The sequence below is a fragment of the Prunus mume genome, linkage group LG5 (assembly GCF_029339155.1).
Source record: "Prunus mume cultivar Tortuosa linkage group LG5, ASM2933915v1, whole genome shotgun sequence".
Taxonomy (NCBI): domain Eukaryota; kingdom Viridiplantae; phylum Streptophyta; class Magnoliopsida; order Rosales; family Rosaceae; genus Prunus; species Prunus mume.
In genome coordinates this window covers 6,697,965-6,770,053 of record NC_142702.1, presented here as the reverse complement: position 1 = coordinate 6,770,053, position 72,089 = coordinate 6,697,965, and the positions used below count along the sequence as shown (strand labels likewise).

Genomic DNA, 72,089 nt, shown 5'->3' with positions numbered 1-72,089 from the left:
AAGATAGGATTTTAGCATTCAGGATGAGTACAGTACGTGCTGTTGACAGATACTTGTACTCCTTAATTATCTAGTACTCAATGAAATTCAACTGTATATATCTTTTTTTTTCTTTTTTTTTTTGGTTTATAAAAATGTAACAATGATTAATAAAGATATAAAGATCTCTGAACTCAGATCTGTATTAGGCCTCACTCAATGGAGAGGAAAAATGCAAAGCCAACAACCTCAAGAACTCAGCTTCGGGATTAAGTGAAGATATAGAGATTACACTGCCCCATGCATAGTGCAAATTTCCATACAATAAACTATCATTGGACGTTGGGTATTCAAAATCAGTGCAAAGACACAGGAATTTAATATAACCAAATCTAAGTTCATCATGCCAAAGTTAAAATTGAAAGTAGAAATTTATGTTTCATAGAAAGTTTCAAAAACAATGATTGTTTATGATGAAAGTTAAAGAGAGAGACAGAGACAGAAAGCCAGAGAGATTTCAAACAATGTAATCGTGTAGCCAAGAAAAGAAAACAAAAACAAAAAAACTAAGTAGCTCACAAACCTCATAGTGTTCAAGCAATGATGCAAATAATGTGGCCACTCCATTGAGTACAAATTTCTCGCCAATACAAGCACGTAAGCCATAGCCAAAGGGAAGAAAGGCCGTATTTGCATTTGGATCATTCAAACTGAAGGAGCTCTGTCCAGGATTCACAATGTTTTCAGCAGCCCCTGAGAACCGTTATAAACCAAACTTTGTTACAGACGGAGCATGTGAACCTTGATGGTGTGATGCTATTTTAAACTAATTTCCTGCCAGGGTTATTAAATTACTATACAAATTCAAACTCCTTATCATGCATTTTGGACAAGGAAGTGTCAATTTAAAACCAAGCGAGAACTAAACTCAAACGGAAAAACCAGCTTCTTTACAAGAATATTTAGCAAACATTTTATTATTCTCTTACAAAATGTACATCCCGTGCAATTCAAGATGGCATAAAGGATTGGAAATGGCATCTGATACAATGCACTAAAAGTCGTATCTACTGCAGGATTTGCAAAGAAATGGAAAGAGGCACAGTGATTAACAACAGTTTATGATTAGTTAAAACTGCTATAACTGCACTGCACATTTTCAGAGAAAATGCGCTATAGGGAACTTGAAAGCTATATAAACAAAGTTGAAATTGGAAATAGGTAGGAATGAAACCTGAAACTGATTTATTGAGCATAATATCAGATCCCTTTCCAGGCTTGGATAAAAAGCGATATGGATTAAATTCATTATCATCACTTCCCCAACTGCAATCATCCATCTGTACCAGCTGTATAGGCACAACCAGTCCTGCTCCAGCTGGTATGGTTACACCACTTTTAAGATTCAAGTCTTCAAAGGGAAAGGAAGAAAAAAAAAAATTAATGCCAAGTATTAAATAAATGACAACCATCATAGAACAGGTGGAATTAAATAAGCAACACCATTCAATTTAGCATCACAATTAGGTAAGCTGGAGCTGAAGATCAGTAAGGAATCTAAAGGAGCAGTTAGCTGAACAGCATTCACAAGATGCTATCATATCCACAAGTCTAACTACCTTGAGAACCTTAATTTCAACCAATCTGATTGATAAACCCAAATCAGTTTACCTCCCCCACCCCAACAACAAAAAACAAAAACAAAAACTCTCTGCAGTTAGAAAAGGTTGACAAAATAAATGCATCTTCAACCAATGGTTCATCAAATGTACTTTTCTTCCTTGATATTGTGAAATATAAAACTCGCCCAACATGTACTCACAGCATCATATTTTGACATAAACCTTAGAAATCTCTTATCATTTTTCATTTTGCTTTGCCTGATATCAAAAGTGCACCATATTCATATTCCCATATAAGTAAAAACACCAAAACTCTAAGACCTGGTTATAGATAGCTCAACCACCTCAGAGTAGTCACTTCAATATCCTAAAAGCTCTTACTTATAACCTCTGTTGTTAAAATTGAAAATCAATCCAGACAAAAAGCAGAAATTCCCCGGTGCAATTGTACATATGCATGTCATGGCTTATACGTGTTGCAACCACATGAATCAATCTATTTCATATGATAAAGCATCTATTTACTTATCACAACTTTCGGATGTATACTTCTTGAACTCAAATTTCAACTTGTTTTTATAGGGTTTTACTACTTTTTGGAAAAATGGATACTAATAAAGAAAGACATCAGTAAGTGTCAAACCACCATCATCAAGATTTCCTACATGAACTGTACAAAATACAACTACTAAACCTCCAAAACTAAAATAGCTTATATTTAGCTGAGTCCCACCCCTCCACTCATCCTTTCTTTCTTTTCCAAAAGTACACCCATATTTATGACTTTACTTCTGACAAATCCTGACATTTGGACCTTCATGCTTCTGCGTTCTATATTATATATATCACATGTTTTTCTGATGCAGGAGTATCTAATGCCTTCCAGGTCTAAGTGGGCCCGCTGGCCAATTAGGCTAGGGTTCTAATTACTTTAAATTATTAGTTATTTTGATATTATAGTTTTCCTATTCCAATTAGGATTTGGTTTAATTCCCTTTATTATGTTAGGGTTTGATGGCTATGTAAGCCTCATTAAGAGTTGTAATAAGGGTCTTTTATAAACTTTATTAAGAAATTACAGAATATAGCATTTATCTTGGGTCTCTGTCTACATCTCTATTATCATCTTTCCAACTTTTATTCTAGTGCTTTATCCCTCTATTCTCTGTGTTTTTGATCGCATGGATTCCATTTTTACCGTGGTTTGGCATAGTTTAGTTGCTGGACAGCAGCTTATTTCTACTGCCCTGCATCATTTTCATTAGCTTCACCCTCAAAGTTCCTTGTATGAATTCTTTCTTTTTGAACTATTTGAAAATATATTTCAACCTCGTGTCCAGTCTAGTGTTTGAACCTCATGATGAACAGATTTGAGAAGATGAGTTCATTGCCTCAATCAACAGCCATGTTTGGTTAATTGAGCACAGGTTAGTTGTTGAATGATATTAATTAGAAAACCTAAAGTTGTTCTGAAAATGTCTTCATATGGATCTGTCTTCCTGGTTTTGGTTTTCCTGGGTCATTAATTCTTGTTATTGAACACTTATTCGACTTCATGTTTTATTTTATCAAAAAAGGGTTTGAATTTCATCCAGTAAATTAATCTCACGGCTCTAGATCTGAACATATTTAGATTTTTTGGCATCACTAAGAAACTGCCATTAGACCCCCTTACACAAAACACTAAAACACAGAGGTAGAGAGACAGATATTTTCATACAGAAATTTAAGAACAAAATGGTGAGAAGTGTTACCGTGTTTGAGAGAACATCTCTGTAGCAAAGATCCAGCTGACACAAGACGAGCAGATTCGTAAACAGTTGCCAATAATAAGAGCATCTTATCAACATTCAGTTGGTCTTTTTTAATTGAACCATTTCGTGCCATGGTTATCTCTGAGTAGATCTTTAGATACAAACAAAAAAAGATTTAGGATCATAACAGCTTAATGTAGAAAGATATAATCATCAATTTTATAACAAGCAACCAAAAGCAGCAGTATTAGACTCAATCAGGTTACTGCAAATCCATATCCCTTTTAATTGAAACACTGATTAAAAATATATTTAGAAACTCATACACAAATATGGGATCAAAAAACATTTTGTCAAAGAAACAAGAAAAGACATTTATAAATTTGATGTCGCATGGGTGATCGGAACCTTACATGATATAGGTTAGTATTGTTGGATATGGTTAAGTCAAAGAAAGCAATTTGTTCCCAGTTCTGCAACCCAAATACTATATAACTTTGATGGTGGGCCCAGTGCACCCATATATTAGACTCAGTTTGGATAAGCCAGTCACTTAACCTAATGATAGCCATATAAATTTTCAAAATGCTGGTTTATGTATCTTCCTAATTTTCATTTCCACTAGGATAACAGTGTTTCTTTGTATAGTTGCTCAAACTAATACTGCATCAAGGAAATATATAGGTTAAGAATGTTATGGTATGCAATAACACAGAAACAAAGCTAATTGCTATATGAAATAATTATAATAATAATTAATTATCATTACTAGTAGTCAAATTTATATCATTATTTATCATTATTATTACTATTAATATTATTATTATCACTTTTTTCATTATTTTCTGCAACGTCCCTAATAGGGCAAACGGAGGGTTTCTTCAAACAAGGAGCTGGGTGTTTCCTATAATTTCTTTTGGGGAAGTGAACAGGGAGTTCAAAAAGGAGAAAGAAAAATAATAAAAACAAAGATGTTAAGCAAAATGTGTGAAAAAAAAAAAAAGTACATAAAGACATGCCTTGTTTACACTCAACTAGATCAAATGTCAGCTTTCACAGAATAAATTTCACGAAGAAACATTAAACATTAGAAAGGACTGGAGAGAGATAGAGAGGGAGAAAGAAGACAAGGGAGCCAGCTACCTTATCCTGTATCTGTGGATGCATACCAAGGCTCACCAAAATATTATTAATCAAACGAGCTGTGGTAAGGCATCCATGGAACATAATCCTCATAAGATTCCCGCATGGTTCCTCTTCCGTTGCATTAAGATGGCCATTAAGCTCCTGAAAGAATAAGGCATCTACTATCACAACTTCAGAGCAAGATGGTCCATCAGATGCAATCTCCTTTCCCAAAATTTCTGTTTCACCATGGAGATTATGATCCATATGACCAAACAGCATGTAGTTCTTTTTGCACTGTCGAATAATATCTTGCGTTAAGCATTTCAACTTTGTGCATAGAGACTGGTACTTCCAAAATCCATGCTTCCAAAACGGCGTAACATTATAAGAACTCCAGAGACAAGCATCTTTAGCAATCATCATAAAGAGCTCCTCATATACAGTTGCCTTGGACCAAGCCAAAAATTCATCTCCAAAGAGCGTGGCTCCTAACATGGTAAAAGCCATATGTTGAGAAACCATTTTACTGTCAGCGCTGCCTTTAGCCATAAAATTCCGTATCCTCTCCAAGATACAGTCCACAACTTTTGTACAAACCACATTTTCTCTCTCAGGAAACTTTCCAATTAATTCTGTGAATAATGCTTCCCTTCCCTTTTGCGCCTGTGAATGAGAAATACCCTTTAGGGAAAGACTATGAATGCTACCAGGTGAACTTGAGAACAATTACACAAGACTCAGAGCCATCATCATATGACAAAACAAATAAATGATGCACTAAATTACGTTTGGGGAATGACAGACTTTTACTTTGATACAAACAGGCTGAAGATATTATCAGTTAGTGACAATGTGACATGGGGCTTACCACCATGCCTTATTCAAATTTCAAGTCCAAACCTTCATAACTTTTTTTCTAAAGGACTTCAATAAGTATTATATTGGCAGCTATCTAACTAAAACTTCCTCATTCCAGAGCATTACAAAATTTATTTCGCAACTTTATTCTATTTTCTCATTGTTAATAGATGACAGAAGAAAATTTGTTTTTAATTAAGGTATATGTACTCTAGAAATTAGGCTTATTTTATCTTTCTATTTATTGTAATTAGAATTTACGAATTTAGTTATCATTTGTTTTTATTATTAGAACATACAAATTAATTATTGCTTTTTTTTTTCAGGTAGTTAGTTATTTTGGAATTACTTATGTACAAGCCTTTTTTTAATAAGGCTGCAGAGTTTTGCCAATTTATTGCACTAGTTTTCTAGTTATTCCCGTTCTACTGCCTATATCTTCTTTCCCTCCCCTTTCTTCTACTTGCTCTCTCTGTGTTCAATACACTTGTTACTCCTGTTTGCCCAATCAACTCACTCCTTTCATTAAACAGTCTTGTGTTTGTTGGACACAATGACATTACTATGAACTGTCAGTGCTGGGTGGTGACCACAAAGGTGATTGATTATATATGTTAGATATATAGACCAACTAATGTTTGGGACCAAATGGGGAAGAACTCTTTCGCCATTGCAACATGGTAGTAACATATTAAATTTAAAAGCCTTTTAAGTATGTAAGATAAAGAGAACTAATATTCTGTCTTGGGATACAGATTATCACTAAGGAGAACCAGCAGTTAGACCAACAGATCAATGGTTCAGTTAGATCAACAAATTCAGTTTATTGATTCCTTTCTTTTCCTCCCCTTTTCCCTTTGCAAGTTTTTCAAGGAAGACCAGCCGATAAGCTGATGATAAGGAAGGTTTTTAAGTTTACTGCCTTCGTGTCCTTATTGTTTTCAAGTCTTGATGCTACATTTAACATTCTGATTGATAGCGCCTACGTAGAGAAATAGAAACACAAGCACCTTTTTTTTTTTTTTCATTTTGCAATCTCAATGCAGACACAAAATATTGGTATAACACAATAATTTTCTAATCATTACAAGTACACAGTAAAAGAGGGGCAATAAAACAGAGTTCATACCTTCTCAAAAGGGGAAGCAAAGAGACTTGACCTTCCAAAGGGCAAATGGAAAGCCCTCCCAGTCAAAGGCAATTTATCAGCAGCCTTTAGTAGCATCTCTTTGATGAGAGTTGGATCCTTTATTGACACTAAAAGCTTTGTAGGACCCAACCACAACTTGACAACAGACCCATATTTCTTGTGCAAATCCGACAACACTTCTGATCAATGCCAAAAGAAAAGAGAAATGGGTTAGATTGTTCTCACCCTATCCATAACACAAATTGACAATTAACCAAAACAAAAAATTAATTTTCTACTCCTCAACTTCTTTATTTTTTTGGGAATTCATAAACCTAACAAAACCAATCAAATTTTAAGTTCACATATACTACAGGTGTTTACTTCAATTTGAAATTTTGATGAAAACCCAGAATCTGAAACCCCAAGAACAGGGACAAGCCAAGTTTCACTTTCATTCATGATTCATACGCCAGCAACCAAACGCAAAAGTTGAACTGAACCCCACGGAGCTAAGTACTCTAGTCAACTACAAAAACCCAAAAAACAAAAATAAAACCCGAAACAGAAAAGGCATCAGAGAGTGAAAACTGCACGGACCAGTAAAATTTTCGCGGGAAATGAGCTTGCAGTGGCCGTAGAAAGAGGGACATGGAGGCCCAGGAATTGACCTGGCCTTGGCCCATAAGCAGAGCAGCTTAACAACCCTGCTGAGCAGGAAAGCGGTGACCCCGATGAGGGAAAACCAAAGGAAAGCATTGAGTTCTCTGTTGGCCAAGTCCCTGAGAAGAACTCGATTGCAAGCTTCGGATCTTGAGTGCGAGAGAATCGCTAAGAGCGCGTCTGATCCACAGGAGGAAGAAAGTGCCATTTTTTCATATCAGAAATCAAAAGAAACTCGACTCAATCAACAAAGATTGTGTAATGGATGGGCAATAGAAAATCAGGAAAGTGACAGATAAATGAGTACAGAGACTGCAAGTTGCAATTGCAATTAATTAATTCAGAACTCGCCAAGTATTTCCTTCTGTCGTGACTCAGCAGCCATGAGAGTTGGACTTTTCTGTGTCAATATGTCTGACTTTTCGCTTGTGTGCCCGTTTCTCTTTGTTGATTGGAAATCAGAATGGTCCAGCATGTGACACGTTTCGGTTCTTGTAGCTTCCTTTTTGTTTTTTTCTTTTGTCATCTTCTTCTTTCTTGTGTTTTCCTTTGTTGCCGCGTTTGTATTTTTTACAATCTGGATTGTATACAATTCAAACTTTTAGGTTGTGTTTGGACGAGGCACTTTGAAGTGGAAGGGAGTTAAAAAGTGATGGGATTTTGAAATGAAGCGACTTCAAAGTGATGTGGTTTTGAAATGAAGGGAGTCTAGTGATGGGATTATTAAAGCTACTCATTTGGCTAATTATTGCGTTCGTGAGATTTGATTGATAATTTGAAGGCTTAATTATTGTAATGCCTGAAATTATTGTCAAATTTTATTTTATCATTTGAAAGTTGAAGTGACTCAGAATGCCCCTCTTATCAAGGTTTAGTAATTCACTTTGCCCCACTGTTAACTATGTTAAAAATTATGTTAAAAAAGCTTATATAGCACGAATGGGACTCACTCTTTTGCCGAAATGTATGCCACTTAAGTGCCATATTTGAAAGGAAAAAAAAATTAACAAATAGGAAAAAATATTTGGAAATTTTTTTTTTTTCATTTCTCTTTCACCATCTTTCTCTCTCTACTCGACCCTCCTTGCCCAAAGAGCCACCCAACCACCCACGACACACACCCACTCCCTACCCACAAACCCACACAAACAGGAAAAATATTCCTAGAAACCCACACAAACAGAACAAATATTCTCCTGAGATGAAGATTAGGTTTGTGGGTCGGTGGAAAATCGATCTCTTAAAAGCCAACCCTTTGCCTCCATATTCACTTTCTCCCAAAGACCCAAGTGGGAACTTCAAATTCTCGAGCTTTAATGCCTACTCTTGCAAAACCCTAGATGGGTCTTCACAATTTTCAGAAAAGGAAGTCGTAGATTGTTTATGCAAATTTCTCACATGAGAATATTCGCGTGTAGATTCTTCACCCTTCGAGCTTTCTTCTCTCTATTCCTCAATTCATGCAAAACAAATAGGAGTAAAAGACCACACCCAGGGGGTTTTAGCCAAAGGACTTTCGATGCCTAAGTTAGTTCAATTAGATATTTGAGAGAAGATGCAGCAGTAGCTAAACTAGACGAGGTTTTCTCTACAGGGAGAATTGGGTGGCCGGAGCCATGTGTGGTTGTACTTAGCCATGAGAGAGAGAGAGAGAGAGAGAGAGAGAGAGAGAGAGAGTGTGTGTGTGTGTGTGTGTGTGTGTGTGTGTGTGTGTGTGTGTGTGTGTGTGTGTGTGTGTGTGTGTGTGTGTGTGTGTGTGTGTGACTTTTGTAGGGTTTTAAAATTAGGTTTAGGATTACCTTGAATGTCTTGTATGTCTATGTATTTATAGTCTCCTTGTGTGATTGAGTTTTGGGAGAATAATCTTATTTGGTTAGGATTATTCTTCCCCAAAAAGATGATAGGAATTACTCCAAGAGATTTGGTAGAGATGGGTTCCTTGATTTAAGGAGATATTCCTATCTTCTAGCATGTTTACTAATCGGTAATTGGATTAGGAGGAATTGAATTGACGATGTGAGTTGGATTGAGGAGAATTAGATTACGGATTTCTATTGAAGTTGTTTACTAAACCATATGGATTGAGGGGAGTTAGATTTCGGATTCCTATTGAAATTGTTTACTAAACCATATGGAATTGGGGTATGAGTGGTACTAATTTCTCAAATGTCCTCGTTGTTGGGTTAAGGTAGATGGCAAATTTGAAATTTTGAATATTGTGTGAGATAATGGGTAAAAAAGATGAATTCCTAATGGGTTAGTTCTCCCGGAATTAGAATACCACATTTCACCCAAGAATTGAATTCCTCCAAAATCAAGAATTCAATTCCTAATTTCGTGTGGGCCCTACTTACTTTTCAATTCCTTGATGTGAAGTAAACACATGAATCCTCCATATGCAAAATTCAATTCTTGATTAATAAACACACCCTTAAATCAAAGATAATTTCCCTAATTAAATAAAAATTAATTAGGGTAATTAGTTTAACCTAAGGAATATTCCTTTTTCATGTGTCATCTTCTTATTGGCAGGTGAAATATATGCTCCCACATAAATTACCATGCCTTGGTGTCTATGCCAAAAATTGCAAATGGGCCGTCACCATCTTCACCTCTCAAAACCCTATATATGTCTTCATATTCTTCTTTGCCAAACCCAACTGGGTACTCACCATCTGTTGAAGAAGACCAAGAAGGTGAACCATCATCACCTTTGCCTCTCAATTTTGGTGCCAATGATTTTTCAAATTTTCAATCTAATCCACATTCAGAGTCTTGAGGACCGTCGCAGTGGTCGTCTTCTACCCCTTTTGTTCTAATTTGGACATTGGAAACAAAAGAAATTTTTTTTCTTCTATTTATTTGGGTTTGTGGTAGATAGGAGTGGTTGTGGGTTTGTGGTGGGTAGGGGTGGGTGTGTGTCGTGGGTGGGTGGTTGGTTGGGCGGCGGGAGGGGTCTAGTATAGAGAGAGAAAGAGGGAGAAAGAAAAAAAATTAATTTTTAAAATTTTTTTTTTTCATACATGGCACTTACTTGGCATACATTTCAGCAAAAGGGTGGGTCTTGTTTGTGCCATGTCAGCGTTGTTAACGTAATTTTTAATAGAGTTAAAGATATGGGGCAAAGTGACCCACCAAACCTTAGTCAAGGGGGAAATCTGGATCACTTTAACTTTCAAGGGGTAAAGTGAGATTTGATCATTGCTTTAGGGACCAACATTCTATTATGATGAGGTTCATGATTGTATCATTATACTTTGCAAGTATGGTGGGCTAATACTTAACTAGTACAATGGTGCCTTATGATAATATTCAGGGGTATACATTTGCTAGAGGCCAAATTATATGGGAACTCACATCATAATGTGAATGAGTAGAAGGACTCTCTCTTTATTATTTGTTTTGTGTTATCCCTAGATCCTATTGCGGTGCGGTGATCCAAATAATAAAGCCTCCCATCCTGCTAAGAGACATCTTACAGAAGTCTCTCATATTCCATTTTTGAGGGATTATGGAAATCGTTTAAAATAGTGGGAGGAGCTATAGAATTCAAAAACCCTAAATCTATGGCCTTAACCAAAACAATCTAATTTTATTTCTATAGAACCTCATTCATGACACATTACACAAAGCAAGCCTCAAATGAACCATATAATGTCAAAAGGGATTAGCTTGCATAAGGATGCTAAAAGGAAGAAGAGAAGTAATGTACATCTTTCATGCACAAGGAACAAAACTTATGAAGAGAGCAATTTTGTCCTTGAGTCAGTAATGACAATTGAAACTTCCACCTAGATAATGGATTCAGGAGCTAGCAGACACGTTTGCAATACATTACAAGGTTTCGCAGATCATAGGAAGTTGTCAAAATGGGAAATAGTGCTACGTGTCGATAATGGTACCCAAATATCTGCAAAAGCAGTAGGCACTTTCCACCTTAAGCTATCACATGGGGAGACACTTGAACTTAAAGAATGTCTTTATCTTCCAAGTTGCGTAAAGAACCTAGTATATGTTTCATCATTGCTGAATGAAGATTACACTGCCACATTCAATAGTATAGGATGCTCTTTACAACAAGGCAATCGAATCATATGTAAATGTACGGGGTTTGATGTGTGTTATCGGGCAGGAGGGGGAAGAACAAATCTAGGCATGGAGGAGGAGAGATCCGATATCCATATTTGAACATTAATATTGTCCCTAGTCCCATTGATTTTGTTGGGTCAACTAAATCTTGTGAGGAAAATAGGTCCAATTAATCCTCCAACTCCAGGCATGAAAATGACGACAAGTTTTAAACAAAGGGAATGACACTTTGATTACTCAAATCTTTTAAAAAATAATATATGAATTGGATGTTGGGGAGGGAGGGGGGAAGAAGAAATGGAAGGGGGAAGAAATCAGGGTGTTTGTTGGAGGAGGCATTAGGGGCAAGAAGAAATTGGAGAGAGAGAGGAGATTTATTTTTTAAATTTTTGTGTGAAAAGACATTTTTGCCCATCCCAAGTAGGACTTGTTGATGACAGGTTATCATTTTTAATAGAAAAGTTGACTGAGATGACAGAAAGGACGATTTCAAAAAGTGGAGGCATAATTGAAGTACCACTGTAACAATTTAGCAATATGAGGGACGGAAAGTAAAGTTTGGTCCTAATTCAGGGACCGTTGCTACAATTTTGCCAAAAATAAATACAAGCACAGCAACTTTCACCACTTGATGTTGCATGCATGTTTCCTTTTTCTAGGCTAATAATGGTTTTTCAATGAAGAATCATTGTGAATCATCCCTCATCAAAGAGAGACACATAATTGCCTTTTTTCAAGTTGAGGCCTTAAGCTTATTCAAACCCAATAAGCATTTTCTCAATAGCATGATGTACCATGCATATTTAAATAAAGATTCAAGTGAATTTTTCAAACCCAAAGCAATCTATCTCCTTACTGTAGGATAATCGGACCTTTTTTGTGTGTACGAATTACTTTTTGTTGCAATTTTAATATGAACAATTAAAAGAATTATACTAGCCTCTTTGCACGCTCTTCCGCGTTATCAAGAGGCTATTTTTAACTACGAGCAACTTACAAAGTTTCTTTTTATTTTATTTTTGCAATTATATTTTGCTAGATCTTAACAATTTCTTCCTTTTAGTTTAACGAATTCTCACATCACTAAGGCAATCCATTAGTGTTATTGTTTTAACATTGAACAACTGATGAAAACAAAAGTTTTTTTTTATTCCAATGAGAGTTTATTTTTAATCATGCTTATCTAATAGTTCTTTTTTATTTTATTTGAATTTATCCTTTTTTTAGTGTTATTGTTTCACTTGCTCTATTGCAAGAGCCTTATTCTTAAAGTATATCCATTTAGCCTAATTGTTTCACTTACTCTCTTGCATAGCAGCAATGTACCCCATAGGCCTAAGTTCAATTGCAAATAAAAAATTACTTAAAATAAAATAAAATATGCAAAGAATGAATGTGAATAATCTTGACAAGAAAGCTATGAGAACACTAATGCATTAAGTTATTACTGATTGTACAAAAAGTATAGACATCAATCAAAGGAGTTCCTATTTCATTACTCTGATCACACAATATTAAAGGAAGATTTTTAACACTATAATGATCTTGTCTCATGGTAACATGTATCTTCTCAATCCAACTACATTACTTGCTTAGCTCATTTTCCAAATACAAACAACATTGCATCTACGACATTGCTGCAGATGAACAATCAATATACCTCCTTAGCTATTTTTCCAAATACAAACAGCATTGCATCTATGACATTTTGCCTCACTCCCACTGGGTGCAACAACTGCAGAAAAGTTTAATTCCCCCATTAAAAAAAATAGAAAATTAAATTAAACGGTAAATTTAGAAACAAAGAAATGACTTCAATGGATGAATTGAAGGACAATAAAATTGCACAATTATATGTGTGTGTGTGTGTGTGCGCGTGTGTGTGCATGTCAATCATTGTTCCTAAAATCTCCACACTCACTAATTGACCATGAAACAATTAATTAAGCCGGTTTGTTTTGCTTAAATACAAATAGGCAACATAAACCAATTAAGCCCAATATTCATATTACAAAGATACATTCGAGCCAAGATTATAGTCAAAAGTCTCAAAGAAATCAAAATTCAAATACTTCTAATAATATGCAGGTAAACTAAGATCTAAGTAAAAGAAAATTCCAAAACCCTACACTTAATTGAACCAACGAAATTACTTCATTATTAGCATACTCTCATACATTTTCTCTACCTCTGAAAGCCATATTGTGTTCAAAACCAGGCTTCTCCAAAGTAAAAATAAATCTACACATACATCACATAATAAAGAAAGGAAAACCACATAAATTAAAATCCAACAAACTAAAAATAGAATGTGAGTATAGAAAATGAAACAAATGAAAATGAAGGATTTGCAAAAAATGATGAAAGCAGGAAACCAAACTTATTTTCCACTGGCATATTCTTCTTGCACCTTTTGGTTAAGATTGTAGAGAGAAGAAAGTTGCTGAGGTAAAAGTGGCAAAAGGAAGGAGGAAACTGATGATAGATGAAAGATACTGAAGTAATCACGTGAAGGCGAGCTTCCTTCTTGAAAGTAAAAGGCTACTAGCGGCTAAAGATTGAGAGAAACCACTTCTTCTCCTAGACAGATGAGGACAAGAAATAGATTTTTTCTTCTTGGTTTGATGAAAGAGAGAGGTTGAAGGACGTGTTAAGAGAAGTTCTAATAACTACACATGACGTGTTTTGTGTTATAAACCACTCTTCAACTCCTAGCACTTCTTTTTTTTTTATTTTTATTTTTTTTATAATTTAGTGGCTGTTTTAAAATTTTGCCCTCGTTTAATTAAAATTGTATGTCTTTATTTTTTTAATTTGACAAAGGACATTTCTAGAGTTTTTGAATGTTTTACCATTCTTTTTTTTGCTTTATATATAGGGTTTTGCTTACCACATAATACCAAATTTTAATCTATATTACATGGTAGGTGATGTGGACAGCCACCTCGTTAAAATTATATTAGTTCTTTTTTTAGGAGATGATATTTTCTATATTTTTCATTAGTTAAATTTTTTTTTTTATAAAAAAACTAAACTTTATTGAATTAGAGACTACTTTTCACATACGTCTCTTTGTCTCTCCTAATTCCCTCTCTCCCTCTTTCCTCTCCTCCCCATAACCAGCGCTTCACCGAACTTCGCCATGCGCCAGACTTCTGAGACCTATCGTCACTCTATTCCTTCCTCTACGATTTTAGGTTAGTAAACCTTCATTATAACATTCTTTTTCTGTTTAGCTTACCTTTTTTTTTTTTTTTGGATGAATGCTTTCTCCTCATACGTGATTGCTGAATCGTTTATTTATTTATTTCCAATCAATATTCAAATTAAGTTTTTTTTTAAACTAGTTAAACATGTTTTTTTCACCATGTAAGAATAAGAACCTGCAATAACTTGAATCATGGTAGCATAACTAACATTCCTGGTTGTATTCAATTTTTTATTTATTTTATATTACTTATGTCTTTGAGTTATAATATGATTTGGGTATTCAATGATTTGAATCACGGGCTCAACTCTCTCTTCTTCGGTTTTTTTGTTAGCATGTTATTGAGTTATAACTTTCTTTTTCGTTTTTTGCTTATGTTGTTTAATTGAATGTTTTTGGTGCGTTAATTTGTTTAGAATTCTCTCTTCTTCTTTTTTTAGTCATTAGATGAATTAATCGACTGCAGTTTCAAAATTTTGGTATTATATGCTTATGTATAATAAGCTCATATCCTATATGATGTAGGAATGGAAGAATATTCAAATATTTCTACAAGTTTAGAAATTATTGATGAAGATGAAGTTGTTGAATTGGAATATGATGGGATTAAAATTGAAAATAATAGAGATGATGAGATTTTCATGGGCAATAGAACATATGTGAAAGAAAAAATACAAGAGTCGAAGGTTGGAATGATGTTTGACAATATTTATGAGTTAATTCAATATTATGGAGAATATAGGAAACAATCTGGCTTCCGAGTGATAAAGAGGTCATCAAAAAAATGAGATGATGGGGAGTTGAGATATGTTACTCTTGCATGTGCTCGTTCAAGGACATGCAAACGTAAATCAAGTAATACCCTAAAGCCACATCCAAGTATAAAAATAGTTGTAATGCTCAAATTAGTGTAGGTGTACGCTTGAGTGGAAGCTGGCGAGTTAACTCTACTAAGCTTGACCATAATCAAGACTTGAGTCCAACCAAATCTTGTCTTTGGAAGTGCTATTGAGAGATAACCACATATATTAAGAGCAAGCTTGAAATAAATGATAAAGCTGGAATAAGGCTACACAAGAGTTATAATTCAGTTATGTTTTGGCGATTACTGAAACTACATGAGAATATGCCATATTTAGAAAAGGATTGTAGAAAATACATTGAAAAGGTTAGGTGCTTACAACTTGGGAAGGAGATGCCACTGCAATTCAAAATTATTTTTGAATATGCAATCTAAGAACACAAATTTCTTCTATGCTATTGATTTAGATCAAGATAGTCATTTAAGAAATGTGTTTTGGTCAGATTCAAGGAGTAGGGCGGTGTATGAAGAATTCGGCGATATTGTTACATTTGACACCACATATTTGACTAATAAATATGACATGCCATTTGCTCCATTTGTGGGGTCAATCACCATGCTCAATCGATTTTGCTAGAATGTGGGTTGATCTCAAGTAAAGATGCCTACATATTTATTTGGTTGTTTAAGTCTTGGCTTGCTTGTATGTATGGTTGTGCTCCAAAGGGAATAATTATAGATCAAGACAAAGCCATGAAAAAGCAATTGAGGTTGTCTTTCCTAATACTAGACATCATTTATGCTTATGGCATAACATGAATAAAATTCCTTAAAAGTTAAGTGGGTATAAGGAATATCAATCCATTAGCTTTGTATTTGTTGATTATGTACTTATAAATACCTTACCCAAGTACGAAATAAAAGTTAGCAAGTAAAATGACAACTTTGTTGATTATGTATTTATAAATTTATTACAATATGTTACATGTTATATTTGTATTTGTGGCAGAATTTTCAATTAGTAATAAGTGATGCAGTTTGCCCTATTAGCAATTCACTAACTTATGGATGTAGTAATGTAGTTGCAACCTAAGAGAGTAATAGTATTATGAAGGTATGACGTTAATACATTGATATTTTTGTTAGTAATATATTTAGTTAACAAATATGATCATTGAAATTCATACTCTTTATAATTCATAATTCCCAAATTGAACAAGGAACTCAAGTTTATATGGGTGACAACCAATATCCTACATTTAGTGATTGTAAGTTTTTTTTTTTGGTTTTTTTTGCTGCTAGTAATGTAAGTTAGTTGTTTTGTTCTATTAGTATCGTTTGCTTGAAATTATTATTTATTTGTTTAATATAATTTATTTATTATAAGAAAATATGGCCTTGTTATTGGGGTTCACTCAAAAAGGTAATCTAGACTACGTGTCCAAGGGGTATGAGATAGGAAATAGAGTTTATCCTATTGGTTGTGAAGATCATTTTCAGGTAATACATATATTTCGTGAAACATTTGTTTGCTTTTATTCACCTATATTTTACAATTTTCATGTTCTTATATTTAAGGTGCTTGATATCAATATTTGCATAGAGGTTATGGGAAGCACAATATGCTAAGATTAAGTTTGAGGGAAAAGGATGACCAAGAGCTCTACTGCAAAATGAAAGCAAAATTGAGAATAATATCTTTTGTTTTATCTTGTTATTGAAAATTTACAAATTTAGTTATAATACTTATGGTGTAATAGACATATATAAATCAACTTTGAAGAGAGTCACATGTATTGATTTTGAACTTTTTGATATCATCTTTTAAGTATTAAGCTAATGAGTTTGGACGGCTGCTGTGTACATATTCTCGCTCATGAATTTCATGGAGGCAAATGGTTTATCATGAATTTAATTAGTGTACAAATGGTATTAAGCTATGCATTTGTCTGTAACACGCTGCTTATGAATTTCATAAAGGAAAATGGTTCATCATGAACAATACAAACTACAAATGAGAGAATTTATATAGCAACCATGGAAAACTAACAAAATACATTAACTTAATTATGCTTTAATAATTAGATCTCTAACTATAAATGAGATACAAATGAAATCCAGTACATGAACTAGATACAATCTATTATCAGCACACATCAACCCTAAGGTGAATCTTCAAAATAACATCCTTAACATGGAGAGTCATAACAGCAAGGAACTCATGTGGCTTATTTTTTTTATTTTTTATTTTATTTTTATTTTTTTTAAAGTAAGGACCTGTAAGGTGCATGAAAAAGCTATTCTCATCTGACCATCGAATCCTTAATTAAAAAAACACCTATAAAAAAACTCAATTATATGTAGATACAAACACATTAAAGAAAACCATCATAAAATTAAACAAAATCATACCCATCTAGAAAATTAAAAAAGTAAAACTCATTCGTCCACACCTTCTAAATTCCAGTCTTGATTTTCTTTATATAGATTGCTTTGTGCGATTTGGCTTGTAAGAATAAGGAGTTTGATCAAGAAGGGAGAGGAGTGAAGAATATGATGTACAATTATAGGTGTACTAAACCAAACACCAAGAGGAAGGAGTAGAGCGGCTGTGGAACGGCGGGGGAAGGGTTGCAAAGGTCTGACAAAGCACCGACGATTAGAAACAAATCCTAATTTGAAGAAGAGCTTGTTTAACCAGTAAAAAAGAATTTAATTTGAATATTGATTGGAAACAAATTATAAACGATTCAACAATCGCGTATGAGAAGAAAGCATTCATCCGGAAAAAAAAGAAAGAAAAAAAAAAGGTAAAGCTAAACAGAAAAATAATGTTAACCACGGAGGAAAGAGTAAAGAGGCGGAACAACGTCAGAAGTCTAGCGGAGCGGTGGCAAAAGTCCGGGGAAGTACTGGCGATGGGGGAAGAGAGGAAGGAGAGAGAGAGAGAGAGGGAATTGGGGAAGGCAGAGAGGCATACGTGAAAAGTGGTCTCTAATTCAGTAGGGTTTAGTTTTTTTTTTTAAAAAAAAAAAATTAACTAATGAAAAATATAGAAAATATTATCTCCTTAAAAAAGAACTAATATAATTTTAATGAGGTGGTTGACCACATCAATTGTCATGTAAGATGGTATTAAAATGTGGTAGATTTATGTGGTAAGCATAGCATTACCCTTATATTATATATATATATATATATATATTATATAAGATTTGTCATTTCTTAATTAGACCATCTCTCACCCAAATGGTGCTAAACCCAAATTTCCACCAGTTTCTAAATGTGCATGTATTGTCCAGGCTCAAACATATTTTTCCTCCAATCTTTCAGACTTAAAATTTGAGTCCGCTACTTTATTAAATTGTTTAGAAATGATATAAATTTTTATTTTTTGTGTGGTTAATTATACTTGAATTTTTTAGTTTTAGTAATTAATTTAATATTTTTTTAATCAACGTGTCACGATATGAGTGACTCATTAAGTACATCACTATGTGAGCAAAACAATATTCTACATGGCAAACACATAACAAAGAACAAATAAGTGGGCATTTATATATTTCAAAATGATTTTTTGATTTAAATTAGTTAATAATAACATTTTTGCAATGAGATTTCATTTTTGCTTATTGTAACATTTTTTTAAAGATTACATTCAACTATAAAAAAAGCTTAGCCGTTGGATGGGCGTGCAACTGTATAAGCTCATATTAAAAAGAAAAACATACTCAAATTGTGGTCATTGGACCTAAACAAGCAAAATATCATGGCCTTACAGTCGGCCCACTATTTTTATCTCAAGTGAATTCAAAATTAAAATATTATAAAACCATTCAAATCATTCAGTTATGGCCTTGCACATGGTATGCATAGGAGCCAAGACTGGGTTCCATCGTTATCAGTCTGACTCAAATGCAGATTGTTATTTCGCCTAAAATTCCACCCAACCCAAATTATCACTTGCCTATATACATGTGTTGCATAAATTTTTTGGGTTCAAAATCCAAATTTTGACTTTCCACTTGGCCCGTTGGAGATGGCCTTAAGGTAGGTAATGTAAATGAGCCAAATGAGATTGTGGTAATTATTATGGATTGTAGTATATATAGTAATGGAAGTGCAAATTAAACCTCAAATCAAAAAATTAGCAAAGAAAACCTTGAAAAAAAGAACACAAAGAAGATTTTTCTCAAAAAATTTTTGAAATTGATCAGATTGAAACCCAAAAAATGAAATAAATATAGTTAGTCGTTACATGGACATGAAACATCATGCAAACAAGGGTAAGGGTGCATGACGTGACCCATACTTCAAAGTTGAGTATAAGGACATCACATGCAAATGAAGCATCATGTAAAGCAAACCAGGGTAGGCGTGCATGACGTATGTGACCCATCATATATGCCTTCAACCTCATCAAAACTTAAATTCAAAGTTGAGTAAAAGGACATCAACTTTTTTTCTTTCGATTTTTTAAAGCTTAATTTCAAAGTTGAATAGGGAAGTCATGTTGTTTAGCAAATAAGAGGTTTTAAAAAAAAATTCACCGGATAAGAAAATGAGTTGAAAAATGTTAAGTTTCTAGAACTTCTTTTTGGTCAATATATTAACGTTTTTAGATTGATTGATTGCTAGTGGCATCTTTTATCAGTCCAAGTTCTAACCATAATATGTAGATCTACATGAAGTTTAAACTTTGTTGGCTTCTTCCATGGATACCATAAAGATTGAAGTGGATGTTTCAAACTAATAGTACTCTTGTTTTTTAATTTTGGACTTTGTGCCTATGACATATATGACAGTATGACATCTTTTCCGGCGACCTTTGATGCCATGTTTTTGTCCAATCACTCGATTTTTCAATCTGAGTCCAATTGTATCAATTTTGGAACAATATGAGACTTGTACCTTGGAGAGTATGGCACACTTTCTTTGTTATTAAAGTGTCATTTAATTTAAATAGAGGTACTAACTAATATTATTATGTTATCTTTAAAAGTTAGGCACGTGAGTAGATATATGAACTTCTGAAGTGTAAATTGGTTCTTTAGTTAGCCGAACACGTGGTAAGGTCCCTAATTTCCCAATGATTACGAGTTATGCAAAAGGAGAAAGAAATGTGTCATTGGAGGGAATGGAATGTTTTTAATATTTATTTATAAAGAAGAATGTGCAAGAAAGATTATCAGTCCTAACATCAAGGAGGCTATGATGGATGGAGTGGGTTAGGTTGGGGTTTATATAGATGTGGAGAGGTTGTTTTGATCATATAAACTATAGAACTTAAGACCAATATAGTCAATACAACAAACATGCCTTTCAATGACGTGTCTAAAATACTCATCACTAAATTATGTCATCCATGATGCGTTCTATATGAGCCTCATTGAATATAGTTTATAATGCACTTACCACGACATTGAAATGAACATGTAAATTAAAAATGTCTTCCATGACGCGGTGGAGATGTCACATATTCTACTACCTTTAGACGAATATTCGTAAAACCTTGGTAACGCCAGCATGCCAACTGAATCAAGCATAGCAACCTAGGAGAACAGGCAAAGCTTGGATGACGAAAGACAAGGTTATCATAGCAACCTTGGAGACCAAGTAGAGCACATAAGAAATCTACTGGTAGGTGATAATTGGGCACCCTAACAACCTTCGTCGCGACAAAACAAAGGGACGTTCTGGAATGCAACGGGGTTCATATATGTTTGTCCCATATCTGATCGGACTCTCTCAACCAGGAATGACCACACAAGAAAAGGCCTATATGTCTCAAGCCAGCTACTAGGGCTCACACTAATCATTTGCAGGGATCAGCTTTCAGTTATCAAACCTGCCTATGCGGCCTAGCGAAGGCACATGTCGTGCCACTTTCATTTAGGTTCATATGGTAGCCCCTAGAGTGACGCCTATAGTCCCACATTGAAATACCAACCAAGTGTGCTCCCCACTTTACTTATATAAAAAGGGCTCTCACCCCAATGGACCAAGTAACAGTAATTCGACACTAAAACTCTTACTCTGACCAATTACTTACACACTCCATCCTTAAACTAACTTAAACATCGGAGAGCCTTTGGCTGGTATCACACTAGTGCCAAGGTCTTCACCTTTGCATTCTTCCCTTGCAGATCCATTTATAAGTGGAATCCATTTTTGGACATCAACAATATAATATGTAGAAAGGTAGCCTAACAGTTATATAGAATGTTCATAGTAGGATCATCCATTCAAATAAGAACTGTTCTTGGTTTGAGGTGCTTAAGATCATGAAGTTAATAAATCCTTGAAAATTTCATGAGTGCAATGGGGATGAAGGTTGATATAGGGTAGTTGAACTTGAGACTGAGAGTGTTTAGAGAATGTAAGGGTAGAGGTGAGGGGTTATTCCTAACGAGGAAGAAAAGGTCATTATATAGAATGACCATTTTTTTAGAAAGGAGAAAGTGTAAAATGATTCTCATTTGTGACATTGAGGAGGATGTGACAAATGCATGGGGTAGGGTTCATATAGATGTAGAGAAGGGGTTCGTGTTTGTGAACTGCTGAGGTCATTGAGTGTGTGTGTTGTGACTTGTGTGTGAATTTTCAGTTAAAGGGGTGTACTTAGGGGTCTCCATCCCTTGGCCATCACAGCATTCAATGTTTGTGAGTTGGGGCAGTATGTGGGTTCGATGCTAGGGTAATGTCCACATGGTGTAACATTTGTAGTTATTTTGCTCCGTCAGTCTCGTATGTCAACAACACACATGTTACCATGAACCCTAAACTCACCATACTCGTTATGTTACCGTGGAATGGCCTCATTATTTACTACTCCCAAAGGTGTCCAAAGCAATACTAAGGTTGTACTTATGCTAGACTTTCTGGAAGTATTATAGGGAGCTTCACAAGAGTCCTTGTGGAACATGGAAGCTTGTATGGTAGGTAGGTGCAACTAACGTTCACTACTATAGATTCCCGATCGTAGATTAGGAGGACAAATAGGGAAGACGAAGTCCCCCAATTATCATTATTGGTGGTCATCTTGGGATGATTGGTCACCTTATGTTTATGATCTCTATTAAAATCTAGATGACTAAATCCTTCTTGATGTTTGATGTTTAGTTTAATCAATTATTCTTGTATACAGACGTCATTGAAAACATAGAGGAAAGCAAGGATGGGTAGATACAAAATACATGGTATCATGTGGACGTCCACATAAGAGAAAATCTGTTAGTTTAATATTGTTTTTATTTGAAGTCTTGTTGTACTTAGTTTTAATTTCAAATTATACCATATTGCTAACCACATGTTTAAATAAACATGGTACAAATAATACTATTATTTTACTTATGTACTCATTTGTAACACCCCGACCCCAATTTTAATTATTCGTTAAATTGTTAAATTTATTTAAATTATGAAATTACAAATTTTGTCCTTGGGATAGGGTCATTTTGGTCACTCTTTAATCCGATAGGATTTTTAGGAGTTTAATAGCACCGTTGCATAGAGCGCCTTGATACCAGTTCGTAGACACATAGTGGGCCCAAATCAGAGTTGTAACGAAGAATTTACGATCAACTGAAGTGCAGTGGCACAACCGTAAATAACTCGAAGTTGAAATTTTATAAACCAGATTGTTCTTCCTCTCTCTCTCTCTCTCTCTCTCTCTCTCTCTCTCATTTTGCACAACATCCAGCTGGCCATTCTTTTGTCGTTAGTTCTCTCATCCCGACGGGACTAGTACCAAAATGACCGGGCCGCCTTCTTCTTCCCGACCCATCCCACCTCCAATACAGCCCGCCGCTCCACCCATCGTAAATTGCTCAAAACATGGATTTTGTGTAAACTTTCGGTTGTCAATTCTGACGATTTTGGCTACCAAATTTGTCGATCCAGGTATGCTTTCTCATCCTTTCAACGTGCTCTAGCAGATGGTTGGGTTGATTAGGATTGATTTTGAAGTTTTGAAACTCGTTTTTCGAATAAAATTTTTGGCAAGTTTTCAACTCGAGTTTCCAACAAGTTCCGGTCACTTTTTGGTCATCGCCGAAAAACAAAAGTTGCTCCACTCGTTGTCCTAATCACGTAGATATATGTATTGATGAGTGTTTTGAGAATTTTCCAATTGCCGAAATTTTCTCAAGCTACCCACTCGTTGCCGGCAAGTGTGGCGGCATGTGGGCCATTGGGTAACCCATTTGGGAATGTTCCCCATGTCGTCCTGAGCGCGACGGTATGCTCGGATTTGAATTTGGTCATCGTTTGACGGTCGAACGGACTTACGCATATTAGGCGTTATCCGAGTTCGATATATTCGGACCGTTGGATCGATTTCATTTTGAAATTTGTTGATCTAAGTACCTCTAGGATAGTGTAGGAATTAACGAATTAAGAACCGAAGTATTGAATGCTCCGATTCAATGACTCAAAGTTTGGGTAAAACAGTGATCGTCGGATCGTGCGATCATGAGCAATTTGACTGCTCGATCGTGAGCAATTCGACTACTCGATCGAGACCAAACTTTTAGAAACTTTGTTGGACCTCTAGGAACTTTCGAATTTGAAATCGGAGGTCAGTGGACCCAGAAGGCTGGTTGACCAGAAATGGTAAGTTTGACCAAACTATTGACCACATGTCTTTTGAGACCATCCCGTTTTTCGGAATAAATTTCAAGTTTGAATCCCCAAATATTCATTACTAAACTAGAAAGAAAGAATTTAAAATTTCCGTGATCCAAGATGTATTTGTGCCTTTTGATATGCTAGGAAAAGTCAAATTATATATCAACAAGCAATATGTTTAAGCAAAATGTGAATAAGATGGAACGGAAAGTAGGTAGCAAGAGGCTCACTAAAGTTCTATGATAAACTAGAAAGAAAAAGATTTCTATGGGTTTTCCAAGGATTATTTTTGTTAGTATTATTATTATTATTATTATCATTGTTGTTATCATTAATATTATTATTATCGCTTTATTTTGATAATTGTTATTATAATTCATTAATGTCTTGATAGAGGGGTTTAGTGGTAGTAAGGATCTAATTAAATGTCGATTACATGTTTATGCTCAAATATATGTCGATGTGTTTGAGTTGTGGGTACATTGGATATTGATGCGGTAAAAATGGTGTCTTGGAAAGTGAATAATAAGGGCTATTGTAACACCCCGACCCCGTTTATTTTCCTATTTAATTTAATTAAGGGAAAATATTAAATTACTCCTGGGTTAAGGGTGATTTTGGTCACTTTCTTATCCGGGAAGATTTTGGGACCGCCGGAGATTTAAGTTTTGGCGATCAAAAAAACTGTAATTATTTCAAGTAATAAAATCTGATTTTTTCACATTTACCTCAGTTCACCGATCGGAAACCACCACACAGCCGCCACCTCCGACCACCCCGTCCGACGAGATGCCCCACAGAAACCCTGACTCACATCGACCTGGAAATCTCCTCAGGTTTCATCCATTTTGTGTGTTCTGTGGGATAGGTTTTGATAGATTTAGTTAATTCTCGAATTGGAAACCTAGGTTTTGGATTTCAAGAATTTGAAAAAGTTGCTCCATTCTTCGAGTAGTATCTAGGATGGGAAGGGTGAGCGCAAGCGTGGGCAAGGTGGGTAGTTGTTTTTCGTCCCGTGAGATCCTTAGGTTGTTCGCGGATCTCAATTTGGATATCGTTTGATATCGCTATCCGGGTTCGATAAGTTCGACCGTTGGATCGCTTCAAATTGAAGTATGTTGATTTAGGTACTCTTAGAAACCTGTAGGAATTCGCGGATCGTGAATTGGAGCCCGGATGTTCCGATTCAATAATGTGAAGTTTAGGAAATCGCGAACACCGTGCGTAATTCAATCAGAATCGACCTTAGGATGTTTTTGGACGGAGCGCACCGGAACTTGGGGATTTAAGTTTTTCCTTTAGTGAATTTCCGTTTTGGAGGTACGCTGTTAATCAAGGATTTGTATCTTGGAATAGGTACTTTGTTGATCACAAGAGGACCCTCACGGACCGGCAGCTTGGGATTACTTGTGAGTGGACTTTGTTTTAAGCATATGCATGGTTTTAATTATGAAAGTTTTGTGCATATACTTTAAATGATGGTGACTTTGATTTAATAAGTCTTTGGTTGATGATTTGAATATGTTTATATGTCTTGGTTATGTATTTTGAGTATAGACATATATATTTGAGTATGATGATTATGTTGATATGGATTTTGGGATGGCTATCTATATTGTCTATGTATAGAGTATGAGAGGTTGTTGTGGTGAGTTTGTGGAAAGTTAGGAGTTTGATGGATGGTTGGGAGATATATGAGTATGGTAGGTGAGTACCATTCCCTAGTTACTAGGCTTCCCACACATGGGAAGGCCATGAGATTACGGGTCTCACACATGTGAGACACTTTCCATATGCGCATTGTTGAGTATCATCACACATGATGAATAGGACTTGATATGAGATTTGTGAGCTACATCGCTGTGAGCTATGGAGTTCCGCCCCGGTTGGACTACTCATCCCGGACGCGGTTAGTGTTCGAAATCCTCACCAACAATCCCCCGGTTGGATTGTCTCCCCGGTACATTAGTATGGAGAGGAGTATATATACTATACTAGAGTCCTAGCTATATATATATATTTATATATGGGTATTTACGGGTTGTTGAGAGTTGCATATATTTTGGGAAATGAGTTATGAGCTTGAGATGTGGAGATGTTTTGGACTTTGGGATTTTTGTGTTTGAGTTTTGGTTTCTGAATTGTGAAACTGCATGCTAGAGCATTATTTTTACATGGTGGGGTTACTATGTTGATTTAAAGTGAAACTTTATTTGTTGCATAGTTGCTCTGCATTCGAGCAAGTCACGAGCTCCAAGCTTGTCGTGTTGATAGGGTCTGTATAAATTCTTTCTATGTTGTAAACAAATTCTGTGACGCTCTGTTATTGCCCATGTTAGGCTACTACTTGAGGCCGGAGGCCATTTTGTGTTGGATTGTAGTATGTTAAAAGCATGCTGGCAGTTGGATTGTATATTGTTGTAAATTATTGCAGGTTGTTTATTGTTGGTTTGAGCATTTTACAGGGGAGACTCTGCCAAAATTTTGGTAGATTGTCTTGGTTTTAGTAAATCGTTGAGATGTCGGCTAAGACGGATGGTGAAACTCAGCTATGGTGACTTTGGGTATGTTATGGATTTTGGTTTTGGTGCATTAGTTTATGTGGTTATCGGACTTTGATTTGCAATATCTTAAAAAATGTCGGAATTAGTATGTATATATTGATGGGCTATGGTTTTGGGAAATTTAAATATTGTGTTTTGGATTTTATTATCTTTTCTTGTGGGAATTTCAGAGGTTGTATATTTTCTAAGTATATGAATAGTGATTTGAATATTAATTAAATCGAATGGGCTTATCTAGTCTCAATGTTTTTCTTAATTATGGTTTTAATATGGTTTTAAAAAAGGAAGTATGAGTATTATTTTATTATATATATTTTTTTCATATGGAAATGATTTGTTTTGGAAATTTGATTTTGAGAGTATTATCTTTATTATATAGTAGTTTATGAAAGTGTATTTTGGATTTTGGCGATGACACCCCATCTCATGTACCCTATTGGATACTGATTATGGAATTAATGGATACTTGGAAACTGTGGTTATAGTTTGGATATATCGGAACCCGAGCACCCTTAAAAAGGTGTTACCGTAGACCCTTAGCGAGGTAGTCTCTGCGTGTAAGACTTATCACAAGCGCACGAGTATTGAGGATTCTGTTGTGCATCTGGTGAGCCCACCTGGTTGGACGGTTCGTCCCTCACCACATGATTGTTGAGGATTCCTCCATGTGGTTCAGCCAAACGATTCCCCTGTTGTATTGTTTTCCTCGATACATGATGTGTACTATTATATGTACCTTCCCTTGGATACTAATACTTGGAAACAGTAGACATGGATACTTGGATACATGGAAGTGGATACTTGGATATGATCAGAACCCGGGCACCCTTGATGGAGTGTTTTGTAGACCTTTAGCAGGGTAATCTGCATGTGTAGGACTTGTCACAAGTGCACGAGTATTGAGGATTCTACTGTGCGTGCTAGTCAACTCAATCCCTCGGTTGGACGACTCATCCCTGGCCATATGGTTGTTGAGGATTTCTCCATGTGGTATAGTCAAACGATCCCTAGATTGGATTGTTCTTCCCCTGGTACATGATGATAATGTGAGGCGTGTGTATTGATATATATATATATATGGATTCGTTTTCGGATTGTGATTCTTGAACTGGTGCTTAGCGAGTAACTGCACAGTATGAAAGTCTGATTTATAGTTTGGAAAGTGTTGTTTGGCAATGTACGCCTTGGATAAGGTATGGTTGTGGGAAATAACTTATAAAAGGAAAGGAACTCATAAAGTATTCAGTGGTTGCCTTGCCGAATTTGATATTGTAATGAATCTAAATTAAATAGTTGGCATTACTTTAAATAATCGAATATTATCTAAATCATGGTTGTTGATATAAGAACTACGTGTGGTTTGATCCCTCACCAAAGGGTACATAGATAGCTTAGGGTTTCACCTAGGTGTAGCCGCAACTTAAAATATTACATTGTTCATGCTAGGGGTGGTTGCGGTTCGGTAACCGCGAATTTTTACTCAAATCGCAAACCGACCGACTATTTGCGGTTTGGTGATTTTGGCGCGTTTTTGTAAACCGCAAAATGCGGAATTAGCGGTTTAAAAAGTTCTCGAGCATTCACAAAAATATAAATTCACAACCTAAATAAATAAATACACAACCTCAATTTCTCAAACATATATAAATTCACAATCTCATCAACTTCTCAAGCATTCACAACCTAAGAAAATTAAAGTTACAATTCCAAGCATTCCAATTAAAGTTAAACTTCTCAAGCATTCCAATTCCAAATCCTTTAAAGTTATAAACCAAAAGGAAAATGCAAAGCAAAATGAATTAAAGTTACAACAAAAAGCAAAATTCAATTCAAAGTTAATTAAAGTTACAAACTAAAAGGAAAATGCAATGCACCAATGTTACAAACTAAAGTTACAAACTCAAGTGTTGGTGGTGAGTGGATTTGAAGAACCCCGTTGTGTTGTTTGAGTACCAATGTTATTTACAAATAAAACAACATAGTGTAGTACATTTTATTATAAGAAGAAGCATAAATAACATTAGTATAAATAAACTAATTACTTACAAGTTGTCATATGTTCCATTTCCTTGTAAAATTCAACTTCATCATCCTATATTAAAATCAAATTACGATTGTAAATTGTCGGTTGGTTTTTGCGGTTTTTCGGTTTAAAATGCCACCCTAGTTCATTGAATGAGATTTATTAATATATTTGAGTTAAATTTTTGGAAAATATCCATTTTCAAGGGAGATTTTGCCAAAATTTCCGCAGAAATGTCATTCATCTTTTTCTTAATTTGGAAAAAGAGGCTTGATGTTAGTAAGTAGGTCCGACATCAGTTTGATGTCGAAACAACACATGATTTGTCCCGGATTCTGAGGAATTCGGGGCGAATCTTGTCATCATTTCAATAAACTAATTTTATTTAGAAATTTAAATCATAAAATAATTTTATTTAAAATTTTAAATCATAAAAATTAACCTTATGGGTCTCAAATTTTGAGACAGCATAATTGGAGTAAAAAATAATTTATAAATAAATACTTGTATTTGAGAGGCCAAAATTTAGGTCTGCAAGATTTTGGTGTTGGAGATAGTATTTGGGTCTTTTATTTGTCGAAAGACCAACTTTAATATGATTGCAGAACGGCATCGTTCTTGCACTTGCCCTTTTGTCAAAAAGCTCAGCCTATTTTTCCTTCCTTCCCAATTCGACAGAATTTTCTCAGATAAAGGAAAAAGGGTGAGCGCAAACAGAGACAACGAGAGAGAGAACGAGGATGATGACATACGCAGCCTCAGCTTCAAGGCCACTGTGTTCTATTAATGGCGCTTCACAAACCCAAGTACCGATTTCACCCATTGTGAAGAGCAGTGGTCTTATTAGCAGTAGCAATAGTATTAGTTGTCGTAGAAGAAGCAAAGGCGTGGGTGTAATTAAGGCCTTAAAAAGCTCGTCGCCCACAAGACAGACCTTGTCGAGCAATTGGGATTTTCAGACAGCAACTACGTCATCTCCGCGGCTGCCCAGATTCGAAGAGCTGGATACTAACAATATGCTTCTCCGTCAGAGAATCATCTTTCTGGGTTCTCAGGTTTTCTTTTTGTCTTTATCTATTTATTTTTAGTTATTTTGTCTTTGATTGGTTTTTCTATATAGCTATGTTTGCTGGTTTTCATGCTTCAGCATTGAATACTTTGACATGGTTTTTGCTCCTTCCTGTCAAATTTGTACTATTTCCTGTTTGTTGAAAGTTAAAAGTGAATATTTGGAATGAATTACTATGTGTTTGTTTGTGTTTCTTAATTACTAGAAGACTAAATTGATAAATAGGAAATGGTTGCTTTATTTAACTTCTCTTCATTTTCAACTGATGGGCAGGTAGATGACATTACAGCAGATTTGATTATAAGCCAACTTCTATTTCTAGATGCTGAGGACCCAAAAAAGGACATTAAAATGTTTATCAATTCACCTGGTGGTTCTGTTACCGCTGGTATGTTTAAAACATATTCAGTATGTTTAATCCTGGCACCTCTTCTGAATTATTGCCTTTTGGTTTTTATCTATCCTTGATATTGAAGATAACAAAATTTGCAGATGAAACTACGTAATTTATTATATAAGTTGGGAAACCAATTTACAATTATAATATAATGTAAAGCATGGGTGTGCAAGCTAGTAAGTGAGGAAAACAGCATCATGAAGCCATACCTTGGTATCAAGCACAAAGGATTACATGCATGATAATGTATTATTTTTGCAAAATATTGAATGAGGAAACCTTAAAGAATGAGAACCAGAACAAAAAATTGCAATCCATGTAAGGCAAGTAATATATTGAATTGACTAAGCTTTAATGTATAGTCTACTTACATGTAGCTACTGATCACTACAAATATAATTATTGGATTGAGCTTTACTAGGTTTTGGCTGTTAGCAGCAACTTGAAAAAAGCCTTCACCTCAAAATTGTGATACCTTTGTCACAATCTCAGAATGTGTCAAACTTGGATGCCATGTTTTCGTTGCCTTAGGGCATTAATGTCACCAGCTTGGTGGATTTGCCAGTCCCTCCCATATTGTGAAATATCCCCAACAAAAATCGTTTCTTGAAGTTGCTCAATAGACTTATTGTGTTAACTTTTCAGATGATTAAGAAAATCAAAATTTTCAGTTTCTAAGAATAGGGTCGCACTGATTACAGAGAAGGTAGTTGTTTAAGATTGGTCATTTGGGAAGACCCCAGAATGCACCAGCAGTAAGATTGAGTTGATTCAAGTTGATGCAGTAATATGAGGTGAAGTGAAGAAGACTAGAAGAACGCGCGTCAAATAGTGAGGAAGGATATGATTATTAGAAATGTATTAGATAAGATGCCTTGACCTCAGTGTGATGGTTGTGCTAATGTTGGACAGTCCAAATAGTTATTCAAACAACTCTTATGTACTGAATGCCTTCTAGACATACAATATGAATCCTGACCTGTCATCAATTCCATATTCTTGTCTTTAATTTCATATTCCCATGCGGAGATATTGACATCTTTGAAAATTGGACTTTTTAAAATCGAACAATGTGAATGTTTTATATATGGAAAGCTTTCACATAAAATCCTAGTCATGACACTCTACATCTCTCTTAAATATCCTTTTCCGTAGTTCATTTATTTGAGCTAGGATTTTGGATCTGGATGAGGCAGACTTATTGATGATTCAGTAGACTTTAATGGTTCAATTTGGTATGCTTTCATTAAGAGTAAATGCACGCTGCATGAGATGGTTGGGATTCTAACATCATGATTAGAGGTTCAAGCTGATGCCCTTGGAAAGACACCTCTGAAGGCCTCAACTCTTTTGATTTTTTTTTTGTAAGACTACGGTGGGGTATGGGGAATGGGTGAGATTTTGGGAAAACTGCTGGGTTGTGGAACCAGAGTCTTCTCGTTTTCCTCGAGTAGTTTAGATTTTCATGATTTCATACTGTTTCCATTGATTGTTTGTGTTCAAGTCGTCCTCTTCTCGTTTTGCTTGGGAATTTGGGTTCCGTATAAACTTGAATAAACAGGGTGTGGGTGGATTAGTTCATCTGTTGGATGTCTTAGAAAATATCTGTAGGATAACTTAATGTTTGGTGAAAAGTTAATGATTTTCGGAAGGAAGGGGTTTGGTGCTGAGGAGTGTCCTGTGTTGGCAATTTTTTAGGTGGTATGGTTGGAGACAAATAGAAGGTAGTTTGAAAGTGTAATGGGGGAGGAGGTCGATCGTTCAATTCTTTGAGTTTAACTTTGAAGACGGGTCTTTTCATTCTAATATTCTTTGATTGGAGTGTTATCTTGTAGAAAGTTTTGTAGTTATGTTATTTTGTTAGTTTTCCGTCATTAGATGTTTGGTCTTTGGAGGATAACTTTTCTCCTTTGTTGTATCGTCTCTCTTTTATCTTTACATGATAAAATCTGTTTTTCTCATAAAAAATTGAAGTGAAGAAAAATGAAGAGAGTTCAACGGGAAGAGAAGTAGCAATTGCTATCTGTGTGACTATTGATTTTGGTCAAGGCCTATTGAATCACTAAATCTTAAGAATGAAGAAATAAAGTGATCGCATTATGTGCCTTTGAATGTAAAACTTTTGCATTATGTATGTGCCTTCAATTGTAAAACTTTATCATTATGTGCCTTTGATTGTAAAACTTTCTACTAGAAAAAGTGTCAATATTTTTCTCTTACATTTTCTGCCATGTAATACTGCCATTAAAGTATAGTGCGATGTATATGACTTATACGAAAAGGGCATTTTTAAAATATTGCAACTGTGCAAATATAGTTTTGTGTGCCTTTTGGAGATAACTTTTGATTGTGTGATTGTAAGAGAAAGTGAATAAACAAGCAAAAACGAATTAATAAAGAAACAATAAGCAAGAAACAAGCAAGTGATGCAATTATAAGGAAGGAGAAACGTAGTTGATTTGTGTGAGGGGCAAAGAATATTTATATGATTTGATGTTGGGGACCCTTAGGTGATATCCGATCAAATTGGAATGATATTTTGGTGTGATGTTGGATTTATCATTTTGAGTTGACATGGTTCTTTTATCTGAAAATCCAAATCTTCATCAATTGTTATGCATTTTGAATGACATAGAGGGTGGGAAAATTTCTGTGGGAAGGGAAAGAGTAGGGCAGAGGGCTGAGTGGTATAATGCCAGCAAAATGATTGAAAGAGGTTAGCTGAATAGAAAAACAGTTGAAAATGTGTCCATCTATTTCTGTTTGGGAAAAAATTGGCAGGGCTCGGGCCTAGCCGGCCCCCCTCTCTTGTTATTGAGAATATGACTTTTGTTGGATTGAGGATAATTTTTTTCCTTAAAGTTCTCTTTTGTTGTTCTTACCAATTTATCGCTGCATACAGGAATGGGAATATATGATGCAATGAAATTGTGCAAGGCAGATGTTTCAACAGTTTGTCTGGGGCTTGCTGCTTCTATGGGGGCATTTCTCCTTGCTGCTGGTACAAAAGGAAAAAGATTCTGCATGCCCAATGCAAGAGTGATGATCCATCAACCTCTTGGAACTGCAGGGGGCAAAGTAAGTGCTTGTTTTCTGCTTATTGTTGTGGATGTCCATATTTATTGGTCGGAGTTCTAAATCCTTTTTGCATGTCTAATATATGCATTATTGTTTGGTATAAAATTTCCTGAAGTTTCATGCTTCTAAGTACTGTTTGTTTTCTGTAATTTTTCAATATTTCCATCTATATTTCTATTAATCTGCTTTTTCACTGAGATCAATATGTTTATGCTTGGTTTTGTTGCATGTATTATTATTGATCCTGTTTTGTGTTTCTGATTCTAAGTTATAGAGGACCATTAATTGTTTAAGATGTGTTTACAAACTTAGCACACCCGAGACTGAGTCTCCGGTTTGAGGCATGGTCTTTGAGGGTAGTTCAAACATCTTCTTTCATTACTTCATTGCAAGATTTAACTTTTGTATAAATCCAAGTTCTCATTTGATCAGAGACTGTAACTTATACATTTTATTTTATATTATTATAGGATTACCCATTCTAAGGGGAAAGTCCATTCTTGACTTTCGATTTGTCTGGAGTGTAAAGCATAAATGAATAATTTAAAAAAAAAAAAAAGCAAAAATCACTCAAGGAGGCATTTACAATGCCGTTGGTGCCTGTGTATAATGCTTAATAATGTATCATTTGACTAGGAAAGTTCTCATGCTTAAGAGTAATGTATCATTTGACTAAGAAAGTTCTCGTGCTCAAGAGTCATGTATCATTTGTTCCTAAACAAACTCTCTCATACTCAATAGCTCGTTCACAAGGTAAGGTAACATCCTTAATAGATCACCTTTGTTAGACTTTTGTGAGCTTTTGTACTTGTGAGTGGCAAGACCTTATTTTTTATCCTCTAGGAGTTGGTTGGTATCAGCCCTGCCTGCCTTTAGGTTGCTCTTCTGGTGTTGGATTTCTGCTAGGAAAAAGAAAATCGTGCGTCAATAAATCTTAAAGCAGAATGACCATTTTTTGCATTGTTACGAGGCTTTGGCTTGTGACAGTTGAGCAGTGAGCTTCTCCCCTCGCTCCAGTTAATCAAGTGATGCCTGGTTTACCTTGAGGTTCATCTAGGGCAAGAGCAAATGAGTCCTGTGTACTTTTTTAGGACAATATTTTAAAATTTGGCATGTTGGGCACCCAAGGACGTCACGCTTGTGTCTGCCTGCACTTCTTTGGATGCTTTCCTTTGCTATAGAGTGAAAAGCTATCAAGGTGCTGAACACTTTTATGTATAGAAAAGTATGGCTATCTTATCATAATTTAAGATCTCTCTCTCTATATATAATATATATTTATATGAAAGATCTTTTCATAATTTATAATTCTACTAGAAAAGGTTTAGTCAAAGGTTTGTGGATGTCTACATAAATAGAAAAATACGAAGATATATTGACATGTCCTCATGCTTGCAATTTTGGAGGTTGTATGTGTCGGTTACTATGTGTACACATTACATGGGGTTAGACGATACTCATGCCCATACCCTCAAATCATAGTGTACAGATTATGATTTTTAAGGTGATGTTGGGGTTAGCTAAAGCCTCTGTCTAGTGCTTTTTATCTTGTTAGCTTTGGAATTTTCTTTAGAATTTTGCTTTTTTCTTGCTGTAGACTTGAATTCTGGAGTTTATGCTTACCCAAGACTCCTGTTTTCTATTGACCAAAAAACAAAAAGACTCCTGTTTTCTTTCCCATCCATTTTAAATTTTTAATTCATTGAAATGCAGGGAAAACAGCTAAAGTCCACTTAAATAACTTTCAAGTTTCAAGTACATACTTTGTGCAATTGAAGTGCCTTTTGTTAGATCTTCAACTTGGGCAGGCTTGTGGTATTGTGATATATATTTTACGTTGCCAATTCATTTCCTAATAAGGGATGAGGACTACCGTAGTTGTCTTCGTATATAAATGAAATAGATTGGTCCTCTGCCAAAGGAAAGTGTACTTAAATCAACTTTAATAAAGTAATTTACAGCAATCAACTTCATAGCAAAGGTGGAACATTGCAGATGTGGCAAGTTCTAGTGTTTTCCTATGATGGTTAAACTTTAACATATCAACGCATGCATTAATTATGTCATGGAGGATTTCAGTCATCTCCTTTCTTTTCTTTTTTATAAATTTCTTCCTGGCTGGAACACATGCATATTGATTAAATATAATGTTAGAATAGTACTGTTTTATTTATTTATTTACAATGCTAATACATCTGTTGGTGGTTCATGATTTATCCTTCAATTTTACATGCGAATTCAGGCAACAGAAATGGGTATAAGAATTAGAGAAATGATGTACCACAAGATTAAATTGAACAAAATATTTTCAAGAATCACAGGGAAGCCTTTGGAGCAGGTCAGGCAGCAAATGAGATTTTATTCCATAATAAATATTCTGTAAGGGAATTTTTCTCTTTGCTTTCTAAATTTCTTTTATTGCTGCAGATTGAAGAGGACACGGACCGTGATAATTTCATGAATCCTTGGGAAGCCAAGGACTATGGGTTGATTGATGTAGTTATTGACGATGGAAAGCCAGGCTTAGTTGCTCCGATTGGAGATTCCAAAACTCCGCCCAGAACACGAGTTTGGGATCAGTGGAAAGTTGAAGGGACCAGGAAAGCCAGAAAGAATTTGCCCTCAGAGCAAAGGATTTCGGATAATGGATATAAAGAGACTGAAGGAAGTGACAATGAGAAAGGAGCCGAGAGGGAAAAGGAAGAACCTGCTGCTATATGATACATGATAGTGGACGTCTTTTGCGTTTTACCTCTGGTTTATTTTGATTATGTTGTAATGTTCACCTCTCATAGTAAATCTTGGTATGTAAATTGTTTGTCCAGATAGTGAAAGTAAATTATTAAACATTTGTTAGGAGATTGAAACATTTCTCATTGTACCTGTTGGAAAGGGCACATTTAGATGTTCCACAGACTTTGCTTCTTCACCGGCTTATCTTATGATTGGCCTATACTCCTCGATTGTGGTGGAGAGCTGGTCGGAATAAAGGGGTCAGGTTAAAATATTTGGCTAGAAGTGGGCAAGGTTCAGTTCGGTTCACCCTCAAAACTGAAAACAAAATTGAAAAACAGAACTGGTTAGGTTCGGTTTTGATTTCTGTTAAAAGATTGAGCAATCGAACTAATTCATATCATTTCCAGATCAATTATGTTCGCACTGTGAGAGTTGGACTCTTGAACTGGTTAGGTTCGGTTTTGATTTCGGTCAAAATTGCCAAAATGGGGTTTACGGCAGATCATGGGTTCACCAGTTCATATACATAGAGGGTATGGTGAATTTGCTATATATAAGTAGGGAAAAAAAACACTTCAAGCTAAGAAGAAAGATATAACGATAGGGCAGGATGTGTTTTACCCCTAAGTGGAGTCGAGGATTACAAGAATCATTTTGCGAATTCAAGGACCAAAATGCGAATCGGTTCAAGTTCAACGACTATTGCTCCTCAAATTCTATTTTTTCAATCTTCTATTTTTTTTTATTTCTGAAAAAATAAAAATTCAATCAAAGCTTGTTTTGTTTTGTTGGTCTTGGATAATCTTCATTGGGCCTTTTGTATCATGTCCAGGCCCGGCTGTTCGAATTAAAAAAGAAAAAGTAAAAAACGAAAGAAAGAAGCAAAGCTGCGAATGAAAGGCATATATCTCTTGGCGCCAAAACACCGAGAAATCCGTACTTGCCATTTCGAAAGGCACATTCCCTCTCTCGTATTCAATAATCGCACCTTCATATCATTTCTAGGGATCTTCCAAATCCACAGCCAGAAACACACACTCACAAAACAGAGAGACCCAAAAACGAAACCCAGAAACGCTCGTTTTCGTAACGCCTGCACATTTTCTCTCTTCTTCTCTCTTCTCTCTCGCTCAAGACTCTAGGGTTTTGCTCTTTCCCTTTCTCCACCTCTCCCAAGTGCTGCTGCTACTCACTTCTCCAGAACGACGACGTTTCATCCCCTCTCGCGATGACCACAAAGCCGTCGTCCCTCTCTCCCTCTCGCACAACCTGCGCTTCTCTCCTCCGCGAATTGCAGGTTCTCTCTCTTACACTAGCTCTCTCTGATTTTCTTGGCTTTTCATTTTCCATGTGAGTTTAATTTTCGATTTTTAAATTGCAGATAATTTGGGATGAAATTGGGGAGGGTGACAGCGAGAGAGACAAGATGCTTCTACAGCTTGAGCAAGAATGTCTCGATATCTACAGAAAGAAGGTGGAAATGACGAGAAAGTACAGGGCCGATTTGCACCAATCCTTGGCAGATGGCCAAGCCCAAATTACGGCTATCGCTTCGGCGCTTGGGGAAGCGGCTTCCTACTCACGTGAAAGAGGGACTCTCAAGGACCAATTATCTGCCGTAAAACCCATTTTGGACGTCTTGAGCTTGAAGAAGGAGAAAAGGGTGAAGGATTTTTCGGCAATTCAGTCGCAAATTGTAAGGATTTCAGCTGAAATAGCCGGGAATGGTGTTTCTAAGAATGTTGGTGATCCGGGAGTCAATGAGCGTGATTTGAATGTGAAGAGGTTGGGGGAGCTTCAGTCACACCTTGAGGAGCTTCACAAAGAGAAGGTACTAAGTGGTGTCTCTGCTTAGAACTCACAGATAATCTTAAATTTATCTTGGGTTTTGAATTTCACTTGTGTTTGCAATTGAATTTTTTGTTTTTATATCTGGATATGCCTTGTGCAGGTTTTACGTTTGCAGAAAGTCGACGCTCATGTCAACACCATCCATGAACTTTCAGTTGTAATGGCAATTGATTTCTCTAAGACAGTCAATGAAGTCCACCCAAGCATGAGCGATCACTCCTCGGCTCATTCCAAGAGCATCAGCAATGACACACTTGCCAGATTGACGGCTTTGACTAACTCACTAAAGCAAGAGAAACAGCAAAGACTGCAAAAGGTGACTCAACATTGAATCTCTCTCTCTCTCTCTCTCTGGTCAGTACATGAATTAGAACTATTTTATTACCTTGTTGAATTAGTCTGTAAAGTTCTGCCCCTTTAATTTCCCAGTACTGTCTTGGAAGCCAGCATTGAATATTCTCTGTTGCAGTTATGTCAATGTCAGGACTTTGTTGTCATTTAATCTCTTCCAACCAATAAAGCCTTTTAGTTTTTTATTTTTTATTTTTTTATTTTTTATTTAACAGAATTGGTACAGAAATTTATTATATTTTGTTTAAGTTGTGAGACTAGCTAGAAGGTACAATGAAATTCTATATTGAATTGAAAGATAAAGGGACGTGGGCTTGGCTAATTAAGTAATTTTTTGCAAAGCAGTTTCTGTTTCCCCTTTGCTTCGTGTACAGAAAAAGAAACATAAATTTAGCCCTGCTTCATAATCATTTGAATTTTATATATAAGTTATTCTTTAGAGTAATGCAGCTTAAAATCTGAGCCTTATGCTGTAAAGTATAAGTAAGATTTTTCCGTGGAGTCCATTTATACGGATTTTCATTACTTTGTTACAGTTGTCATTTATCAGAATTTCTCTCACTCTATCAGTATATGTATGTTGTAGGTACAAGATCTTGGCAGCAAACTGATTGAACTCTGGAATCTCATGGAGACACCAATTGATGAACAGAAAATATTTGACCATGTTACTATGTTAATTTCATCCTCAGTTAATGACGTGTCAAGAGAAGGATGCCTTTCTCTAGATGTAATTGAACAGGTGCCAATTATTATCTTCAGTTTCTCTTGGAATTGCTCATGTAGAGAATATTGTGCTGTTATTTTAATGAATATGTAGTGCTAATGACTGCATGGTTATCATTACAATTTACTGTTTCTAGGCTGAGGTTGAAGTTGAGAGATTGAATATTTTGAAAGCCAGCAAGATGAAGGAGTTGGTGTTTAAGAGGCAAAATGAGCTGGAAGAAATTTACAGAGGGGTCCACATGGATGTAGATAGTGATGCAGCTAGACAGATTCTCAGCAGGCTCATAGATTCTGGTCTTAACGACCCTCAAATTTTTTGGCCTCTTATATATAGTTTTAAGAATATTTATAAAAAAAATTATAATGGTGAAACTGCCCTTGAAAATATCATTGTGGTGCATATGGCTTAACAGGTAATGTCAATTTGTCTGATCTGCTTTCAAGCATGGATGATCAGATTATAAAGGCCAAAGAGCAAGCTCTAAGCAGGAAGGATATTTTGGACAAGGTAGAGAAGTGCATATTTGCATTTGAGGAGGAAAAGTGGCTTGACGAATATGAAAAGGTAAAAACATGAGAAAAATTGTACAAATCCCCTTTTTATTAGGGGTTATTGAGGATACTTTTAGCACATGCTATTTAAGGAGAGGACATGCTTTATTATATAGCCTTCCAGTGTTTCTCTTTCTTTTAGTGTTCGGTTGTTTTGTCAGATCCAAGTTTTTACATGTGAAAAATTAATTATGTTGATTAATTATATTTAATTTTATAAACCAGAATGTAAGTTTTACAAGTACCTTATTTCTGTTTCCTTCAAATTTCCTGTTGTTTTTTTTCTTGCAGGATGAAAATCGCTACAGTGCAGGAAGAGGAGCACACAAAAATTTGAAGCGTGCTGAGAAAGCTCGGATTCTGTCTGGAAAAATACCATGTAAGCTTGTGATAATTTATTTGAACATGAGGACCTCATATAATAATACTTGTTAGACAAATGCTTTTTCAGTTATGTCATGTATTTTGTTCGGTATGCCCTTAAGAATGGTACTTGTCAGGTTTTTTTTTTTTGTGGCTATCTCAAGTTTATCTTCTTCTTTGTATGACAGAAGATATGAACACTTGACTTATTAATGTATCTCGCTCTAGCGTTTTGGTATTAGTGTTTAATTGTTGTATAACAGTATTTAAACTCATTTGAAGTATGGTTTGCATTTTGGCATTTTTGAATACCTTCAAGTATATTTATGTCCATGGTCATGGTGTATTGAATATTCCTAAGAGTTTATTTTGTTCAGTTGACTTCATAATTCCTGATAATTGCATGCATCAAATTATTGATCAGTATACTTATTTGTCTTCCATAAGTACTTGAAAAGGCTTATGCTCCCGACTCTCTGCAGAGAAGCAAAACTAAGGAAAATTTTTATGCTTTCTTGTTTTAACAAACTAATATTATCCAAGTATCTTGTTCTTCTTGGAGCATTTTGGTATCCTTACCGTTTCTAGAATAGTACTTTTCTTCTATTACATTTATTTGTAGGCTATATAAGATCTGGTTGAACCGAATAAGTTGAGAGTTATAGGAGCTCAGAGACTTAAATAAATCTCAGACCTGGGGGAAATGTCATTAGAAGGGAAACTGTTTGCATGTGGTTCAACTACGATAAAAGAGAACTGACTTCTATGAGCCAAGTAGAACAGAAGTACCAGAAATTTCGTGCAGAAGCAAATCACAGCCTTATGGTTTGTGTGTAGAGGCTGCATTACGTTGACTACTTTTGTTCTCAAAAGTGCTTTAAAGAGTCATGGCATGAAGCATTCATGGTATAAGATCTCAGTATACAGACCCCTAAGTTCTTGGGGTCTCAGTTTAGACCCCTATTATCAGACCATAGTTTAGATTTGATACGAGTATGGAAAAGCAACCAACTTGATTGTTTATTCTGTTCTCCTTTTCTGGGATTGGCTAGGCAATGACTAAGGTCATAATGTATTAATAGTTGCATGAATGGGCTGGGAATAGGTCTTGGGTTGTTTTCCTATTATTGAGAAGAAGATAGGCTAGGAATACTTCTCTGTAATAGGTTGTCCTAAACTTAGAAAATTGGTGGTGTTGTAAATATAAACAGATAAACTTCTGTTACTTGCAACAGTGGGATATATTGCTTGGTTTGATGAATAAAGTTAATAATTGCTAATAAGTGGAGCCGAAAATCACTTTTGTTTTTGGAGCGTAAAAAAAATTGAAAGAGGCACTTCTATATGCAACCAATATGAAAATATCATCATACATTCTACTGTATGTTTAACCAGGCAATGTCTATTGCTTGGTTATTCGAAACTGTATGACACTCCAATTTCATGAGACTGAAATTATATTGAAAAGAAGGCCGATTTGCTTGCACTGCCTAGTTCCTTAACAGTGTTTTTATTCTATATTGTTATTTGATTACTCAAGATTGGACGTTTCTCTATTAACTAAACAAACTTTCTTGACTAGCTATCATCGAAACTTTGACTGCCAAAGTTAAAGCCTGGGAGATCGAGAAAGAAATCCCTTTTTTATATGACAAGGTGATCCTATATGGTTTACTGGTTGCTGTTGTTTATATATATAATAGTAATTTTTTTTTGTCTTAGTCTTGATTTCTTAGTCCAACATCTATATAAATTTCAGGTTCCTCTGTTACATACCTTGGAGGAGTACACTGCACAACGACAGGAGAGAGAAGAGGAGAAGCGTAAATCTCGGGTATGCTTGGACTAACTATTTTTCATCTGTTTGCTAATAAGTAGATGAAACACCTTGCCATCAAGTCTTTCATGTTGTCTGCATTGATCTAGAATGCAAATAATTTCCACTGCCTATCTTCTGTTGCTCTAAGTGCTAAAGGTAACCTGATTGCTAATGCGAAAATGACAGAATCTCATGTTGTGTCAACATCTTGAATTTAGTAGACATTCATGTCTCTGCATCTATCCTGGATGTGATCATCTTGTTTTTAAATTCATCTATTTCTAATTCCATACATACAAGTTATGTATGTCATCACTATTTAGCCTCTGGTTAACTTTTACAGGAGCAAAAACGGCTTCAAGAGCAATATAATGCAGAACAGGAGGCACTCTTTGGTTCAAGGCCTTCTACAAAGAAGCCACTGGGACAGAGCACCAATGCTAACACCATGGTCGGCACACCAATTAGTCGCCGGACACCCTTGGGACGTCACGGAGTCTCAGCTGGGAAGGAACGCAGAGAAAGTGGAAGGGTCCATAACCTAACCCCTGTTAACTACGTTGCTCTGCCAAAGGATGATTCAGTTTCTCGGAGAAATTGAGGGTCATCTGTTGCCTTGAAATAGGTTGTAAATGAATACATATTTTTAATTTTTAATTTTTTGTTCAATGCAAGTCTACATTATCACATGTTCAGATATTCTACTTGAAACAATAGAGTGAGGATAGTTTGGAGCAACCTGATTTCAGCATGTAAATGATTTGATGGTGAAAGTTCAAATCAACTTAGTCATCTTCAAGTTTGGTTATAAGGCGATCTCCAGTCATGGGCTATATCTCAAATATAGGCTAAAATAATGCAAAACTCATCTCCAAATGGGCTAAACAAAATTTTAAGTTTGAAACATTTGGCCTTTTAGCCCTTCAATCCCAAATGTAGCCCAGCTTTGGCCTCCAAATTTGTAGTGGGGCTCATCTACGTAAATTTTTAAAAGCCTTTTGAATGTATCAATTTGTAGTGTTTAAGAAAAAGGTATAAAAAATTGTTGGCAATGATGTTGGAGGTCAGTCCTACCCACTCCCTTTTTTATTTATTTATTTATAATTTTATAATTTTTAATTTTAAATAATAAATGTGGTTAGCTTTTCAAATCTTTTCAAGTGTTGTTTAAAAACAATTATAAAAAAGTCTTGTTCATGACCATTGGAGCTCAAACATTGAAACCCATCCTTTTTTTTTGGTTGGTCTTCACATTTTTAAATGTTTGGTATTGTTTAAAACAATTATTAAAAATTCTGGGTCATGACTGTTGAAAGTCTGACCCTTGAAAACCTTCCAATTTTTTTTTTAATTGCCTTTATTGGCTTTATTTATTTTTTAAAAAATAGTAGTTTAATTAAATTAAACAATATATGGTTGGAGAATGTATAAGTGTTGTACCATAGTTTTTCTCAAAATAATAAAATATGAAGGACCCTAAAATATAGCTATGCATTGCTGGAGATGGAAAAATTTAGCCTTGCACTATTCTTTATTAGTTTTAAATATTTCATTAAATGAAAATAAAATTTTTAAAATAATAATTACCATTTATTAAGTTAATTAAATATTTAATTATTCACTAAAGAAATAATAATTAAAACATAATTACATATGAAAGTAATTAAATAATTCTGCAATATTATTTAATTACTAAAAAGAAAATTTGAAATAAAAATTTATTGGACCTAAAAGATACTAAATTTATATTTTATTTTAAAATAAAATCTCTCATAATGAAGTTTCGTCGGCACAGGTCTATCTCGGAGAAATTTGCCGGAAGAGACTTGCCCTGACGAAATTAACCTCTATAAATTTCGTGGGAATTCTTTGCAAATTTCGCCAGGATAGACTGTACTAACGAAATTTTGTCGGGAGAGGTTCTATGGCCTTTTTTTTGTCCATAAAAAAAAAATTTACTTTATTTTTTGGCCAACTTCTTTAGTTTAATATATGTAATTAAGTAATATCTTAGTTTTTTCTAATTACTTTAATTGGTAACTTTAATGAATATTAAATATTTTATTCATTTCATAAATTACTTAATAAATAGTAATTATTATTATTATATATATATATATTTTGTGGACTTTGTTTTTAAATTTTTGTTTTCACAAAATCAGTTTGGGTAAATCCAAGTCTCGAACCAAAAACCCTAGCTTCCGAAATGGTTCCAAAACCTTTCTATTCACGTTTTATATTTGCTTCTGTGATAGAAAGGTAAAGTTCTCCATTACCTTGAAAACCATTGACTGGTCAACAAGTCAACTTTCTTTAGTGTGCGAGCGTGCTCTGTTAGTAATAAAAATTCTAGCGACTTCTTAAAAATAGATAACTTGCGCCCCAAGTTACTGATGTTTTAAATAAGCGATTGTGAATTTGGGTGAGGAATAACTCCCAAGTAAGTTCTTTTTGCCTCGATCTGATGAGGACTTCACAATTTTTCACAGATATAAAGCTGGTAGTTCGCTAGAATAAATGATAAGATAGTAAATTGTTTTAGGCGAAGTGCCTTTACAAAACTCAAGAGGAAAAACCAACTCTAGAAAGGCAAAAGAAGGCTGGACTTCCATTTATGTCTGGATAAAAGCTTCGACCCTAGTTGGATTGAGTATGCATGTGTTGGATCGATCACAAGAACTTCAATTGAGTTTCAGTTGTAAATCGATGCCAATGTTCGAGTTTGTGAGCTTTAATCTATTTCAAGCCTGGAAGGCTTCTTAAACGGGTAGAATTGCGGTCTCTTTCGAAAGGCGAAGTGGCTGGACTTGAGGATTACTAAGCCGGAATCGCACTGTGATACCGCTCTGCTTGATCAAGGCTCTCTATAAATTTGTTGGGGTTTTCATATTTGTAAAACCTGAGCTCTGCTTGACTTGGCTTTTGCTGAACCAAATTTGTAACAAGAGAAATCTCATTTCGGAAGATTTATTTTTCTAAGTTTGAAATTGGAAGTTTTGATTTATAGCTGTCTTGTTTCTTGTTGGCTCAATGAGCTTTTGGTTGCTTCAGTTTGTTTGAAGGTTCTTTGAGATCAAATGATCATTTTGAGTTTTTGTCTTTGATTGATTTTTTTGACTGTCCCCTGTGCTTTATTCACCCTATCTTATATTTATAAGAAATGCTTTGGAGGGGGCTTCTAATCTTTTAATAATCGGCGGCAAAATTTTATCAAAAGATCTTTCATTTTTAAATGCAAAGAAAAATGGGTTTTATCAATTCTGGCAGATAAGTCCTCAGTAGTAAGTACTAAGGCAGTTTCTTCCCTGTATTTTTGAAAGGAAACCTAACCCTTCTTCCAATTCGATTGCTTTTTGTAAGAGCTCAAACTGTGATGGTTAGTTTGATTTTCCAGTTTTGAACAACTCTCTGCTTCCTACTTATCTCCCAAAAACGTAGTCTGCATATCTTTTGAAAATGGTGCCTTCTCTGGAGCAAAGAATATCTCTGAATATATATAAGAGGGATTTGATCTTGCGGTTGCAGAGATTTTTAGAGATGTCTTTCCTTTATACCTGCCCTTGTCAACTCTTTATCAACCCAGTTGAAATTGCTGACTTTTCCAAGTCAGGAGATCACGCGGGTCTGTCTCTGTTGGAGCAAAAATTCTTACAATAAGAATGTCTTCCACAGGTTCTTGGCTTGACTCCACACACGAGATAAACAGATCTCCAAGTGACACTTCTTCCAAATCAGATGAGAGAGGGATGGGTACCTGCAAAAGATACTCCTACGCTCAAGTCAATTTTTGTGTGTATTTGAGTGCACCAATGAATCTTAAATCGCATCCCCTTCTCTGGTTGTGGGACTCCATTTATATCTGGTGACAGACTTGGGATGCAAGCTTCAGTTTGCACATCTTATGTCCACTTCCGCCACTTCCGGTTAGCATGAGTTGCACGTTGTTGACTCTCAATGGAGCCTTGATTCATGCGGATTGGGGAGTGCGATCGTTTGAATATACTCACAAACCCATGTCGGGCCACTTGTACACGAGTCAACATGGGGTAATGCGCTTGTGAACCCACGTTGAGTGGTGCATATCCGAACCTGCGTTGGGCGGTGCGCATCCGGAATCGCATTGGGTTTACGCGCATGCTAACCCGTATCGGGCCAATGTCAACACGAACTCACGTTGGGCTTATGCGTATATGAACCCAAATTGGATCGACCCCAATCTGAGCTCGTGTTGGGCTTTCACGCAAGAGAACTTGCATTGGGCCAACGCCTATATAAACCTATGTTAGGTTGTGCCTAAATCTGATCTCGTGGTGTGGCGGATCGGTAGCGAATTATTTTGCTCCCACATTGCCCCCTTTTTTCCTCTTCCCGCTCACGCTTAGCATGTGGGTTGAGGGAAAAACTCAACTTAGCTCACACTCTCTTTGGGATACTACCCTTGCCTTCTTGGACCGTTGGACAAAACCTTGTACATGACTTGCCCATCAACAGGACAACAATGACAATTAACAATGTCATAAAAGATCACTAGGGCATAGGCATATATGCATGAGTCCAATATGTCAGATACAACAAGACAAGAAACCTTATTAATGACCTTGACAGTTTTAGCTTTTCAAAACCTGTTCCTAACACCAATTTAATATTTCTCCTTCTCCTTTAGAGTTTTGCATTTCTCTCTTCACTCACAAAAGAGAAGAGGAAGAGAAAAATAGGGGAAAGGAGGAGAGGGAAAACCCCTCAGAATCTGCGTTGGCTTCTTGCTCGATTGTACGTCATCTTACGAATGATGTTTTGGTTCTTTCTATGGTTGGCCTACAAACAAATTCACACCTGAGTGCTGCTTTCTTCCTATGATCTGTACTTTGCCAGATTCATCACCAACCATTCTTCTTCTTTGTGGTTTCCTTCACCATCAATAGTTATTGTCCAAGTACCAACTGAATATGCAACAACCTATGCACTTCTATTCGTGAAGAACATACGTATACACGAATGAAATATGATGCGTGTGTGTATATTAATATAGATATATATATATATATGTATTAACATAAGTCTACGTGTCCACATATGAACATAGGTCTGTGCATGGCAAACGTTAGTATCAATCTTTGCATGACAATCTATATATATGTACATAATGCAAAGTTATGTATATGTATCAATCTGTGCATGGCAACATATATATATATATATATATGTATATAATGCAAAGTTATGTATATGTATCAATCTATGCATGGCAACATATATATATATATATATATTAATCCTTTTGTAGTAATAATGACACGTTTGTGGACTTTGGTGAAATTTTTTTACACGTTTTCTCTCCACATTTCAGTCACCAATTTTTTTAGGATCACTCATTTTCAGTTTGGTCACTAGAGTTCGAGTAAATAGTTGGTCCCCTAAATATAAAAATGGAAGAAAACAAAGAATTTGGGGATGAGTTTGTTTTGTGGCGATTGCAAAACCAATTAGAGCATAGAGTAAAAGTCAATTTCATCAATAATTATTTACTTTTTATTTTATTTTTGAAAGTTAATTTACTTTTTATTATACATTCCATGTCGTCTAGTCCTTATGTTGTCGAAATATAAAACAGAATAGAAATAAAAGGAGAATAAGAAGACCAATATGCAATCGAATTGCTCGAGTTAGTGTGGTTATAGTCAGATTCATGATCTCAAAAAACTATTGCCTGCTTTCTTTTCGTTTAGTTGTTATTGCTAATCCAACACAGTTTACAATTAATAAACAAAGCAAATCAGCACCCTGCTTTTTTTTAATTATTCTCAGAGAAAACCAGATGGATTGCATTAATTATTGTTATATAGATATTGCATGGAACTTCCCTTGTTTGACTTACGTGAGGTAATGGGAGAATAAAAGTTATGGAAAATATAAACTAAAATATGTTTCTGATTCTCCAATTGAAGTAGAGAATCCTTACAAATTACCAACGGACGGGTCATTTCATGCTTTTGTGGATAACAAATGGGTAGAAAGTAGAGAAGGTATGAAACAACTTATTTGGCCCCAATCGCCCTAGTTCTTGAAATAGGTCAATAGATTGTATTGAGTGCGAACCTGCTGATATTTACATTTGAGAAAGTCTAATAAATTTAATGAAAAAAACTTGCGCCTCAAGTAACCTGACATCCAATAAAATTGCTTCGAGCGACTTGAAACTGATCTTTATCTAATGCTAACAAGTAACACGGAAACAACAATAAAATTTCGGTGATGCCCCACGTATAAAGTCTCACCATAGAATTAATAAAGGTGGAGCAACCCTTATAGGTCTCGCCATAGAATCAAGGTCCGGGCAAAGCCACCCTTAGGCTAGGGGGGCCTTTCAGCCCGGTGCGGATGTTTCAAAAGTTAGGAGTTATTTAATGCTAATTTTTGGGAAGTTCACCTTATTTAGTGGAAATTAGCCCACCGCATATTTTTCAATCTACTTCACCCCAACATCTGCTTAAATATATACATATACACATATTTTTGTGAAAATTTGTGGCTCCTCCTTTGCATAGAATCACAGTGAGGATTGACAGTGAAAGGAAAACTAATTTTGTTACTCATTTTTGGTTCACGGAAATGAATTTACCGGAAATCAATCCCCATGTAGTTTTTCATGGGAAGGGAAATTGAAGATTCTTTTCCCATGTTTGGTTAGTGCAGGGATTGGAACATATTTTGTTTAGTTGTTCAATTATATCCCTAAATTAGAAATATGCATTGACAGGTGTAATTAATGTTTGCCTTGCTATATATTTTTAATTGTTAATAGTGGTAAATGAGTCTTAAAAAGTTGTAATTAAAGCTTGCTTTGGTTTCTATGAGGAGGGAAAATGAAACCCAAGATAGATGGAGGGTTTCATTTTCCCCAATATTTTCCTATGGCTCGTAGGAATACACATTTCCCAACCCTGGGCTTACCAAATATGGGAAGCAAGTAATTTCTCATTCCAATCCCTTTTTCCATGAACCAAACGCAGCCTAACATCTTGCATATGATTCTAAGGCCCCGTTTGGAATTGCTTTTTTTGGCCAAAAATCTGCTTCATTTTAAAGTTAAGCAGTTTAAGGTGTTTGGTAAAAATGAAATATCTCAATTATTTTAAAAATAGTGGCCTTTTGACAGCAGCTTTTAAAAGCAGTTTGGGTTGCTTTTCAAAGCTACTTTTAAAAGAAGCAAATATGAGCCTCTAATGAATTTTTTTAATTCCCAAAATACCATCATTAATTTTTAAAAATGAGGCCGCCTCCACCTCTACATCCAACTCCACAACCTCCACCACCAACACCGCCACCGCCACCACCACAAGCTCCACCTCCACCTCCACCACCACCACCACCACCTTCTCGTCAACCTCCACCACCTCTATCACAACTACCTCCACCTCCAGTTCCACAACCACCACCTCCACCACCACCTCTTTGACCACCACTTTCACCTCCATCTCTTTCACCACCACTACCACCATATAATTAGCACATAATGCTTTCAACATATTGTCTATTTTAGTCATTATTCACAGGTATAACAGTTTTATATTAAAATTTACCAAAGAGTTTTGACACTGCTTTTTTTATTAACAATACTTTTAAAATATTGTTTACCAAACATGGAGCTGCTTTACTTTATAGCTAATTATTTTCAAAGCACAGCAGAAACAACTTTTTTTAAAAGTGACAACAATTCCAAACTGACCCTAATTAATGCTTGTAAAAGCGTTTTGCTACAGAGTTTTGAGTCTTTAGAAACTTCTTCTCTAGTTTATGTTATTTATGTATTAGTGGAATAACGATTTTCTCTGAGTGCATCTCCACCAAATCTGAAACTCAACCAAGTAAAGTTATACATCCAATGAATCATTATTTTCAATAAAAACCCTAGGATTGACACAAGAGTAACCTACAAACACGAATCTGACACGTATACAAATTCGAAGTTGAAGAAACAAGAATCGAATAGCATAAGTTAGTGCGAATAGTTTAAACAGATTTGGGATTATGGTTAAGTGTCTCCGTGATACGTAACAATAGTGACTTATGAAAAGAAGCACACGGCAGATACAATTATACGTGTGTGGTGTGGAGAATCAACAATTGCTGTTGTTGTTGCTGCATATGATTAAGTAAAGCTTAGTGGTTGCCATGCATGCAGATCAGGCCTGTAATTTAATTAAACCCAATAACTAATGGGCATAAATTATTTGATATTTTCATTAATAAAATACATTATTGAGCTTTTTTCTCACGATTTATATTTCATATATATATATATATATAATCTCCTTCTATTGAGGGATACTTCAAATAATTTTATTTGAGGAAAACCCTTTACGGTATCCTACGATTTTTTTTTTTTTAACGATTCAAATTATCTATTTTTTAGGTCTTCATTCGTAGATCATTCTTGCAAAAAATTAGACAAATCAAAAATTGTTTAGACATCTAATTGTTTCCTATAAAATCAATGAACATAGTGTACTTCAAGAAAGTACTAAAATTTCAATACTTTAATTGAGTGATCAAATGATATCGGATTCAAGTTATTTTTTATTTATTTATAGAAATGATCTTTGAATGAATATTTACAAAATAGATGTTTTAGATTAGTAAAATACAATGCAACATACGCCCTATAAGAGTGTCCCTCAAATAAGCTTATTTGAGAAATCCTTCAATAGAAGCGCTATCTATCTATCTATCTATATATATATATATATATATTTGATGAGTAGGATCAGCACTACAAGATGATGTCCCCAATTTGGCACTCATACATATGGATTAGGATCCAACTAAAACAAGAAGGAATTTAGGAATTAGTTCTGAACTTATTTTATTTATTGAAGTTAGGGGGAGTAATTAAATGTTTGCTTTGAACTTATTTTATTTATTGAAGTTAGGGGGAGTAATTAAATGTTTGCTTTGAATCAATGCCAAGAATACTTTTTAGAGCAATGAGATTCTGAGTGGAATTGAAACCTGTTTGGGACATTTCTAGAACTGATACAGTGCAAAGAGAATTCTAGACTTGGCACACTTGTATCTATTATTGATATTTCAACATGTGCAAAAGCTAAGCACATGCAATGTATTAGATATATATCTGCATACTTTTGTGCATATTAGCATGATTCAAGTATACTACTTGGCTAAAGTAATGTGTATCCATTTCTCTTTTGATAATTCTTAAGTTGTGAAAGTCAAATGAAATGCTCAAACTTTCAGATTAGCTACCTAATAGTGCTTGCTTATATATAAATGGAATCTAATTAAAGGTTGGAGAAAAATGCGATTGACATTAGTAAGGATATTTTGTCTTTTCAAGATGTTGTTACAATTTGCACTCTAAAATGATCATTATGCCTTTCTTTAAATAAATAAAAAACTATTTCAATCCCATTTCATGTATGCGAGTTTTAATATATCTCACTACAAGATTAAAAAAATGGATATTATAATAATAAAGTGGAGAGCCAACGGGGTGTAGTCCAGTGAAAAAAGGTCTTGACTTACATATGAGTGGTCTTATGTTTTAACCTCCGTGACACATTGGTATTGTGTGTGTGAGAAACTCATCTCCCCTTATATAATTTAGACTATCGCTATTACATTCAAAAGAGAGGAATTGAGAATAATTATTTTGGAGTGCCAATATATCCACTACATTTTTTCATATGCTAAATGAAGGAAGAAAGAAATGCGTTAAGAAAGAGCAATACCATCATACAGATTTGTTCGACATAAAAAAGTTAATGTGTATGCATTTCTCTTTTGATCATTTTTAAGTTGTCAAAGTGCATAGTTTTCCTCAAATGAAATGCTCAATCTTTCAGATTAGCTACCCCAATTGCAATAGTACTTGCTTATATGGAAATGGAATCTAATTACAGGTTGGAGAAAAAGGTGATTGGCATTAATAAGGATCTTTTGTCTTTTCAGTCAGTTGCTACAATTTGCACTCTAAAATGATCATCATGCACTTCACATTTTTATTTTTTATTTTTACTATTTCAATCCCATTTCATGGATGCAAGTTTTAATAGAAATCTCACTATTCGAGTTTCAATTTTTTTTTAATATATATAATGATAAGATTAAAAAAAATGGAGATTAATAATAAAGAGAGGCGTGAAGAGTATGGTGTAGCCCGGTGAAAAAATGTCTTGATTTAGAGATTAGTGATTTCAAGTTCGAACCTCCATGACACCTTAGTAGTGTGCGTGTGAGAAAATCCTCTCCCCTTATAATAATTTTGGAGTGCCAATGTATCAACTACATTTTTTTCATATGCTAAATGGAGAAAGAAAGAAATGCGTTAAGAAAGAGCAATACAATCGTGCAGATTTGTTGGACATAAAAAAGTTAAGCTGCAAACGTAGATTCTTATTCATTTCATATAAAAATAATAAAGCCATAATTTGACATGATTATAAAGTAATTTCTGAGAATCCGACAATGGTTGGATTAAGTGCTAAACCCTAGGAGCCTCTCCACCTAAATATGTTATACTTTCAATTGGCGATTAATTAATTGCTTAGTACACATTAATCCTTGATAGCTAAGTAATTGGCCACTACATCCATTACTTGCTTAATGAGAGAATGTTCTGTCAATGTTGAGGCACACAGTGCAAACTTGGCAAGGTGGATATCAGTATGCTTTATCAATTATAGAAAAAACATGTAGTGGGTTTAAGCAAATTCCCTTTGCTTATGTCAAAATGGATAAGGTTCATAGTATTGCTGCCATCATCTAATATATATCTCCATAGTCTACTAGTATCATTTGTTTTCCCCTTCATTGTGATATCTGGGGAGGAGAGAGAGAGAGAGAGAGAGAGAGAGAGAGAAATATCAAACCCAATTTGTTCATGTAATATCAAGAGACTTGTCAACCATTTGTGGGAGGGAATATATAGATGCAAATCTTGTTGCGTAATTGATAATGTGAACGGCAGATGAGATCCATACATGGCTGTGGGAGATATTCTTTGAAATAAGGAATTAATGCAACTTGTCCACTTAAATATGCTGTGTGGGAGTCCAATGGAGAAACGAATCAAGTACAGATCCTATGATACTACTGTTTCATGGAATTTGAAGGCATTCTCTCCATGAAATTGGTCGGAAAGATACAAATTCAGAGGGCTTGGAGGCTCGAAGGGGCATTTAGATTTCTATCATTTGACATATTGATCTTTACTAGGCCATATGTTAAATTAATTAGATTTTGATTTTAGCCATTCTAATTAGGTATATTATTGTGACAATACATGTATGTAGTACATTATACCTACGTATGGTAGTGTAATAAATAGTATATTTAGAATATAATATATTTACGTGTATATTCATAATAATTTTTTTTTAATAAAGGATCAAAATCAAACACCAGAGTTTAATGAAAGATCATCTTATCTAACAACATGGTTTAATGAAAAAGATAATAATCTTGTTTAGTCAAAATCAAAACCTATTCTTTGTGCCAACATGACCAGTGGAAAAGGGCCTTTAATTAACTTGTACACCAGTAGTCTCTAATGACACTTTGGTTGTATGTGTGTGAGAGAAACTCTCATCTCCTTGTAGTTTATATTATCACTTGTATAAAAGAGACTTTATATGTACGAAAAAACCATGTATATATGGTGTACTATATGTGGGTGTGTGTGATTATTAATATAGAGCACTTATAGACAGAATATTGTTTTTTTAACTAACAGGAGGACAATTATTGCTTATAGAACAAACAATAAAACCAAGCATTATTGTTTGCTTGAATATTTAAATCGCATTTCTCAACCAGAAAAATATATATTTAAATCGCAAATGAACAAATGTTTTCTTTTTCTTTTGGACATATGAAAATTGAGAAACTTTTGAAATAGGTACTTTGCAAGGCATGCGCTAAATGATCACAAGATTATAAAAATATACACATAATAATGCATTACATTTGTCAGGTGCCAAGAGATAGCGAAAGAATAGCCATTGCAGCATGAAATTGACAGCCATTTGCCATGCATCATCTTCCAATACGGCTTTTAACTTTAAAAATTATAAAGTATCAAGCAAGAAGTTAAGAACAGGGCTTTAAGTTTGTCTTCATAATGGGCGCACAAGATTAAAAGAAAAACTCATCTTTCAACAATACAATATTATAGACGCATGATAACCATATATGTATACATTTTTTTGGCTATTGTACGGCAGTTTTTACTAGATTGACACTGTTAAACTGAGCGTTTCCTAATCTTGTTTGGATTGATTGAACAGGTGAACCCTAATAAAATCGGGTTGATTGAAACTTCTTCGATGTTTAAGTCAGTAGAAAAAGTTGCATATTCAGAAGAGTAATCTTATTGGTGTGGGGTTCTCTTCCCTAATGAGGATTGAATTCCCATAAAGAGTTAGAGATCGCCGACATAACACAAACATTCAAGCAAAATATTAATTAACTACCTATTTCGAATGAAAAGAGCGATAAGCTCTACAAGATACCATTCTCATGTACGCTTTATACTACAGAATAGAACCATTGAGTGTGATCCAGAAGCCTCTGTGCCTAAACGAGAGAACATTCCCCCAACCCTCTACGTATGTAAAAAAAAATTAAAAAATTAAAAATTAACAAGAACAAGTCTGAAAATATATACATGCTTTATTCTTTGACAAATTTTGCTTTATTCTGTAACTGGTTCAGGTTGCTGAAAGGCCCAAGATTCAAATGATCTAAACAACTTGAAATAATGATTTCAGGCAAGGGTGGAGCTAGAAGTTTTCACACGATTGGGCTGTAATTTTTTTTCTCTTTTATCTATATTATTTTATTATAAAAATATTGAATTTTTATAAAGTGTTTTCTGGAAAAGCATTTGGGAGAGCTTCATGAAGAAGCACATAGCATATGCTTTTCCAAAAAGCGCTTCTTAACTTTTCTGTCAAACCCTATCATAAGCGCTTTTAATTTTTCCAGAAAAACTCCCAAACAGACCCTCATGTGCACTAAATTGTTGTATTTTCAAAAATGGGATGGATCCCACCCGAGCCTAAGGGTGGCTCCGGCCTTAGCTGAATATAATTTTAATGATAAAATAAAAATAAATAGAAGATCTGAAATCGTCCAAAATAGTATCTTCCTGTACAGATTTTGCTATGATTGATGGAGGAATCATTTGGGTGCTGGATCGATATAACTAGCTAGTCGTGGAATTTGTTGTATCAAGGGAATTTAAATGGAGGCAGCATCAGATGCAAATATTGGGTGTCCAAATAAGATTCGGGGAACATAAACAAGCCAAGATGGATTCAACTAGATGCCCCCCCCAACATATCAAAGTGTCTACCACGCATGCATGTAGTACTCCTCAGTGGAATCTGAATCAGACGTCAGCAACTGTCCCACGTGTAAAAACAGACAAAAATGTCCAACTAAAAGAGGAGAGAGAGAGAGAGAGAGAGCAAGTTTGAAAATTGTGAAAGCAGAGGGTTTGTGATTCTCTTAATTGCCATTAGCTCAAAATCATTACAATATTAGATTACATGGATGATACAGCAAAACCCCATAAGGTTTGAAAACTAGAACTTTTAAGAAAATGAGGTGCTGAAAAGACAAAAAAGCCCATTGCCATGCATATTCTCTTGATCTGTTTAGGCGCTTGGCTTTGGGTTGGCTTTCATGCCGGGTTCTGGGATGGGCATCGAAATAGCAACTGAGGAGAGCTTGTTAGCTTCAGCATCTCCAGTAATGGTCGACATCGATACGCCGTTGACATGTGAACCTTTAATCACCTCCGGTATCTCCTCTTTAATCTCCAATCCTTCTTTGTGTTTTCCCCACAGGACTGAGTAAAGGCCGAAGACAATCAATACGGCTCCGAGCACACTGCAGGAAGAAGTGAAGTTAATTAATCAGTGGACTTGAAATAATAAAATAAGATTAAACGTATTAAAATTACAAGGGTAACGCTATCGTAATTTAATTACTATATAGCTTCTCACACTCCAAACCGAATATTTTATTATTTTCATAAATCTCGAGCCATGTTATACATGATCAAAATAGAATATTGTGAGAAACATATGAATATATATTTGTATTTTAATAGAGAATTGTGTTTGTGGAGAAGGATGCTAGAAGGGGATTAACAACTAATATCCTAGAGATGCATGCATGAGAGCATGCATAGATGCAAGAAAAGGTTGATGGGAACAGAAAATTACCTTCCAAGAAATATTTGTTCTGCCAAGATGAAGGAGCCCATGATTGCTACAATGATCATCATCAAAGGGCTAAAAGCAGTTGCAAATACAGGCCCTCTTGTCTTCATCACTAGCCCTTGCACATAGTATGAAATGCTTGATGTGACAATCCCCTTTAAGAAATTGAAAAAGATAAAACAAAAGGTTAGTGTGATTATTAACGAATGAAATTGAGAGAGAGAGAGAGAGAGAGAGAGAGAGAGAGAGACATACAGCATAGGCAGCAGCAAGGAGGTTCATGTCAAAGCCAATTTTCCAGACAGAGGGTTTGTGCTCCATCACAAAGGTAACAGCAATAGCTTGCAGAGTGCCAATAAAGCACACCATTGATGTGAGAGACAGCTGATGATTCCTGTAGGTCTGCAACGCCTTGTTCTGTTGTTCAATGGGTAACAAACAAAACAAAAATGTTCATATTAATTTACTTTCTTTGGAAAATAAAAAAATGAAAAAGAAAAATGGTTTTTTTTTCTTTGGCTCTGCGACCACTTACTTGTAGAACAAACAAAGAAGCCCAGGCAAGAGTAGCAATGGTGAGGAGAATGGAGCCCAAAAACCAGTGCTTGTCACCAGTTCCAGTGGTGTCTGTGACATAAGATTTTCGTGGATGAATATATTTAGACCACAACATCTCTACAATGGGGCCTTTGTATAAGGTCATCAACATGGCCCCAGCCACTGTCAATACGGTTCCCACTATCTTTGCCTGACAACGCAATTTCTTCATGTCTAGCTTTTCCATCCTTTTGATTCCACCAAGTCAAAGTAACATAATTAATTCATGATCATCGGCCGCAATTATTAGCATTCAAAAGAAATTATTTGCTTACCTGCATATGACGGCCATGACGAAAGTCATCGCCGGGAGCATGTTGCTCATGGCACAAGAGAATGTCGGTGACGTATATTTCAACCCAGCATAGTAGAAGTTCTGGTCAATCACCGGCCTACAAAACGAAAGGGGTATAAAATTAGAAAAATGCCATTATCATTAAGGCTGCTGCAAATTGTTTTGCCAGATAGTTTGCCAACGTTAATGTCAGACTGTCTAGTAAAAGAATATTTACGTATGATTAAAAATGGTAATTAGTAACTAACCCGAGAAGAGCGAGGACAAATATTTGCATGAAAATTGGGAGAGTAATTTTGGGTTGCGCCTTCCTGAAATGAGTAGAAACAAACAATATATTTAAGATCATATCAAAGTTTTGTCAAGTTATTGACCAAGAAGGCCATTTCTAAAAGACTACTAGTACTACTGCTTCATATTCACACCTCTCGAAAAAGAAGGCGAAGGGGGCTATAACAGCAGTGGCGAAGGCATGGCGGTAAACCACAAGAACATAGTGGCTCATTCCTCTGTTGAGAGAGACTTTGGTAATGATATTCATTCCGGCGTAGCCGAATTGAAGAGAGATCATTGCAAAATAGGGTTTGGAGCTTTCAAGGAAGCTGCTAAAGCAACCAGCTTTCGCCATTTTTGAAGAAGGAAAGTTTAGAGGACTTTGCTAGTAGAAATATAGAAGACAGAGAGAAAACACTCAAAGAAATTGTGTTTCTCCCTAGAGACGAGTGAGGAGAATGCCCGCATATTTATACAGGAGGGAGAGAACTGTGCTTGTTGTGCCAGTGACTTTATTTAATAAAAGATATAAAAACAATGTTCGTCACCTCACTCTCAACTTGCTGCTCAACTATCAGAATTTACACCATCCACTATACAAATATTGTCGGAAAGAAATGAAGCCAACTCTACATCCTTTTGTTTTTTGTTTTTCCATTAGCACACTTCTAGCGATTCCTCAGCGAATCATATCTCTTTTAATTATTTTTTTTGGGGTTACAAATCTATCCCATAGTGTGAATGGAAAATGAGTGTAGTTTCATTATAATCTTATTTTTATTTTTTTAATAGAGATCAGAATGATGTCGTATTGGAATATTCGTAAATTTGACATGGATGCTAGATGGCTAATTAAAGCTAAATCAAATGTTTAATTAATCTTGTTGTGTTTAGAAATTTATAATCTATTTCTAACAAAACTAATTACTCATATGCTATAATAAAAAAAGGAAAAATTAATAATCAGAGTTGGACGATACACCTTTTTTCTCATAAAATACCTTTTTTCATTCTTTTTTCTATTTATTTATTAACGTTTAGTAAATGAAATTCCATATATTCTTTAGTTAATCACTTTTGTGGTGTCAATATATGGCCAGACTAAGTTGGCCGATTACACATTTCATTTATTTCTAAGTCTATGAGATACTTTTCACCATAAGTTTTCTTCATAAAGTATGTGGTAGTAGATATTGACACATGTATACCAAGTTGTCATCATCTTAATCTGTAAACTAAAAAGTCTAGTAGTATCCTGTAAAGTATTTATCCTTGTACTCGATATTTTAGATTTGATTTTTCTCTTTGGTAATATCGCCTGTAAGAGTATTTATCCTCTATCATGCATTCTAAATCTGCTTCGACATTCTTATTACCCATATGAAAAATTTATCAGAGAAAATTAAATATTTCTATATATTATTAAGGTAATTAAAATACAAGTTGGGCTATAGGTTTGGCATGATATGAGCTGGGAAAGGTGCGTTACATGTGTTCTTTTGTGGACAAGGCATTGAAAGTAATAAAAGTGGTGAAGGTGTAGTAAGCTTTTGATGACATAGAGCCCATTGCGAATAAAGTAATAGTCCCGAATAATTGCATGGCATAGCCAACATAGGTTCCATGACGTACGTACGTTTTGTCTCAACAAATCAACACCCTCGGATCCATCCAACTTTAAAATTGTGAAAGCCAAATCACAATATAAAAACTCACATGCCTCATAGTCCTTACGCATGGATATCTCACTTCAAAAATATTAATCATATATGCTGTGGTTTTATTTTTAATATCCTTTTAGCTTAGTCCTTAATCTTCTTTTCTTTAGCAATAATTAATTAAAAAAAAAAAAAAAAGAGCTACTCACCCACCGGCGGCCATTTTACTTGTATCCCTTTTTTTCTTTTTCTTTTTATCATCTTCTTTGTTCAGTTTATAAAATGGTAATGAGAGTGCTCGTAAGACGCGGACAATTTTTTATTTGGTGATGTGTGAACATTTATGGTAGGTGGGTGTTGCCACATTAGATAGTTCTGATACCAAATCAATTCACAATAAACAGATGCTCACGAACTTTTCAGCTCTTACGCTAAGACTTCCATATTTTAATGTGCGATATTTTTAACCTGTTCAACTCTCATCCAAAATTACTACTTATAAAAGTACAATCATTAAATGAATGAGCAAACGCTTGTATATCATCCATTTTCTTTATGATGAGTGGAGGTTTTATCCTCAGTTCCAACCTGTTAATGAATCAGTGGCCACCTGGAAACTTTAATTTGGGACATAACGTTAATATCCGTAGCTTATTCAGCATGCAAAAAGCTTTAGGGGTCTGAGTACTCGAATTATAACTTGCAAAAAAAATAAAAAGGATATTTAAGGAAGAACCCTAAACAAACAAACTTGTCATCTGAAATATTATTCACGTTGTTTGATATATAACACGGCATCCTACTGGTATACGAACGCACCAAAATTACACCACGTCGACATATCACATGAGGTATCAAATATACATTTTAATTTTTCCATTCTGAAGGAATTTGAGGTTCATTAGCAGTGTCCTATTTGTCACATGGAAACTTTTTCTTGGATTTTATTTTTTATTTCTTTCAAAAAATACTACTAACAATTCATTAATTCGACTAACTAGGAGGATTTCAGCCATAAATTCTTTGTTCCATGGGAGCAGAGGAAAAGCAGTATGTACAATATCAAGTAGCTCTCACTCTCAGATGAAATCAAGTGGAGCTAGCACCAACGGAGTTTTTATATAAATGGGCGTCTAATCATCACCCAATCGTCTCAAATGATTTGTGATATCGCATGCGGCAATAGGCGCAGTTCTGAAAAAAGCTTCTGAGGAATGTTCAATACAATCTCAGCGGGAACACAATCTTTTGATATATACTAGGCCGAAAACACTTGCCTTTTTCCTTTGTTCTCTTGGAAGTAGAAACTCCTATTATTTTGCCAATATCAGTTTGACATGTGTGAATAATTTTTTATGTGTTTTTTATAGATTATTTTTGCGTATATGTCAAATGTAACTTGCAAGGAAAAGTAATGCTTTCTTCGAGAAAAGGAGACAAGCAGTGTCCATATACTTGGTCACTAAATCAATGTGCAACATACACGTCTCTGTGTGAGGCCCGACAAATTTCTGAAGATTTGAACAAATGGACAATGGAGATAAAAGCAAAAGGATGCGATCAACAAGTGGTTTGCTCATTTTGTTTGCCTTCCATGTCGAAATGAAAGGGAGATAAGCGTTGGTCTAGGACAATTATAGCAAACCATGTTAAGGGCGAGGCAAAGGAGTTGTCAGTGTTTCAAGGCATTCGAAAAAATGTCTGATGGGACTCCAATTCAGTGCAAGTGTGGTGTGCCGGCCAGTGAAGTGGGGGGAAGTGGGTTTCTGTGTATGGCCCACAAAGGCTTTAAATGTGTTGGAACTTATGAGGCACTTGTCTAGGGAAGAAAACAAAGCTGTTTTTCTTATCTTTCTTTGTCTGATTTTACTTTCTTTCTTCTTAATTTCTTCCATTTCAAAATATATTTTTTTTTTCTGGTCGACATTGTTTGTGTAAGTAACTGGCATGGCATTTGTCTACAAGGCCTCTATTGGAGTAAGAGATAACTTTCATGGTACCCTATCCAAAATCTTTGGAGTGCTATCCCTTGCTAGTGCCATGAAAGTAACCCCTACACATTTAGTTTCCTTGTGATGAATGTATAAATAAGACTAACAAAAACTTAAAAAGAAGTCGGTGAAAAATCAGTGTCTTTATTGATTCAAACCCGCAGTCTATTCTACCAACATCTTTTTACTCCCCAACTATGAGGATTTTTCACCGTCATTGTTTTGATTATAAACAACGGTACATATTCTAAAAAGCGTCGTTGGTTTATTATCTAGACAACAATTTGAGTACAGAATTGTCGTTAATTTGATTTACAAACAATGGTACATATTCTAAAATCATCGTCTTAAAATCTATTTAAGTCATTTAATAATTTTTCATCATCGTCTTACGTTCTATACGGTTGTGGCATAACCTACTGTTGAGGTAGACTTATGGATACGACGGTTTGTTTGAGATGACCCATTGTGAAAGCGATGTTACATTTCAATTTTCATGTTTTAATATAGGACTATACAACAATTATAACAACAAAACCGTTGTACTTTACAAGCAACCATAATGCAATCACTACTACAAAAAAGGAAAAAGACGACGGGAATTCACAGTCGTTTATTCCCTTTTCAAATGGTCGTGAAATTGACCGAAATCTTTTCCCAAATCAAACCACGACGCTGAATCACCATCATTGTTAAAACAAACAACGTCATTAACAAATAATAACCAACGTCTTTGTAATGGAAAAAGAGATAAAAAAACAGTCGAGGATAAGAATAGACGACCAATTCTAACAAAAAAAGTCGTTAAAAAGGAAACATATGACATATATTAACAGAACATGGCCGCAAGATATACATACAATGACGAGAACTAAAACTCACCGCCGTTAAATATACCTTTCACGACAAATAAAAATATGACGTCTTTAAATACATAATCGACGACGTTATTGACTCCTACTACGTCACTACATTTTCAACAACCGTCGTGAAATGAATTTTCCACTTCAATTTTTCTATTAATGATGACGTGGAAATAGATGTTAGGGTCATTATTTACAACGCATGTATTTAAACAGACGACGTTGTACTAAATAAACAACGTCGGTTCCAAATAAATGAGAGCCGTATTACAGAATTTATACGTCATCTTTTAAAATATAATCGTCGTCTAATGAATTTGAGACGGCAACGTTTCTCAGTCCACCGCTGTGTAAAATAGTTTTAACGACACGATTTGAAAATAAACGACGTGGAAAATATGTTGGGGTCATTACTTACGGACACATTAATTTATAAAGACAACGTTGTCGTGAATATACTACGTCGTTATCATGCAAAAGGTAGCCGTGTTTCATAATTTATACATCATCATTAACAAAATTATCGTCGTCTAATTCCTATTAGACGGCGTTGTTTATCCGAAATTTGCCGTGGAAAATTTTTTTAATGACATTATCATAAGAAAAGAGACGTTGATACATTCATATAACGTTGTTTTTGTAAAGGAACGACGTCCAAATATATCTTAACGTCGACAAATTTACCAATGGATTTCAAATACCGTCGTGAATTCATCCTTTTCCACTTCGTTTATGAAAGAACATTCGACGTGGTAAAGTTAAGACGACGCCGTCTTTTGTAACGTTCAAGTTAGATATCTCGTCTTTTAGACGTCGGTATTATGGGATTGGAGTCGTGTTATTTGGAATTACATGGCGGCTCTTTATGCTTCTCCGACGTGATATCCTTAATAACTGTTTCACAATAGCATCGTGGTTCTTCTTTGTTACGTTGCTTTAAGACGTCGGTAAATATATTGCAGTCGTTGAATGCTCCAAAACGTCGTTTTTTATTAGAACAGACGTTTGTTTTTCACATTTTTATCAAGACCGTCGTGTTTGTAATCTTGAACCAGTATTTTTTGTACTGATTGTTTTGTGGCCAAAACCTGTATAATGAAAGTGAAGAAATCACATTACAATATATTACAAAATTAATGTCATACACTGCCAATTACATAAGGCATCATTCAATCCATATATCTTCACACCCATTTCGAATATTTTGACTCCCAAACTCACCCACTAGTTCATCAAATGTGTCAACATTTGGCATCCCTCTAGTAAATGGCTCACACTCAATTCTCACATCACCTAAGACATCATCACCAATAACATTATTATATTCTCTATTAGGCATTGATAACACTACCGACCAACCACGATGCATCGGGTCATCAACAAAAAATACTTGTTTGACTTGAGAAGCTAGCCAAAACAAATTGGTCATTCCTATGTCCAATTTTACTCAAATCTACAAGGGTAAATCCAAGTTCGTCGACTACAAGACCAGAAGTACTATCTATCCAATCACACATAAAGATTGGGATTGTAAACTTTTGGTAGTCAAGGTCCCAAATTTCTTGAATGACACCATAGAAACCCATATTTAAGAGAATTGGGTTTTTATCCTTAGCACTAGCAACTTGCATGGTATGTGCAAGTAAATAAACTCCACTATTTTGAGTTGTCTACACATCATCTTGTGTCTTGATGTTAAATTTAATACCTTTAATAAGATAGCTCCTATATGATGGCACTGCCATGTTTGGACTAGCTGCTAGCCATTTTAAATTTTCTGATACGCCATGATTGTCTTCCTCATTAAGTTCACTTTGAACCTGCAAATTAATCATATCTTAATTCAATCTAACATAGAAAGAAGAAAATTAAAAGTCCAATATGTTATTCAATAACATATACCTTGAAGCGTAGCCATTGAATGAAAGTGCTATTATGCTTATCCTGCAGCCACTTTGTTCTCTTTCTAAATTTTGGATAAGCGGTCTTGATGTGGATCATATGTTGCCTACATGACACAAAAAATTCAAGCATTACGGTCCCAAACATATAAGATAAACATAAGAAATAATTTAAAATGGAAACTTAAAGAATAAAACTCATACGTACTCGATATAAGGTAGGACTTCCTCCGTATTCTCCAAGACATATAGATGTGCTTGGTTCAACAGGTCCCGATCAACTATGCTCACTGTGCAACCTGATAATGGCTTTGAAACTCCCGTCTTTTGGCTTGAAGCACTCCAACTGTACTAACATCAGATAAATGCTCGGTACAAAACTTTACAGCTTCTTCAACTATATACCGCTCAGCAATGCAACCTTCGGGACGAGTACAATTCTGAACATACCCCTTCAGCATTTTCATATATCTTTCAAACAGATACATCCATCTAAAATATACTGGCCAACATAGACGAACTTCTTTGATAAGATGTACTACTAGATGAACCATGATATCAAAAAATGAAGGGGGAAAGTACTTCTCAAGCAAACACAAAGTAACTACTACATCTTCTTCCAACTTATCTAGCTTGGAAATATCAACAGTCTTTGCACATAGAGTATTGAAGAAGAAGCACAAACGAGTTATTGCATACCTTGCAGGCTTCTCCAAAACAGAACGAATTGTTACAGGGAGCAATTGTTGTATTAAGGTATGACAATCATGTGATTTAAGGCCAAGAAGTCTTGAATCTTGTAAAGATACAAGATTTTTTATATTTGAAGAATAATCTTCAGGGACCTTCATACCATAGAAAGAATTGCAAACCTCTCTCTTTCTCTGCTCTTGACAAATTCCAAGGCCCGGGAGGCAAACGAGTACGTCTTTCTTCCATACTCGGGTTGCAAATCAGTTTTGACCCTCATGTTCAATAAATCTAATCGAATAGCAATCTCATCTTTATTTTTTCCAGGGATCTCCACCAAGGTACCAATGATACTATCGCAAACATTCTTCTCAATGTGCATAACATCTAGGACATGCCTCACAGGAAGGTATTTCCAATACTTGAGATCAAAGAATATTGATTTCTTCTTCTAACAAACTCTATCACCATCTTCAACCATATGCAGCACTTCTTCTCCGGTTAATGGCTCGGGAGGCGTGCCATATTCAGGTTTCCCATTAAAAGCTGCACGTTGGCTCCTATATGGATGATTGATTGGTAACCATTTTCTATGCCCAATGTAACAAATTTTGTGGCCATTTTTTAACCTGTGACTAGGTGTATCATCGCCGCATATTGGACAAGTTTTATATCTTTTACAACACAACCAGATAAGTTTCCATAGGCAGGGAAATCATTAACTATCCACATTAATGCAACTCTAAGTGTAAAGTATTCTCCATTATGTGCATCATACACTCCTCTAATCCCATCCCACAAAGATTTTAAATCATTAATCAAAGGCTCCAAATAGACGTCTATATCATTTCCGGGTTCTTTAGGACCGGAAATCAACAAGGTCAACATCATGAACTTTCGTTTCATGCACAGCCATGGAGAGAGATTATATGTAACTAAGATAACTGGCCAGTAACTATATCTGCTACTTAGAGAACTGTGGGGATTGAATCCATCCGATGAAAGAGCCAATCTCAAGTTTCTCGGCTCATTACCAAACTCGGGCCATTTATCATCAAGAAGTTTCCAAGACGGGGAATTCCCCGGATGAGACATCTGACCGTCAATTGATTTTCTAGCAGCATGCCAAGTCAAACTCTTAGCTATCTCATGTGATCGAAACATCCTTTTAAACCTTGGAATTGGAGGAAAATACCACACCACCTTCGCTGGCACACCCTTTTCAAAATTGAATCTTTGCTTTCCTTCCACCTTGAGATACCACAAGTATGATAATGAGTTAAATCTTCATACTTCTTCCTATACAAGATGCAATCATTGGGACATGCGTGCATTTTCTCATAACTTAGCCCCAATGCACACAAAGTGTTTTTTGCCTCATACATAGAGGCCGGTATTGTATTTCCTTCTAGAAGCAAATTGCCTTGAAGTATCAATAATTCTGTAAAACAGACATCACTCATCCCATGTTTTGCCTTCAAATTATACAACTTCACTAATGCTGATAACTTCGTGTACTTTCTACAACCAGGGTACAATTATTGATCTCCATCCCCAATCACATTGGCAAACTCATAAGGATCGGATCCAAAATCACCAAAATCATTATCATCCATCTCTATTTCTTCAGACACAAAACTGTACCTACTATGGTCATCATCTTCTTCAACATTTCTACTAGCATTAGTAGTTGCTTCCCAAGGTTCTCCTTCAAATGTCCAATTCTTATAGCTTTGGTCAATTCCATTAAAGTATAAGTGATCCCTTATAATTCCAACCCCAAACAATTTCAAATTAACACATTTAACACATGGACAACGGATATGTGTTGTAGTTAGAAGATTTTCTACAGAAAAGTTCAAAAATGCTTCCACCCCTAACTCATATGCCTTCGATCTTCTATCCAAGTGCATCCATGATTTATCCATCTCCGACACTATACCCTATTATCTATAATAAAGTGAAAAGACAAGCAATGACCATCACTATAGCAGATTATATAAAGTTTTAATAGCAAGTAATATACTACACAGACGACGATTTTTAAACAAAAACAGACGTATTAGACATATATAGACGACAGATTTTCAACAAACATCGTCTAATTATAACCACGACGGTAGTTAAAGAACACCGTCGTGTATAAGTAATACAGATGACGGTTTATGAAAAAACCGTCGTCGTATGCCTAAAAATGTGTTGATATCCCAGTTTATTTTCAAGAACCCAAAACCCTATTAAGAACACAACATATACATTAATTTTTATGTTGGGTATTAAGCATGAAACCGACATATACTAAGCACGAAAATGATAAATCCATTCCTGATTCAACATAACAAAGAGTGATTAAAAAATCCAACAAAATTAAATCCATTCCCTATTCAACATAACAGAGAGTGATTATGAAAACATTAAACAGAAAATCCATGAACCCATACCTCCAACAACATTATTAAAAGATCGCAAAACATATATATATAACCCTTTAACAAAACAACCTAATATCATTCAATGAATTTACAAGGGGAAGATAAGGGTTTGTACTTACAGGTTGGCAGAGCTCACAGAATATGGCCTACTTGGATTCGACGGAGCTTAGAGAGCCCAACTTTGAATTAGAGATTAAGTGAGAGAGCGAAATGTTATGTTGCTCGAAATCTGAAAATTTTAGGGTTCAGGGTTACAAGTATAAGACTTAGAGCGAAATCTGAAAATTTTAGGTCTCGCGAAATTTTTTTGGAAAGCGTGCTCTTTAAAACATCGACGGAAAAAACAACCGTCGTTAAAATTTCACTTTAAACATAACGCTTATTACATTAAAGACGTCGTGGTAAAACTATATACGACGCAAAATCAAACAGCAGTAGTCAAAACTAAGCGCAACCATGGCGAAAGTTTTACCAAAACCGACGTAAATGCATTATTCCACGGCTCAAACACTGAACTTAACGCCGTTTATTTTAAAGAAACCACGTCGTCTGTTGAACCAATAGCGTCATTTAAATAACCTTTTACGTTTTTTTTAAAATCGATGACGTTGTTATTCGTGTACAACGTCATTTTAAATGAACATAAACACCGTCGTCAAAAAAAAAACATCGACTGGAAACATAAATACCGTCGTTAAAAAATAATAAAACCCTAAATAAACCCTAAACCCTAAACCCTAAACCCTAAATTATATATTTTTAAAATATAATTTTATGAAAGGGTTTATGGTTTTACAGCCTAATATATAACAAACATAAACCGTAAACCCCAAAAATTATCCTTTAATCCTAAACCCTAATAAATAACAACCTTAAACCCTAAACCATCAAATTATAAGTGATGTTATGACTCATCAAAACAATTTATTTTTGGGTGGTCATTTTAAATTTGTATTACTCAAATTGAAATTTTTTTAAGGTTTAGGGGGAAGAAAATATATCAATGACTTCATACATCAATGACTTCATAGGAGTTGACGTTGCATTTTTTTGATCTATTTTAAATTTATTATGAACATTTTGAATGATATAGAATAAAATATTCCTACAAACACAACAAACCACGTCGACTTTAAGAAAGTAACGACATTGTAAATATAATAAACGACTTACTTGTTGAAAGGACGTCGTTTAAAAGTGAAACCATGGCGAAATCTTCACTAAAACGACGTCCCATCGACGTACAAATGGTATATCACGACTTAAACAAAAAAGGTGTCGCCGTGTAATTTAATTACCATGTCATCTATGTCGTCTAAATATCCTTTTACGTCGAATTTGTTTCAAACGATGACTTTGTTTGCAACACCATAAGACGACGGTTTTTGACATATGGTTTTTAACATAATTATGTCGTTGGAAAGTTATTACACGTCGGTTATGCAATTTGTTTTATTTTATTTTTTTTTAAATTAAGAAAACCTTAACAAATTTTCAAGGGAAAACATATGTATATTATAGACAAAATTTGTACATTATATATTATAGACAAAATTTGTACATTATATAAAAATATCAAGTGTTCCAAAAATCCTCTACTCCATTTGAAGGCAAACAAACTCTGCCCATTCATTCCTGACTTCATCAATGGTTGCTTGGGGGTATGACGCTTGCTCTTTTCCCTTGGCAAACTGCAATCCATAAACAATGATTATTAAGCTTTATAAATAAAAAGAAATTCAATCACAGAAGACGTTATTTTCGTAACCGACGTAGTATATCGATGCAACGACGGTAATTTTAAAGGACCGTCGTTGATAATACAAAAAACCACATAAAATGTATCTAAAAAGTTTCTTCTTACCGTCTTCTCAAACTCCAGGGAAGGATCCATGGTGATGTCTATCATGAAGCACATGACATAATACCCGCATTCAACACTGTTGGGTTGCTTTGGTGTGCCTGGCAGAGTTTCCCAAATAGGTGCTTTACGGCCTTGTCTGCCTATGTGAGAATTATAAATTTTTATGGCACTGTTCACCATGTTTTTGGCCTCCTCATTAACCACATGATTTCGGGGCAGAGGATCCAGAAAATAGACGGTTTCCTTCTTTGCTCTCACAATCAGCAAGACCCAATGACGGCTACACAAAATTAATATAAAACAAAGATATATAAAAAAGTCAGCACAAGAAAACACACGACGGTTATTTATAAAAACGACGTATTATATAGTTTCACACGATGAAATATCGTAGCAATCGACGTCATTATAAATTTATCACGACGGTATTTAACTAACGACGTGGTTAGAGGTTTCAAATGACTCAATAAGTAAAGAACCGACGTGGTTAGATGTTTCAAACGGCACAAAATTAGTTAAATAGTTGTATACGCAGTGCATCATACAAACAAAATCCTGTTAAGGAGACTAACCCTAGATTGTAAGGCATCATGAAAATATGTTCACCATCTGTCTTATGAAGTCGACTGGCTACCAATTGTGATCTGTCAGTTAGTAACCCAGCGTTGGCACTAACTTGAGCAGGGTCGATGAAGCCAACCATGTTGAACATATTTGCTTCTTTCAAATGATCATATAAGCACCTAAATATATAAAACAAAGATATATAAAAATTCAGCACAAAAAAACACACGACGGTTATTTATAAACAAACGACGTATTATACAATTTCACACGACGCAATGAAATAGAAATCGACGTTATCATTAATTTATCACGACGGTACATAACTAACGATGTGGTTAGTAGTTTCAAACGACGCAATAAATAAACCACCGACGTCTTATGCTATAATGATTTTTTTTTTCAACACAAATTTGAGTGTGAAATAAATATTTGATAAGGACAAACCTCATATATACTGCAAGCACAGTAGCCCCAATTTCTTCCATGCCTGCTAACTGTGTAATATCTTCAAGCAAGACGAAGGCACTGCGATCTGCACCAAACACCTCCTTCTCAATTGTAAAGGTCTTGATCTTCTCCTGAGGCTTTAGTGTGGTTTCCACATAACAACAAAGGGATTGTAAGGAAGATGGCACCTCCACCTTTGAATAATCAACTACTTCAATACCATGTTTAAAGAAATAAAGCAAAATAAAATGACGTGGTAATTCAATAAACACGACGGTTTAAAGAAAACACATTGTCTGATAATAATTTAAACGACGGTAACAAAATACCGTTGTGTTGAATAATTTATTACGTCACAGGAAACAAATTCCGACGTCTAATTTGAAAACAAACGACGGTTTAAAGAAACTATCAACGTCTGAAATTTGAAAAACAAATAAAAAAGGCAAAGTTATGAGAATATACCTTTCATTGTGCTTTTCTTCATCTTCTTTTTTTTCTTTCTTCTCTTCATCTTGTTTTTCTTCTTTCTTCTCTTCATCTTTTTTTCTTCTTTCTTCTCTTCATCTTTTTTTCCTTCTTTCTTCTCTTCATCTTTTTTTTCTTCTTTCTTCTCTTCATCTTTTTTTTCTTCTTTCTTCTCTTCATCTTGATTTTCTAAATCCCCAGATTTCTGTTTTAAGTAATAAAGAAATATATATATATATAAGACAGATTGTACATAAAGTAAAAAAATTAAATCAAAACGTCATGGTAAGGAATAACATAAGACGGTATATAAAAATTATGGACGTCTTAAAATTATTAAACAATGGTAAATAATAAATGTCGTGGGGATTTATATATTACGTCGGTAAGGACTAAAACCGTCGTCTAAATCACCACAAAAGTTTTCAAAAATAACGATGTCTAATGGCGTGTAAAACAAGTAAACTAAATACGACGTGGTATTGAAATCCAAACGCCGGTTTATTAATAAAATCGTCATGGTATGTATTTCAAACGACTGTTTGCTTCATAATAACGACGTCTAATAGCTTTTTAAAAAACAGAGAATTCAAAGTTCAGATATGTTACCATTTCTTCCTGCTTTTCCCTTTTTTTGGTAGTATCATCCTCAAAATGTAGGGATCTCAGATCCCCAGAGCAGCTTGCTTTGTCAGACATTGGATTTTTGGGACTTTGCTCTAGACCTTGGTTTTGATAGGGGCTAGTTTTCGGTTTAAGCATGCTTGGATCAAAATTGGGGATGAGTTGGGAAAGCTGACTCAGTAAATGTTCCCTCTCAGCCTCTACCAATTGCTTGGTTCTAGCCTCCATCCTTAAAGTCTCTTCCCTTCATCTAGCTTCCATCTTCTTAGTATCTTCTTGAAGGACAATTCTTACACTTTCCTTTAATTGATTGTCAAACTTTACCCTCTGTTGTCTAGGTAAATTGAAGTATTGCCTAGGGGAAATCCCAGCACCTACCCCTCTTACTCTCCTTGGATGCTCGGGACCCAAAGCCAAGGTCAACACATCATTACTGCCAGATACACTGAGACTGCCTTCAGAGACTTGTTTTTACAATTCATCCTAAAACAAAGATATATCAAAAAGTCAGCACAAGAAAAAACACGATGGTTATTTATAAACAAACGACATATTATATAATTTCACACGACACAATAACATAGAAATCGACGTTATCATATATTTATCACGACGTTACTTAAAGAACGACGTAGTTAGTTGTTTCAAACAATGCAATAAATAGTATGCTATTTCAAACGATAACGCGTTTTTAAAAATCAAAGTAATATCATTCAAACGACGACGTCTTATGCTATAATTACAAAAACAGAGTAGCGATTCCAAATTCAGACCTGTAACGACGTTTTTTAAAACATATCTACGTAGTAATATCATTCACACGACGCAAAATATAACATAAGACGTAATAAGAATTATCAGGGCAATACAGAGTTTAATAAAAATTTAAAACAGAGTGAGTAGGCTTGCAATTAATTTTTCTTTCTCTGCCACCTTTGGATCAGGGATGTTACCATCTTTGTCTTGTCTAGCTTTCTTCCATAAGGTAGATCGATCAATTTCTACCCCAGGCATGGTTTCCTCCAATTGATCCTCCAAACCAGCATATCCTTTTCGAGACAATCGATGATTGTACTCAAGTTTCTCCCTAATCTTTGAATGTTGAGAATGCACAGACACAAATTCTTGGGATAACCTTGAAGCTACAAAGGCATCCCATTCTGCTTTCTCTATGAATTAAAATAGTTCAGGGGGTTGGCTTAATTTCTCCCTCTCCTTGATGTATGGAAGGATATAATGCCTCGTTAATGTAGACTTGAAATCCTTCCATTTCTTGGCAGCAGAAGATAACACCAGGTTCTTGCCCCCTTGACCTACCACAAAAGCCATGTCAACGGCTTCCCAAATCTGCTCCTTTATATCCTTGGGGATTTCAGCCCATTTCTTGTCCACAGTGGGACTCTGGAGCGTGCCAACACACCAATGTAAGACTGCATCTCAGTATGTGCAGGGCCACATCCGTTCCCCCTTTTATTGTACTCAACAACTGGCTTGATTTTTTGAAATTCTCTCTTCACAACATAAGGCACTGTGCTCATACCTCTACCTGACTTTGAATCCTCAGAAATTGTTGTCGTGCTGGCTGGTTCTGTCTCAGCAAATGAAACAAACTTCATCTTCTTCAAGGACTTGTCTTGAGGAGTTACCATTCCAAGCTCCTTACCTCCATTTTTTTTCGAGCCAGAGTCCTTACTTTGGTCTTGAGAAACCATGGTTACAGACAAATCAAACCTGCAAGTGAAAATATTTCAGGAAATATTAAGAACACAAACGACGGT

At 35.2% G+C, this 72,089-nt stretch overlaps 4 protein-coding genes across 4 annotated transcripts in view; 2 read left to right on the top strand and 2 right to left on the bottom strand.

Annotated features, from left to right (window-relative positions):
- Nucleotides 1-7,545, bottom strand: part of LOC103330784 (alpha-humulene 10-hydroxylase-like) — a 9,185-nt gene extending 1,640 nt beyond the window's left edge. The window contains exons 1-6 of the mRNA XM_008233393.2: nt 7,071-7,545; nt 6,471-6,670; nt 4,499-5,146; nt 3,356-3,506; nt 1,214-1,390; nt 563-732 (exon numbers count right to left, since the gene is read on the bottom strand). Of these exons, the coding sequence (XP_008231615.1) occupies nt 563-732; nt 1,214-1,390; nt 3,356-3,506; nt 4,499-5,146; nt 6,471-6,670; nt 7,071-7,341 (1,617 nt within the window). The 5' untranslated portion in view covers nt 7,342-7,545. The remainder of the gene's footprint in view (nt 1-562; nt 733-1,213; nt 1,391-3,355; nt 3,507-4,498; nt 5,147-6,470; nt 6,671-7,070) is intronic.
- Nucleotides 7,546-29,042: 21,497 nt separating this feature from the next.
- Nucleotides 29,043-35,920, top strand: CLPP3 (CLP protease proteolytic subunit 3). Its single transcript, XM_008247308.2, has 5 exons — nt 29,043-29,502; nt 29,790-29,904; nt 32,816-32,991; nt 35,234-35,329; nt 35,419-35,920. Exons 1-5 carry the CDS (start codon nt 29,188-29,190, stop codon nt 35,710-35,712), a joined length of 996 nt encoding a protein of 331 aa, XP_008245530.2. The 5' UTR covers nt 29,043-29,187; the 3' UTR covers nt 35,713-35,920.
- Nucleotides 35,921-36,663: 743 nt separating this feature from the next.
- Nucleotides 36,664-42,203, top strand: MAP65-5 (microtubule-associated protein 65-5). The gene is made up of 10 exons (XM_008247309.3): nt 36,664-37,024; nt 37,109-37,558; nt 37,679-37,894; nt 38,516-38,671; nt 38,793-38,952; nt 39,072-39,223; nt 39,502-39,589; nt 41,156-41,229; nt 41,333-41,407; nt 41,736-42,203. The coding sequence occupies exons 1-10, from the start codon at nt 36,956-36,958 to the stop codon at nt 41,991-41,993; spliced, it is 1,698 nt and encodes a 565-aa protein (XP_008245531.2). The 5' UTR covers nt 36,664-36,955; the 3' UTR covers nt 41,994-42,203.
- A 12,691-nt stretch (nt 42,204-54,894) lies between these two features.
- UMAMIT9 (nodulin MtN21 /EamA-like transporter family protein) lies at nt 54,895-57,264 on the bottom strand. The gene is made up of 7 exons (XM_089053244.1): nt 56,959-57,264; nt 56,782-56,844; nt 56,514-56,630; nt 56,177-56,426; nt 55,897-56,058; nt 55,645-55,796; nt 54,895-55,306 (listed from the first exon to the last, which is right to left on the bottom strand). The coding sequence occupies exons 1-7, from the start codon at nt 57,159-57,161 to the stop codon at nt 55,072-55,074; spliced, it is 1,182 nt and encodes a 393-aa protein (XP_088909370.1). The 5' UTR covers nt 57,162-57,264; the 3' UTR covers nt 54,895-55,071.
- Between the last annotated feature and the right edge of the window lie 14,825 nt (nt 57,265-72,089).

Bases quoted from the DNA above. Each gene is read 5' to 3' on its own strand.
- CLPP3 (XM_008247308.2), top strand. From the start codon at position 29,188: ATGATGACATACGCAGCCTCAGCTTCAAGGCCACTGTGTTCTATTAAT. The intron at 29,905-32,815 runs GTATGTTTAAAA...CGCTGCATACAG, and splicing joins TGGTGGTTCTGTTACCGCTG to GAATGGGAATATATGATGCA. The intron at 35,330-35,418 runs GTCAGGCAGCAA...TTATTGCTGCAG, and splicing joins CAGGGAAGCCTTTGGAGCAG to ATTGAAGAGGACACGGACCG.
- UMAMIT9 (XM_089053244.1), bottom strand. From the start codon at position 57,161: ATGGCGAAAGCTGGTTGCTTTAGCAGCTTCCTTGAAAGCTCCAAACCC. The intron at 56,059-56,176 runs GTAAGTGGTCGC...ATTGAACAACAG, and splicing joins CTTCTTTGTTTGTTCTACAA to AACAAGGCGTTGCAGACCTA. The intron at 55,797-55,896 runs GTATGTCTCTCT...AATTTCTTAAAG, and splicing joins TCCTTGCTGCTGCCTATGCT to GGGATTGTCACATCAAGCAT.
- MAP65-5 (XM_008247309.3), top strand. From the start codon at position 36,956: ATGACCACAAAGCCGTCGTCCCTCTCTCCCTCTCGCACAACCTGCGCT. The intron at 37,025-37,108 runs GTTCTCTCTCTT...TTTAAATTGCAG, and splicing joins CTCTCCTCCGCGAATTGCAG to ATAATTTGGGATGAAATTGG. The intron at 38,672-38,792 runs GTGCCAATTATT...TACTGTTTCTAG, and splicing joins CTCTAGATGTAATTGAACAG to GCTGAGGTTGAAGTTGAGAG.